Source organism: Engystomops pustulosus, chromosome 10 (assembly GCF_040894005.1).
Source record: "Engystomops pustulosus chromosome 10, aEngPut4.maternal, whole genome shotgun sequence".
Taxonomy (NCBI): domain Eukaryota; kingdom Metazoa; phylum Chordata; class Amphibia; order Anura; family Leptodactylidae; genus Engystomops; species Engystomops pustulosus.
In genome coordinates, this window is record NC_092420.1 from 54,403,265 (window position 1) to 54,462,940 (window position 59,676).

The 59,676-nt window shown below is 38.1% G+C and overlaps 1 protein-coding gene across 8 annotated transcripts; it reads right to left on the reverse strand.

The window, feature by feature from the left end:
- Nucleotides 1–18,362: 18,362 nt before the first annotated feature.
- Nucleotides 18,363–51,076, reverse strand: LHX9 (LIM homeobox 9). Of its 8 annotated transcripts, none has more exons than XM_072128787.1 (6): nt 50,064–50,198; nt 46,092–46,342; nt 40,909–41,111; nt 39,091–39,449; nt 31,811–32,007; nt 18,363–19,800 (listed from the first exon to the last, which is right to left on the reverse strand). In XM_072128787.1, the coding sequence occupies exons 2-6, from the start codon at nt 46,266–46,268 to the stop codon at nt 19,744–19,746; spliced, it is 993 nt and encodes a 330-aa protein (XP_071984888.1). In that variant the 5' UTR covers nt 46,269–46,342; nt 50,064–50,198; the 3' UTR covers nt 18,363–19,743. The 8 variants fall into 8 exon arrangements, with proteins under 8 accessions (XP_071984888.1, XP_071984887.1, XP_071984882.1 ...); XM_072128786.1 differs by having other exon boundaries at nt 39,091–39,452; XM_072128781.1 differs by lacking the exons at nt 18,363–19,800; nt 50,064–50,198 and adding exons at nt 22,561–31,095; nt 50,899–51,076 and having other exon boundaries at nt 39,091–39,452.
- Between the last annotated feature and the right edge of the window lie 8,600 nt (nt 51,077–59,676).

Below are 59,676 nucleotides of genomic sequence, written 5' to 3' on the forward strand. Positions count from 1 at the left end.
TGCACCCACGGGTTCTACATGAACTATGTACCTTGATAGACCGTTTTTTTCAACGGTGTGGAAAAGGGTGTGGGGTGACACTTGCCGAAGCTTTATTGAAATACAGACACACAAGGGGGAAAAATAGGAAGGGGCACCTGCCAAAAGTCCACTTCCTGGTTTGGGCTATTTGCGTAATGTATGCATAACCCACAATCCCCTGCAAAAGTCCAAATCAAGTGAACAGTGAGTGTTTTCCGGTGTTTGCCAGATAAACACAGCCTTTTTTTCATAATACACCTAATCTAAGCAAAGTCCAGCGTCTTGTGCAAAAGTCCTGAACTTGTGCAAAGTGTAGGTATCCAGGAAAAGCCGTAAAAAGCTGCTGTTGCTGGGATTCTCCCTAGAGGGAGGCAGAAAGCTTCCAGGGAGGCAACACAGCTCACAGTGTGCATAAACATTCTCTAAGGTGTTAAATGGTAAACAATGTTTCCTTTTGCTACCTCGAAAGGTAGCCCCCTTAACACCAAGTTTGACCTGCAAGAAGTTTAAAGATATGGTGTGGGATTAAGCCAAACCAGCATATCTATTCCAGAAGGAACAGACTCCCAACTGTAGACAGCACTGTTTCGACCTGGTTGGGGCTCCTCAGTACAGCGTAGGGAACTGGATTGGCTGGGAGAGTCAAACAGTATGTGTTCTCCTTATGGAAATTGCCAATTAAGGCCACCTCAAAGGCATGTGGAGACTTAAAGCCATAGATGATCCACTAGGGAATTCTGGGAAGTATGCAAATACATTTTCAAGGTGTTAAATGGAAAATAATACCTCCTTTTGCTACCTTGAAAGGCAGCCCCCTTAACACCAGGTATTACCTACAAGAAGAGCAATGAGACTAGAACAGAGACTGGAACTCTCTGCTGCAGGAGGTTGTTATGGCAGACTTGTGTTATGTACACGATCAAGAGAGGCCTGGATGACTTTCTGGAGAGAAAAAATATCACGGGTTATGGGGAAAAAGCATTTATTTAATTCTAAAAGGTTGGACTTGATGGACTTGCGTCTTTCCAGCCTTATATACTATGATACACTATGAGGGGGGATTTACAAAGCCTTGTCTGACAGTCTTCTGGTGAACAATGCATTTATAAAGCTCCTTCCCTAACAGCTTTCTGGGATGGCAGGAAGCAGGTGGGGACATGAACACCAGGTCAGACCTGGTCTAAACCTGTCTGACCAGGCATCGTGTTTCTTAGTATATCCAGGATGCTGTGCCCCGGTGGGGGGATTGTAAGGTGCATTATCCACGGGTCACAACGGCTCACACAGACTTGTAAATAGAGCGTTAGACTGGCGTTCCTCCTATGTTACTGCTCCAAGTCTTTTTATATCTCCATAATGATGCGGTGACAACTGTAATGATACCAAAGACTTCAGGTGCTCGTTGCACATTACCATAATTTTTGGTATTTCAATTTTGCCTTGACTTCCCCTTTAATTTATATTATTGTGCACTTAAAAGACGTGTAAACAGTAACAAGGGACTGATAGATAATTACACAGATGTATGTGAGTTCCCTAAAGTGCTGAAGCATTTTCTGCCGACATCCCAACTCACTGTATTGGACCCTTATGTCTTATTTAAACTTTTTAAAATTAAAATGAATATTCTGTAGGGAACATTTATGTTTAAACACAAGATTAAGATGTAATTAACATAGAAGTTAATGCTTTTAGAAGCTGGTGATTAATCTGGTACATTTACATTTAAAGTTGATAATTTGGCAGTGTAAGGAGGATCAAGCGGGTCTCTCCTGGGTGTGAAGCGCTTGTCTGATCTGATTAGGAATACTTAATTGTACAACAAAGATGGAACAGGGTGTAAATGATACATATATACTGTAATGCTGTAACTGTTTCTCTGGTATACATAACTTCTCTTTATGCAATGAGCTTGTACTACCCATTTTTTATTTTCTAAAAGGAAGTTTACCATCTCCACTAAGCAGAACAATCTGCTGGCAGCATGTTGTAAGTGCAATGTACTGTGGTTCCCATCATATGTCTATTAATTCTGTCCACTATGTCGTGTTTTAGATATTCCTATTTTCAGATGTAAGCTAATGTGGTAATTGGTGCATCCAGCATAACCGAAACAAACCATGCACTGCTATTCCCACCAAAATCTCACAAGACAAATCCCATAGTTATCTAATGGAGAGGAAAGTGTTCAAGCCAGGAATAGCATTTATGTGGGTGCTAAGAACAAGACCTTGGTGCACCTACTGTCTCATCAGTATATAGATTAAATGGGAATTTCTCACAATGGGCAAAATGGATACAAATAAGAGATATTTTGGGAAGATAACGTATCAACCCCTTAACGACCCATGATATATAGTTACGTCACGCAATGGCTGCTGGTGTTTAGGGAGGGCTCACAGGGGGAGCCCTCTCCACAGCCGGTGAGCGTTTACTGCATATTGCAGCAAACACTCACTGGTGGCACATGTGATCCAGTGTCACTATGTTGGCTTCCCGTGACGTCTTTGGGGAGCAGCAATCTGTTGCTATGACAGCCTCATGTCACACAAAGACCTAAGTCTGTCTTGTTTAATACCATTTATTACAATGTCCGATTTGCAGATTGTAATAGATGATGTGGAAAATCCTTGTATATTGCCATACTATACTGTAGTATGGCAGTATATGGTAGGATCAATCAGACAACCTAGGGTTAAAGTACCAATTCCAATCACCCCTCTTTCCATAGAACTGATATTAATACAAAGTAAAAATCATAAAAATAAGGTATTGCCGCGTCCCAAAATGTCCAATCTATCATCAAAATATAATAATGGTTATTCCCAGCATTTAACCCCGTAACAGAAAATAGCGCCCAAAGTCAAAAATGCCACTTTTTTGTCATTATGAAAAACATTAAAAATTCCATAAAAAATTATCAAAATGCTGTGCTGGTAGCATTGAACACGTCTTCAAAAGTTGCAAAACATGACATAAAACACAGCTCCGTTCACTGAAGTATGAAAAAGTTATTACCTCCAGAACATGGCAAAATGAAGACATATTTTATTGTACAGGCGGTTTTAATTTTTGTAAATGTATGAAAACATTATAAAACCTATAAAAATTTGGTATCCCTGTAATCGTACGGACCCAACAAATAAAATAGACATGTCATTTGGGGCACTCAGTGAAAGCCGTAAAATCCAAGCCCATAAGAATTCGGCACAAATGCGTTTTTTCACCAATTTTACTGTATTTAGAATTTTTTCCTGCTTCCCAGTGCATGGAATATTAAATAATGTCACTATGAATTGCAATTTGTTACGCAGAAAACAAGTCCACATACAGCTCTTTCTATGGAAAAATAAAAAAGCTATGGATTTTTGAAGGTGGGGTGTGAAAAATTTAAAATTACAATAGCCATAAAGTAGGTAAGTCCAATAAACAAAGATGGTAGGAAGGCACTAAGTAAATGCAAAGTTGCCAGCAAGTTATATATTACATGGGAGTTTAATACCTCATACAATATGGGAACATTTTATAAATCCAGCCCTTACACTACCAATCCAACTAATCCCACAAATCCAAACTAATATAAAAGAGGACCTGTCACCAGATTCCGCCCCCCCCCCACCCACGACTAACAATGCCTGCTGGCAAAGGGTTACAAGTCTTCCCCATATCACCTAAAATTAGCTGCCAGTGAAGCTCTGTACCTTTATTACAGACGTTTTTCTGATATGCAAATTAGCTTTTCTGACTCATCTCTGGTATCTGTGACTCATCTCTCTCTCGGGCTGGCAGTGAACCACGCCCCATTATTCTGACTGACAGCTCAGTGTCTCTTTAAATCCATGCTCTGCCTCCTTGTACTTAGGGACTGTGCTAATATTCAATTACAAACATATAGACGTATACATTTACTAAGGTTCCTTTGGTCGCATTTCCGTTGGGTTTCCCGACTATTTCTGATTTGCGCTGAATTGCCCCGTTTTTTTGGAGCATGCGATCGGATTGTGGCGCATCGGCGCCGGCTTTCATGTGACACAAATCGGGGGCGTGGCCGTTGGACAATCCGAATGACTCGGCGGACCTGAGCGGGGAAGTGACACATGCAGGAAATTGGACGCACGATCTTAGTGAATCGCGGAAGCTCCAAATGCTCGTCGCATATTCCGGATAGGCGCCGTCCACGGGATGGGTATGTAAATGTGCCCCATAAAGTTCTATGTACAGACAGGAAATATTGTGTCACTTTATTTACATGATGCCTTGTGTTATATTCATAACGTGACCAGTGACATTGGTCACAGGTCCTTTAGCCTTCTAAGAATAGCAAACTGTACACCATATATGTGATTACATGAGAACACAGCAGCCTCTATGGAGGATGGAGAGGAGTAGAAGTCCATGGAGGTTGCTGTGACTTCATGTGGTCAGATACATGCATAGGGTACTGTTTGCTATTGTTAAGAGGCTAAAGTACCTGAGATGATGTCACTCTGGTCACACGACAATGAACTGTGACCAGTAAGGAGGCATAAGGCATGGGGAGGATTAGATGAGAGGAGCTGGCCAAGCAGGACACCCCCCCCCCCCCACCTGATGCCATGTAGTATAAGCTAAAAGGTGATTTATGTGGATGTAAGCGAAACAACTTTTAGCTAAAAGAAGGTGTCAGTCAGTAAATAGAGCTCTATAGGAACCCTTAAATATATAAACATTGAACTGCTGTGACTTATTATGTGACCACATCGCCAGGCACAATTCAATGTTTATATATTTAAGCTGGAATATGGGATTAGTTGGAGATGTGCTGCCCGAATCTGAAGACGTCTGGTGGTGAATTCGTTAGCAATAAGTTATCAAAGTTCTATAACTGATGGAGAAGAATTGTCATCTGTGAGGGGCCACCAAGATGAAGACCAGGACTGATGACTGATTTATACAGTAAGTGATGTCTAGAGAGCAGCACATTTTTTGATGCTATATAGTAATGTCCAGTGATGTGTATATGTATATATATATATATATATATATATATATATATATATATTTGATATGCTTGTGCAGCGCTGCGTAATCTGTGTGCGCTATATAAATAAAGAATTATTATTATTATATATATATATATATATGTGTTTCTTATATATGGTCTGTAAGTGTATTTGTATGTCTAGCACCCCAGATTCTAAGGTTGCATCAGGGCCCACTAGGGTCTTGTTACACCACTGCCAAAGTGAAAACCTCCTCATCAACTACAAAAAACCTGCTGCGCTTACCAACAAGGGTTTTATCACCAAGTAGTTAGTCTGGTTTGCCAGAGGAAGCAAATACTTATTTCTCACTGCAAAATGCAAATAAATCTATGTACATCATACAATGGGATTTTCTGGATTTTATGTTTGATATTCTATCTCTCAATGTTAACATTAATCTACCCTTTAAATTATGGACTGTTCATGTCTTTGTCAGTGGGCAAACTTCCAAAATCAGCCAGGGATCAAATAATTTCTATCCCTGTACGTATCCATGTGCACCAGAGTAGGCATAGTATAACATTTTTTTAATTCAATTTATTGTATACCGTTAATACCCTGGTTTAATTGGCAAGGTTTGATAGGGATCATGTTTTTCACCGCATGTAGATGCTACTTAGTTTTTATGTTGTTTTTATATATCTGTTGTAATTAATAAACAATTTATTGCTATTTTGACTGTATGACAGATATATTTCTTGTGTTCCTAACATGTAGTAGTTTCATATGGTTGTATAAGTAGAGTCTGTACATATTGCATTGTGCTGTGAATTTAGGCTTCCTATAGCGGTTCTAAGTGCCGTGTATCACGTGCCTTTGTAGCAGTAGTCTAGTTTATCTTGTAAATAAAGCCTCTGGTGTCCCAAACTTTAGATGCTTACGTGCATATTTTTTACTACAGGATATATCATTCCCTTTTCATCAGGAAGTGTCCCCGCAGCCCAACCAGAGGCTGTTTAGTCCATAATGATTGCGACCCTATAAATTTACACCTTTGCGCTAATTTAAATGTTTTGCCTTCAGGTATAACATATGTTCTCTTTTAAAACAAGCTTGAATTTCTTGAGCTTTATCTAACAACCTGATGGAGAGAGGCCATAAAACATTACTGGGTGCTTAAGTGTGTATGAATAGACTGCAAAATAGCAAATATAGAGATAGAGATATAAAAATACCTAAAAATGATAATTACTGTTGTTTAACCACAAAACAGCCTCAATTTATAACAAATGTTATATTTCAAAGACATGGAGCAATGACTGATTGATCAAATTCAGCACATGCGCAAACATACAGCAGAATCTCTTGAACCTACACAGGGGTGTATGTACAGTGGTAGCAGCCATAGCAGCTGCTATTGGGCCCACAGTGTGAGAGGGGCCCAGGATTTGGGGTATTGGGTGTATGTTGTATGTGTGTTTTGTGTATATAGTGTATGTGTGTGTATATGCTGTATGTCTGTCCATACACCCCTGTGTGATGTCTATATGGTACTGTATGTATGTGTTTATATGTTGTATGTATATATGGTGTGTGCATACTGTTATTGCTGTATGTGTGTATATGCTGTATGTCTATATACTGTAAATATAAGTATATCGGTGTGTGAAATATGTATATTGTTTAAGGAGGAAAGGGGGCCCAATTCAGAAATCAGCTATGAGGCCCAGCCTCTCCAAGTTATGCCCCTGAACCTACTCATAGACTTTGAAATGAAATGTACAAGGTTACAAGGTAAAGAATGTAGAATGACCTACCTCATGTCAAGCCCTGACAGTGAGTCCTGATTACTTCGCCCATACAGGATGGTGGACAGTTCTTCCCATATCAGTGTATTTACGCAACAGGTTCAAGTATTGTATGCATCCAGAGCAACAGGACTCAACTCTATTTAAAAGTTCTGCCAGGATTGGCTTTGCTTTCTTTTCTTGAGAATCCTGCTCCAAATTATGGAAATCTGGATATGGCAGCACTCAGCATATCTGTCTCTGTCAGAGTCTCCTCTCAGAAATCATCTGACAGTTTCATGTTAAGTATTTCTATGCATTTCGTAATTCTTTGTTATCATGGAAGTGTTTCTTCAATCATTGTCGGCAAAAGAAAGACACATTTTCAGCTGGATACAGGTATTATTCTTGAGAAGGTATTGCTTATTAAACCCTAAGGAGCAATATACAAGTTTCAGAACAACTTTGGCTTCCCAATAATATATAATTAGGATTTTACATACTGTTCAAGTATATAAGCTATAGAAACATATGGTTTTAATATTTTTATTTAATATATTCATTCAAGTGGTTAAACCTGATTTACAATTTAATAGTATAAAATAATCCCAATCACCGAGATATATAAAGTTTGGCTTTTTTATATGTGTAAAGCCATATAACCCACAAAATAACTTGAAGCTGAGCATTTGCCATTTTTGGACAAGTTAAATATTGTACATACTGTTAAATAAGAAGTGCATATACATCACTATTTACAGCATTCCTGAAACTGTGGAAAATGTCTCATATGTTTCCCACTGTTTGCAAGAACAAAACTGCCAGAACTAATCGAATTGTTAAGGGGTAAATATATTATTGAGTTATTTATTTTTGGGGGAAGGGATCTGTATATACAGTAGTTCAGTCAATTTGGGGATTGCACTGTATATTATATAGTTTATAATGTATTACATTTGGGGAGCTCTGATTATAATGTAATTATAGTGGGCATACTATACGGTATATAATACAATTTAGTTGAATGCTGTATAATTCTGTATAATTTACTTAATTTTTGGAGGGTACTGAATATAAAGTCATTTTTTCAAGAAGATGCTGTACATATGAAGTTCTCTACAAAGTGGAGTATAAGAAACATCTTTCAGTTGCTAGAAGCAATGTCTGCGTATATCTTGCTTGTACAGAGTCCATTTAAGGACTGTACACTAGTACTGGAGTCACTGACGAACCATCTGGTATGTGAGAAACCTTTCAGCATTTGTAAAATGATGCCCCTTCTCATAAAATAATGCATCTACCACATCAAAATTAGCTAGCAAAACACTGTTCTTGATTAATGTCCCCACTGATTGAGACCTTATCTTAACTTGTCCTTGAGCAGAGGGTAAAGTGTAACATCATATGGACGCTTTTCTTCCACTGGCTAAACATGAAGCACAACCCTTCTGTCTCTCCACCTGTAGTTGTGAGCTATGAAATTTATGAGAATATTGGAAGAGGCCCCGCTAACCTACTGAGCCCATATGAAGCTGACCGGGTTACTGAAGAGCCAGTGATGGATGAATAAAAACACCAGATTGTTCATCTAATCTTAAGATGTGCTGCAGTCTTCTTCTTCCACATTTGTTACCTTGGGATCCATGACATGGATCATCAGTCTAAGTGTACCCTCCACCATGTTTCTTCATCTCTTCTATTTGTGTCTTATAACCCATACCATGGTTGCTATTGTGCTGGACCATCCAATTAATATAATATTATATTCAAAATATTGTTATTAGATTCTTAGTAAAGGAATAACAAGAACAGGAGATAAGAGAGAGAAAGGAAAGAAGACCGGACAAGAGGAAAGGGGGGGGCAATACATCCAGGAAAGGGAGTTGATGCAGACAAGTACCGAGGCAACATGTAGATTACCAGAAGACCCAACCATTAATTGAATTGAAGTTATTATACTCTGCTGTACCTTTAAAAAGGAACCAGGGCTGCCATAGCTCAACAAACTTTCCTGTCGTCTGATTAAACTCCGCTAATTAATATAATATTATACATTTATATTTTTCATTTGAAGGACAACATGGGTTGTTTCTTAACCATAAACCTGCCCCAGTATAAAGTAAGGATCTTTCTTATAGTGTTCCTCACTAACCTTTCTGATGCTGTCTAGTTATAAGCTTCACTTTTCAGCTTAGACAAGCATACATAAATTTTAAGATCTAGAAAGTAGATAAGTAAAGATCTACTGATGTAGTCATTGTGCAAGATCACATAAGATTAAGACATTGAAGTATATGTTATATGTCATGCCACACTGGACATGGGTTTGGGCAGTCATTAGATGAAGTTGCTCCCCACTCTGGACATTTGCTGATCTATGAAAGGTCATTACCTTGGAAGCTATATCTAACGGGATCCCTTTAAATCCTAGCTTATTATTTGTTGATATCATACTCCAAATACTTATAAAAATTTTGGTTGAATAAAGTTTGCAATGTAACATCTTGGTGTCTCTCAGTGAACTTTTCCTTTTTCGCTCATCACCTGTAAAAAGCAGCTCATGTTGTTCATGTGAATGACAGTAGAGCCAAAAGTTAATTTTGCCAACCACATAAAAGTTGAGAGCATACCCTGCTGTTCAGGTGACTGACAACATGACCAAAGGATCCTCTCTCTCTGAATCTCTTGCAGTCCCACATCAGTCACTGCGCTTTCTGCACAGATGGAAAGAGGTGGAACCATACAGTGACTTGTCAAAGGAAACTTCCTACTGCAGTTATTGTAGGTGGGAATGGAGACTGCTGCTGGCTACTGTGGAGATGGGGAAGTACGAAGAGAACAAGGTGGAAAGGTCAGCACCCTGTCTGTACCATCTCCAACCTTGTGCTCTGTAGGATCAACCTTGTGTGTACAGGTATATAGCTGTGTCTGTACTGTATGTGTACATTTATGGAAAAATCTGAAGCTTAAAAATTAAATACATATATTTCATAAATTGTATATATTCTAAAGCACAGAATAAAAATGTAAATTAGATAATTGTAAAAGAACACAGATGAAAATTACATAACACTTTCAGATACCTTCAAGTTATTGGTGTTAATCTGGCATCAGGTGCTAATTTCCTTACCCTCTCTCCCCCGCACCCCCCTTTTTTTCTGGTTCTCTTCTTGTTATGTTTATTTCCTTGTTAATTATCCATACATTGCAACAGTTACCCTGATTGAGATGGCATCTTGGAGTTTCTTAATCAATGTTTTATGCTGTGATTCCTTTCTCCAATATTCAATGAACATATGATTTATAATGTATCTGATCCTGCGTGATCAGTCTTATACTGCCATCACCCACTTGTGCTTCTGCTTCTTGTGTTTACCTCAATAAATGTTGATTATACATAATTCCTTAATTATCTGACAAACCCTATTTAGTGCAGCAGCAGGTTGTCCAGATGAAAGCCAAAGGGGTTACCCTATCAGCCATAGCAAGAGAAGTTGGGCATTCCTGGACTGTGATTTCTAGAATATTGCATCTTTACAACATCACAAACTCTTTTAAGTCCCCCAAGAAGGATGGTCACCCTTGAAAGACACATAGACTAGAGGACATTATAATGCAGAGAATCTCCATAGGTAATTATTTGTACACTGCAGCTGAAATTGCTCTCAATTTCAACACTGAACATGTTATGAATCAGTCTTGTCATACAGTACACTACAGTATCATGTTGAGTGGACAGAAGAGAAGTGGTCCACCATATATTTTAGTGATGAAAGCAATTTTAATTTATTTGGAACTGACTGGAAATATTATGTGCAAACTGGGGAAAGACTGAACCTAAAGTGTGTAAAGAAGTCAGTGATAGGACCTGAGTGAAGTTGCCCCCCCCCCCACCTTGTTCAAATCAAACAAAATTGGTGTCAAACGTTTCATATGCGGATATTCTGCAGGAATTGGAGCAACTCTTTAGTAAGCTGCTGGGGTAGACAGGGTCCCATAGGATCAAACTAGTATCGGGCACAAAGAGCACTTCGTCCCAAGGGACTCACTCCACAGCCGAGAGATTTTAATATGATTTCACAGTGAACTAAACGTTTATGGCCAAACCAAGGGTGACTAAAAATCAAAATTTTGTGGGGGTCCGCATTCAACTATACCAGGACTTCTCATGGGTGACGCTCCAGAAGCAAAGGTCCAGATATTCCCAGTCCAATTCTCCTATAGGCCCTTCTTAAGGCAGTATTCTGCCTTCAAAAACCTATGCAACTATTTACGCTCAAGTTTGTAAGGTGTCGGGGGAAACCTTGCTCCCTCTGTCCTTGTCAGAGGATGGGACACCCCTCCCTTCAAGGGGTCGGACTGACATTGTTCCCCCTTATGGGATCCTGTTGGTCTAGTTCCAAGTGCAAGGTCTCTGGAAATGTTTCCCCTGACCAGGTGCCCATGACCTAGGTCATTTTGCATTGTTATTTGCTGGTTCTAGTCACCCGAGCATATCTGTCAGTTCCTGATATAGTCCATTGCTTCTGGGTTACACAACTACATTATCTACCGCACCGGACAGCTTCAGCTGCCTACACTTAATGGGTTGAAATTGAGAAATTGTGGATGGCACCAATTCACCCCAACACTTGTCTATGGGGGGCTAACTCTCCTAAGCCTTCTCATTCCTTGCTGGACCCTAAGGCTTTTATGCTTTCAGTGTGGCAGATATGCAAGAAGCTCTTTAAATTGGTAAGAGCGGAGTGGGTTCACCTGGCAGATATGGCTGATCCCCTTACATTAGAGCTTAGGCAGTTTGACTACTTTCAGCAGGAGAGCAGCTTGCCTAGAGAGGAATGATATTGTTACCTACAGGTGAGGCACTTTGTAATGGGTCTGCTATAGTGTCCAAAGCAACTCAATTAGAGCGGCTACGAGGTACTTCAGTAAGGGGAACTATATCTTCAATCTATCACATGTTTACTGCTCCCACAGAGGACTCCCGTACTCATAAGTATATGTTGAAATAGTGCCAGCTATTAAAAGGACAATTTCTCCTGCCATGGCGAAAATCATATGGAGCAGAACTGGTCCATTTGCATCACCTTTGAAACACAATACAAGGTGCTTGTGCACTACCATCTACTTGCTGGTGGTGTCTGGTGGATGTAAGTACACTGTACCATATCTTCTACACTTGCCCCCTTATAGCTCCTTTCTGGGAAAGGGTAGGGGCATTGACAGGAGATATATGCGGTGTTGAACCCTTTGATATATCTTCTTAATGTCTCCGCTAAGAACATGCAAAAACACTTAACCAAACTGTTTCTAAGCCCTTGTATGGCAGCTAAATGTTTTGTAGAAATAAATTAATTCTTTGCAATATATGACTGCCTCCCTTAACAATACATTACATCAGTGGTGGCGAACCTATGGCACGGGTGCCAGAGGTGGCACTCATAGCCCTCTCGGTAGGCACTCAGAACATTGCGCCAGCGCACCGTTTGCCAGAAGGACTGGAGGGATACTACAATGATAATCCAAATTTCCCCTCCATCTTTAAATGCTTTTGGTGTCCTGTAGACGATGATATTGCTGGAGGCAGTTGGCAACAGGGAGGAATAAGTCACTGCTTAAATTGCCATGTTGGCACTTTGCAATAACTAAGTGGGTTTTGAGTTGCAATTTGGGCACTCGGTCTATAGAAGGTTCACCATCACTGCATTAGATGCTTTCTATAAAGTCTGGGAGCCTTGGAATTCCTTTTTGCGCACATGTTGGCATATGACCTGGAACTCAACTGATGACCTCCACGAGTTTTTTGAATGTTGCACCTCTGTATATAAATCTATACTATAGTTCTACTATATCCCCACTGGTTCCTGTACTATATTCCCCTACTGTGTCCTGTCCGGTTCTGCCCTAGGTTTTGTATTGTTGTGGTTCAGTTGTTCTCAACTTTCTGGTCTTCATTTTTAGTCTATTGTTTTCCACAATGGGTTCTAATGATCAGCTATTATTGTCAACTATGGGAAAATCGATTGCTTGCCATAGATGGCACAGACAATGGCTCTAAGTGTCTAGTTACCTTATGTAAAGATTTTGGAGAGAGGTATAGTAATGTTAGTAAACCATACATTATGGGATATATTGTCTTGTGTATAATATGTGTGCTACTTATTGTATTATATGCTTTTCTTGAAAGCCCAATTTTTTATTTACTGAAATGTTAACACAGGATGACCCTCAGTTCTCTTTGCATATACTAAGAGGCTCCAGCTTCTTACCATATCTATCATAAACTGTGTATCCATATCAATTTTATGTTCAATCATATTACTAAAGTAAATTTTTAAATACAAACTGTAAAAAAAAACAACAATCACGTATACAGTGTAGACAACATAAATATATACAGGTTACAAAACCAGTGTGAATTTCCCCACTGTGGGACTAATAAAGGATTATCTTATCTTATCTTATCTCCACTCGACCGTGAGCATGCCACCTATAAAGGAGTGTTGCTATTGGAATTTCCAGGTCTATCGGATTTGTGGATTTTGAGATGTATGCTGTCTTGTAGATCCCGTATCATCCTAAATATGACCCAGTAATTAAGTTGTAGAGACGAGAGGAGGGGCCGTGTTAGCCTTTCCCATCAATGCTGGACTGCGTAGTGGTGTTTGGGAAGGTAACTCTTGGTTTTGTCATGTGAACAGTATTACAGCATGGGTCCGACATTTGTGTGTATTTATAAGGGCTTGAGGACCAAGCGGAGAGAGAATACAAAGGCATATAAACAGACCCAATTATACAATCTACAATGGGGAGGTGTAGCACACAGACGGGGGGAGATGACAGGGGTACTCGGGGTATAGGCAAAAAAGGTAGAAGCAGAGGAGATTTCCCTGTGAGTTATATAGTGCTATATCAAGAAGGCCTCGGGAGGCATGGGTACTGTTGAGGCTATGGGGCTGTCTGGAGATCTGAACCCAAGAGGTCTTTGAATCCCTGGGACTCAAAGAAATAATATCCAGGGAGGGTGGTCGAGCGCCATTTACGGGATATTACAGACCGTGCAGCAATAAGGGCGAATCTTAGTAGACTACGTTTTTGTTTTCCTATAGCCCCTGGAAGCATGGAGAGTAGGGCAATTTTGGGCGTTCGAGGAGTGGGTTGCCCCGTAATTTCAGATGTGACTTCAAAGACCTGGTTCCAGAAAGGAGAAATAGCACGACACGACCACCAGATGTGTATCATGTCGCCTTTGTCTGTGCCGCATCTCCAACACGTGTCCTGGACCGAGGGATAAATAGAGTGCAGGAAAGTCAGGACTCTATACCACCTAGAGAGGATCTTATAATTGCGTTCCTGTGCTGAGTCAGCTACCGAGAGCTTATGAGTGAACAAAAATGCCTTATCCCAATCCTCAGCAGAGGGTGTGATGCCCATGTCTTTGGCCCAACCAGTCAAATATCCATATCAATTTTAAACCTTACCCTGTCTGGTGTAGAATTTCCTTCAAACTTGTGTGAAGCCTTTCAATGATGGCTTGCAAACCTTCATAAATCCATCCTTCATAGGAAATCTAGTGTGCAACCCGACTTATTTCCCCATGATGATCAAGTTTTACAATGAACATTATGTAGATGCTAAGGAGGGAATTTATTAATCTGCTTAACTCAAAAAAACTCATTAAAAAGCTTTTATCATGGCTTTTAGATCTTTTTTTTGATACTTGTGCTAGGAGTTCAACGAGTCCTATGTGGTCTCTGAAATGGGTGCTTGATCTCTGGAAAAGGGGGTTATGCCTCACTAGAAATAGTCAGTTCACCAAAAAAATTAAGACAGTGTACCAGTGCACATGCTAAACCACCTAAAAAGTCTTAAGTATAATTGGACAGTCTTACACTGCAACATAATTATCATTACAATGGTGCAACCCCCCAAGACATTGATAAATTCGCTCCCATATGTTTACCTAGACAGGTGGCTTTATAAAGACCCTGTGGATCAATATTCATTATCTATGTTCTGGTAGACACATTTTTGGATGTTTGCAAAGCATATCTTCTATTTGAAGTATCATAAAAGTATACCTAACTTTTCAACAAACATAAGTAATAAGAAAAAAGTGTGTAATAGCCCGGATAAATTTTTTGGCTATAATATGCGATGTTTTCATCTCTTTAGGCGTTATGATTAAAGAGGTATTTCCACAAACAGAGTTACTTAAAGGGAACCTACCACCATGATTCTTCCTATAAAGGTAGATCGGGTGGTAGGTGGATGAATGAGACGTGAGGGTAGCCCTTTTTTGGGCTAATCCTCACGTCCCGGCTATCTTTTAAAAAACCTTAATCCTGGGATATGTAAATTTTTTTAAGCGGCTACTGGGGCGTGGAGTAGCCAGACATGAGGCTACAAGTCGCGGCAACTCCACGCCCCAGTAGCCTCTTTACTCCGCCTACCATTTAATCTTTGGCGCGCAGCTCCTTGGAGCTACTGCATATGCGCAGAACGCCGCAGACGTCGGCGGAGTAAAAAGGCTACTGGGGCGTGGAGTAGCCGCGACTTGTAGCCTCATGTCCGGCCACTCCACGCCCAAGTAGCCGCTTAAAAAAATTTACATATCCCAGCATTAAAGTTTTCTAAAAGATAGCCGGGATGTGAGGACTAGCCCAAAAAAGGGCTATCCGCACGTCCCATTCATCCACCTACCACCCCTTCTACCTTTATAGGTAGAATCGTGGTAGTAGGTTCCCTTTAAATATATTCAGGATAACAAAATAGCACATTCTCTAATTTACTGTTATTAACAAAAATAAAGCATTTTATAGATATTAATCTAACCCGTCTCTATTAGTCCCGGTGCTCCAGGATCCGACAGTAAATCTTCTCATTATGGTTGGACAGGGCAGATTCTTCTCATGAATAGCTTTTCCTGTATGCCCAATACAGTGTGCTGTCTGCCCTCCCCCCTCCATTACAAGATGAGCTGCTGATTGCAAGAAGGCACCACACACATAGGAGAGATGTTCGGTACGCTGTCTCTTTGTCCTGACAGGACAAAAAAAGGAGGCAATAGAAGAGAATGCAGCTGGCCAATATAGAGGTGTAGGTGGATCCCCTATGCGTGGGCCAGGGACACAGCACAGCCTACCCACGTGTCATCGCCATGCTAGTCACACCCCCCATGCGGTTACAGTGTCACAGCCACTTCTCGTCGGCAAGCAACATGCAAAGACCTACTCTACAAACTACAGATAAGATCTTTATAGCAGGGGAAGGAGGCACCCCGAGCTCAAGTCTCTCTATTCCCTCCTCCCTACAAATGTCCATATAGAGCATCTGGCAGCTGATCTTAAGACAGCGTAATGGCAAGATCTGGTGCAAGTTCATGAGGAGGTTGCCACCCTTCAGGATAAGGTTGACAGTCATGAATTTTGTAGAGATGAAGTTACGGAGACCCTGCTTGACCTAAAGGCAGTGCAGATGCACACCAACATGCCCTGGCGTCCAAATTGGATGACCTAGAAAATCGCAACAGGGGGAAAGTTTTTGGAGGCCACACAGACATCCACCTCTGCGGATCGAAGCTGCCCGAACTGACTTTCTCATCAACACTGGCCTCATCATACTGGCCTACTGTCCAAAATTTGCACCAGAAAAATCACCATGCAGTCCATCTGATAGAAGAATTTTACATATGCTTGAACGGATCCTGTTACCTCCTGCCACCCCAAAAAACCATAAAGATTACCTTGGCCTGTTAGTTTGCTGCAGCATGCCTCCAAAAGCTATTTCTTTATTCATCCATAAGATGCAGTCAAGGAGGTGAGGGGAGCTCGACGTTCAAGTCAAGCTGGCCCACCTCCTGTCATTTCCGATACACACCCCAACTCCTGTTTGACGTTTGGACCACCCAATCTTCCTCCAACCACCAATGTCACTCAGAAGGTCGCCAGAGTTCACGCACAGGTACTGCTAGCTGGTCCAATACTTCTGAAACATGAACGTACAGAATGGAGCATGGCTCCATGGCATGGCACTACTCTATTATGGAGCATGCACTGTGCTTCTGTGAAATCTGCCAAGTATACAAGTTATCAAATTTTAATCTCCTAGTGATTTTTACACAATAAAGATCATGTATAACCCCTTTACTTTACTATTTTTGTTTTATTGCTGTTTTATCTCTTATAACTCAATGATGGTCATTGTACTCTCTAAGCAGACACTTCATGATTCCTCTGTGCTATAAGATGCTGTGTGCTGACATAGTACAGGGTTTATCTACACTTTAATTTGGCTTATGAAGATTCTAACATTCTACTAATACCTGACACATAGAAAAGGAGAGATGAGACAGAGATGAGGGATGATGTGATATAAAACACATTTACTAAAGGCCCGATTCGCGTTTTCCCGACGTGTTACGCGAATATTTCCGATTTGCGCCGATTGTACCTGAATTGCCCCGGGATTGTGGCGCACGCGATCGGATTGTGGCGCATCGGCGCCGGCATGCGCGCGACGGAAATCGGGGGGCGTGGCCGAACGAAAACCCGACGTATTCGGAAAAACCGCCGCATTTAAAAACCGGAAAAGTGTCGCTGGGGGAGCGCTTACCTTCACTTGGTCCGAGGTGGTGAATTCCGGCGCGATGAGATGACTTTCAGCGCAGCAGCGCCACCTGGTGGACGGCGGAAGAACTACATTCATAAATCCCGGCCGGACCCGAATGCAGAGCAGAGAACGCGCCGCTGGATCGCGACTGGACCGGGTAAGTAAATGTGCCCCAATGACACACTCCAGCTCTGCTATCCCACTGTCATCTCTGCTATATGCCTCCATCCCCTAGAATAAAGTCCTTATCTTTTCTGTAGTAGAGTAAGTTTCTGTGTAGTAAGAGTAGAGAAGCGCCTGTGCCTGAGCTGATCTTGTAATGCAGGGGGAAGGGGCAGGTGTCAGAGAGCACTACAGCATGCAGACAAGAGAAGCCATTCATGAGAAAAATCCAACCATAGTGAGATGATTTACTGTTGGATTCAGGGAAATTTTAAACATCTGGACTGATAGAGACAGGTTGGAATTATATCTGTGAAAGGCTGTATTTTTGTCAATGACAGTGAATTAGAGAATGTGTTATTTTGTTATCCTGAGTATATTTAAGAATATTGTCTTTGCAGGAATTCCCCTTTTTAATGGTTGCCACTTTTAGCAAAATAAAAATAAACTTTAAACCACAAAGTTCATCCTAATCCTAGTAACTACCTGGCATTTACTTACCTCCCTGTATCCCCTAGTCTTCCTCACAGAGCTTATTGCTCCCTATGTGTGGTTGTCTACTAAATCAAGAGTTTCAGTCAGGTTTGAGTATTGACCTTTGTGCCTAAATGCTTCTGGTCTCCAATCTGGACATCAACTTAATCCAGTACCCATAAATACTTGGTCCAGTGACAGTTTGTGTGCCTTGTTTTAGCAAGCTCAAGCTTTGATATCATATCCAGAATTTAAATAACAAATATATATTGGAACTTACAATTCAAGAATGTTAAAAAAAAAAAAAAAAAACTTTGAAATGAGAACTCAATTATGAGGTGTTTTATAAATACATATCTGCATTGAATTTATTAATGGAAAAAAAAAACTTCATTTATTTTACAGCAACATCAAGGAAAGTTATTCACACAAATAGAGAACACGTGTATTAAAACCTCATGCAGATTTTCTTAGCTTTTTTTATTTCTTCTTAGAGTCATCCCATGTAGTGTGCCAAATTTACACATCCTGATTGCATATGAATTTTCATCTCCAATGGACATTTTTTATTACCAAAAAAATGTAATACAACTGGAATAGGTGATCCCAGCAGTAAAATATTTTGTAGGCTTCCAATGGTCATTAAAAAGCGAAAAAAATAAATAAATAAATAAAATAACCTTTATAGTATATAGATTTGTACTTTAATAAGTTGTCCCAGAATGAACTTAAAGGGGTTATCCCGTTTCAGCAAATAAATGTTATTATTTCTGTAATTATACAATTACAGTTTTCTAGATCTCTGCTTGCTATCCATCTATAGAAATCTGTCCATGGTCATGTGATGTCACACATTACTATGATACTAACAAGCCGTGCACCTGTGTGACATCATAGTAATCAGAGTTGTGCACCTGTGTGACATCACATGACCATGGACAGATTTATATCAACAGGAAGTAAACATAGAAGCTTTCTGTAGCAGCACAGCAAACAGAGATCTAGCTAACCATGAGGAATTAATACAGAAAGTGTATTAGAAAACTGTATTATTTTTCATCATACAATAACATTTATTTCAGGAAATGGGTCCACCCCTTTAATTTGTTAATAGGTTATCAATTACGAATTTTTGAAAATATTTTTTACAACAATAAACCAATTGTTTTTGTTCTTTTTATTTATTAAAACCTAGATTGTTAAAACTCATTTTTGTTTAGATACATGGGACTGACCCTGAAAGGTAAAAAATAGTAATGAAAAGCGAATAGACATAAATCATACAGAATTCACATTTTTAAGAATACATTTCTGCAGGCATGTTACAAAGTGTTTCTTTTTACATTTATGTTAACAATTTTATTGTGCTTAAAATCAGGCAAGTTATCCATAAAACTTTGCATTCAAACTGTATAAGATTCATTAATGCCAGGTTGCTCCATTGTGTATATACATGTTTTATAATGTTAGAGAAATCTATAAATCTTGCAACTGATAAATTGTTATGCCTTCCATATCTTAACTATAGCACAACATTAGAATTATCAGCCAATTATGCATATGGAAAGGAAAAAAAAAACAACTTCTAACATTCAGAAAAAAAATGACAAATGTTTTATATATATTTATATATGTATAGTTTTTGTTTGTTTTTTTGGCTAATTTTGTCTTTGTCTTCACTGCAGTAGGATTTCCGACCAAACTTTTCCCCTTCTTTAAATACTTTAGGGAATTTTCAAACGCCGGGTTGTATGGCTGTTATACCCCGAACATTGTTCTCCCTGAAAAAAATCATAGCAAAAATGTATTAAACTACAGAGCAACCTGGCACTAACGGGGTAAGCAATTACTTTAATGTGGTTTTTATTATTTTACGTAGTATATATCATCCTTGTTTAAAAGAAAACCCAAAAAAATATACCATGTACTTTAATGTAAAGTTTCACTTTGGAGCTACTTTGCGGAACTAGAAATGAATGATGGCTCCAATAGATGCAGGAGGAGTCCACGTCTGCTGCAGGATACCCGATTAGATTCAGATTGTAAGCAGCCCCCCTGCCAGACTATCAGCAGGTTAAGACTGCTGTGTACTGCAATATCAAGTGTAAAAATAGAGAACATTATACATTAGTCTGTAACCTGCTGACATATAGGCAGGGATGTTGCAGCACATTTCTTTCAATATTTCCATTTTATAGAAGAAGAGAAATTATGATAATAGTATTTTACTGCTAAAACAAAGTCTTTTATTACACCGATTAATAAATCTGAAACCTAAAATGCTACAACGTCTCCGCAAACCTTAAACATAGTCTAATCCCGAGGTAGCCTGCCCCTCTCCCACTGTCTGTGGGTTTCCAAGGATAAAAGGATTTTTCTTTAATTTTAGATGCACTGGTGCAATAATACAAGTTGTTTGCAAAGTTGAACATTTTACTAATAAATACAAAATAGCTCCAAAATGGTGCAAGACATAAAATCTGTTTCAATTTATGATGGTGATGCATGGGTATAATATACCCAATATTCAACATTGGGTATATTATAATTTACTTATGATTTACTTAATTTACTTACTGTCAGTTGCCATGATGAATTTATTGTATTTATGCATAAATTGCTAAATATGCACCCAAGGAGGGCACATTTGCTCAAAGAAGACCACATTATTTATATCATTACAAGTCATCCATTTCCTTAACGGGATATTCCCAATGTAGCAGATTAATATTATTGTTAGTATAATCCAAAATTATATGGTTTCCCAGTTACTCATGGTTTGCTAGATCTTTGCTTGCTGTCATTCTAAAGAAATCGGACCATGGTCACCCAGGTTCTTGGCTCGTTAGTATCACAGTACAGAAATCAGAGCTTTGTGTTAAACCAAGCGTGATCCAATTTCTATCCACTAGAATGGAACATAGAAGCTTTCTATAGAATGACAGCAAGCAGAGATCTAGAGCAACACGAGTAACTGATACAGAAAGTATATTGGAAAACTATTACATTCCATTGTGCCCACAATAACATTATTTTACTGAAATGAGACCTCCTATATTACTTAGGTCGTGGGTGCTACCTATGTACGTTTAGTATCTGTATAGTAAAGAAGAGTTATAGAAGAGACATAGTAAGAAGAGAATGTGTAACGTTAAAATGTGTGAAACGTATTAATGTAACTCCATATACAATGAACAAAATGTTTTAGCTTTTGCCAACAATGCACTCAGTGTGAACTGCATCATCCCCTCTTATATACATTGCAGTGTACCTACATTATACCAACAACTACATCTACATTTTGAATTATTGTCCTTGAAATACTCATTCAATAACCCCAATTCTTTGTGATTTGTCTCTTAAAATAACAGCAATAATGTAGTACACGTAATATTAGCTCATCTTACATACATCTTCTACAAATTAAATTTTGCATTTGAATGTAAAAAGGATCTGTTGTCCTTCATTATATGCAAGTTTAAACATTGTCTTGGACGTAATATAAAAGATCATTTTCTAGATCATATTATCTCGTTACTGTACTGTTAATCCTCCTAGAAATGTACAGTATCAATAAACTGACAGCTGGATGGTTCTAGTGGATGGTGTTTCCCTATATAGACTGAAGGCTTATTCACACACAAGTTCTTTTCCTCAGTATGATATCCATGATTTCCAGCATAATCAGCCTGTTTTCTGCCAGTATTGTACCTGCACCCATCTTTTTGTACTTCCATAGGGCATCTTTTTTTTTCATGTTCCACAAAAACCGGATGGTTTACATTATTTAGCTGACAAAACCCGTGTTCCCTAGCAATATCAGTGAAATAAAAAAGACTGACTGCACATAAACCTCATCACATATTTTTTTGGAAACTTCTATTAGAGTTCGTGATGTGAAAATGTGAAAGAAATAGGATATGCTCCAAATACTTTTCCACAAATCCATTGAAAAAAATAGAAAATGTGAATAAACACAGACTAACAAGTATCAGTGTTTTATCCTTGGAAAATAGGATACAGGGAAAAAAACAGATGTGTGACTAAGCCTTAAAGGGCATCTACCACCAGGATGAAAGACTGTATGCAAATGAGCCCGAGGGGCTCATGGTCCATAGGTGTTAATGGAGCCTGGAGCCCCTCTTGCTCATTTGCATACCGTTTTTCATCCTGGTGGTAGATGCCCTTTAAATCTGTGTAAAATGTGCTCACTGTGTAGAGATTGTCTAGTCGAATGGTAACACCCAGTTGTCATTTTAGATATTTCCAGGACAACAAGAGGAATAATAACATTTTTACGTCTTTTTACGAATCATTACATCCTAAAGAGTACAATTATTTATAAGTAGAGAAACTGCGGGAATGCAAACAGATCAAATTTATAAATAAAAAGGTTTCTGTATTTATTAATTGAAACAAACAGTCAAAAATATGTAAATAACGATATAGTTCTAATTACCTTGTGGCGGTTTTATGATTCATTCTGCAAGCAAAGAGCAGATTCCAAAAACGGCTAGAAATAAAAGTCCACTAATTGCAAATTGTTTATTCACACAAATTTAATCATATTTCACAAAGGTTTGGTCCATAAATATTCAAAGGGAATCGTTCTATACAATGCATTTTTTCAAGAAACCAAAAAATAAAACATGGACATTTGTTCTCTACTACATACTGTACTGAAACACGAAGATGTATATATAAGATCATCATTTGTAGCCAACTAACCAGCTGAACTGAAAGTCAACTCTCTCCTGTAACAGATCATTGAAAAGTTTGACTTTATATTTTTTTTTATTCAGAAATAAGAATTAACCATACAAAACTATTGAATTGTCAAAAAAGGAAAACATTTTAACAAACAACACAAAGTCATCCTGATTTTCACAAAGTACTATAAAGTACAATAAGGCACTTGAAGAACTGAGATACAACCCCATATACAGGAGTATAATTCTTTATCTTTATAAAGGCAGGATATACAGACTGGGGTGAGTATGTAGCCTGAAAATTAACAGAAATTTATGTACATAATGTGAGCAATATTCTAATCACTTTTAAAATGGAGACAGCCATCTTTGATTTGTAATGTTTTTCATTGCACAATGTAATATTTGCTTGATTTCTTGATTGTTTTGTTACTATGCAAAATGTAAATGTGACTGAAGATTATTTAGTACTGAATGTTAAGAATTTAAGTAAAGGTTAAATCACCCAAAATGTATTAATCAAGAACTTAATATGGACCCTGAGAAGTTAAATTATACTTAAATTTACTTAATTTCAACTAAATGGAGAGCTGATTGAATTACATTTAAAAGGAAATTGCATTGGAAATTTTAATGGGTAGTTTTGTGAGAGAAGATGGAGTAGAAATTTTTGCTGTGTAATGCCTGCTCATTCCGGACTTAGAAGTCCAGTTGTTGGTCACCTACTGGGCTTCCAGAATGAGCAAATGTTTCAATGGATAGGTCCAAAACTGAATTCTATGAATAGAAAATTAAAACATCATAATGGCAGGTCAAAACATATGAGATATGTATTTTTGGATTTTACCCCTTTAGACTAATCTAAAATACAGTCATCTGTCCGATACTTGAAAATTTTCTGTACAGGTGACAATGAGAAACAGTAAGTTTCCTTGGTGTCTATATTGAAGTGTTTAAGGAATGTAAATGAATATTTCTATGACCAGTAACATCTTATACATGTGAAGTCAATGACGTATGTGCAGCAATCATATTACAAATGTGAAATGGCTACTCCAAAGCGCTACCTATTCTCAGTACTATGGTCATCCCCTTATCCAGCATTGAATTTTTAGAAGTGACTTAAACAGTTTGCTTTTCACTATTGGAAAAAACTCAGCATCATCGTAATAGTGCAGCATGTTAATATATAGGATCTTCTGTGAACCTCTTAACGTAATACACTAAATAAATGTGCAAAAGCTTTATTCACTCAAGCAAAACATGGATTCAGAGCATGATACACAATCATTTAATTAATAAAAAAAAGAACATTCACCAATGTCAAAGGCATTTGCCCAAAATACAGAATGTCAGATAATGGCAATGGATCTGATAGACCAATTTATCTACTTAAGTACTATATACCTTGTGAACTTCAGACTCTACATTATTGTTATTGTATCCTGGATAGTAACATTTGCATAAATTAACATTTTCCCAAAAGTAAATCATGGAGAGTTGTAGTCATTAAAGAATGTATAATAAAAGAAAGGAACGTCTTAATAGGACACATCTACCATCAGTAAAACTGAAAGTAGATGTCCTTCAACAGTAGCTAGACGGCTAAAAGGGTCATAAGAACCATAATTTTTTCCCTGGTTCAAAATGGTGTCCAAAAAAAGAAAAGAAGATTCATGCTCTCCTCTCAGATTAACCAAAATTCCAATTCCATTTGCTACTTCCTGCTACAGTCATGATGACCCAAAAAGGGGACAAGTAACAGTTTCAGCCATACAGAGAGATAGTGGTGAGGGACTACAAGGTTTAGGACTATTTTTGTACACCATTCTGAAGCACTTGAAAGCTGATCCTTCTCCATAAATGGCCGCCAACACATGCAATCTCTGCTGGTATGTGGGCCCCACCACCTTTTGATTTTAATTGGCACACCCCATGACGTCGTTGAATGGGGGCCCTGACCAAATGCTATGAGAGCTACATAACTACATACTGTATAAACTATATACATATGTCTTTTTTCTACTGTATAAACTATGTCCATCAAGTTCAACAAAGGAAGGGAAGAGATTGGATGAGTAAGGGATTCAAGCAACGACACTTACCAAGGGTCCTGACATAGCAGGGTCCTGACATAGCAGGGTCTGTATAAGGCCCAGCTGGAGGATGGTAGATACTAGGAAATTTCCAATATACTGCAATGTTTTCATATTGGGGTATATTGGATCAGCCCTCGGACCCCCTAGTACAAGTGTTAAACCCTGAGGGTGGCATAAAAATAGCAAAAAAAATAAATAAAATGAGAAACATTTTAGGTATTGCCGCATCCCATGTATTAAAACAGTGAACCCAGTAACTGGAAAAAACATTCAAAAATCTGAATGGCCACTTATAAACTATGTTTATGCAGAAACCATAGACAACTGGATGTTTTTGAACTTTTTCTTCTGATAATATTGTTCTAGTATACAAGTTATTGGCTTCATTCAGATTTTTTCAATAAATTAAATGAATTATTAAAATGACTGGTTCACATAAATATGAATGGGACAAATATGACCTCCGTTACATAAAAATGATTACCACAATATCAATAAGCCAACATGCAGTTTTGTAAATTAATCCATAATATGATTTTTTTGATTGTAAAATGTAAATAATTCACAGGATACAATAAAAATAACTGACAACTCTTTGCACATGAGATATTTTATACAAAAGTAACAAAAATAGTATATATTAGAAATAGTTGATGTTTGTGTGGTACAATCTGATTATTAACAAATGAAAAGAAAATCCATGTAAAAGCTCACTTTCCACAAAGAATATAGTCACAAATCATATTTTGCTTATTTCCATCTAACCTGAAAAATAGATACTAGAACATGATATCAAAGTAATATTCAGGATATTTACAATCATGATTGTTTCTTACATTTAAATATGTCTTTCTAATAAAATATTAATGTTGTTTTCAAATATTATCAAATATTTTATCCAGAATTTGATAAGTTATAAAAGAAAACGAAACAACTGACAAACATAGAACATGACCGGTCGAGATAAGAATGAGGAGTTTTTCTGGAATTTACAGGAAAAACTGGGTAACAAAGAAGAAGAAGAATGTATTCTAGTCTAGTGTTCTATACAAGACTGGTTTGGTTGTTAAAAATAGGGGAATTACTATAGCAACGGGTTTCTAAGAAACAGATGTATCTAATGGATATATCTGGCAAATAAAAAAACGTTTTTTCTGAAATCTCAAAAGATTACTCATACTAAAACTGACCACAAAATGGAAGAATATTTTATATGGAATGTTGTCTGGAACATTTGGGTAAAGCAGTAGACAAATATGAAAAATGATATTGCCCAGGACCTTGGACAGTTTCCTATATATTCTTATTAAAATAATACACATTTGTTGTCATTAGCAACAGAGCCCTTTTTTATGTGTAATTTGTGTCAACTGTTTTTGTCCCCACTGCCTTTAAGGGGTTGCCCACTTTTAGCAAATCGAAATTGTTTGTGTAATAAAAAGTTATGAAAGTAGATTTGAGAATTGTATAACAGTTTTCTAGGTCTCCGCTTGCTGACATTCAACAGGAAGCTTCATGGTCTACTTCCTGTGGATAAAAAGGTCCTTGGTCATGTGATATCACACTATTGGTCAGTGATTACTCTCTGTGAAATAATGAGCTGTGCACCTGTGCGACATCACATGACTTATTTCTATCCACAGGAAGTAAACATAGAAGCTACCTCTTGAATGTCAGCAAGCAGAGATCTAGAAAACTGTGAAGAAGATTCATACACAAAGTATATTGGAGGATTGTCTAACTTTCAATTACACAAACAATATACTGTCTATACTATATATTTTTACTTACACAAAAGTGAGTTGCAACCATAATATCAAATCTGTCCCACTGATTCATGCTTACAATGCAATTTAAAATTAATAGATACATTTTGTGTACATGAAGCAAACTGTAAATTAGGTTTAAAGTAATTTTTTTTCCTGCAAATATTTTGTGATCATTCTAGCTAGAATTTGTAATATTTTATTCTTCAGATCCATCACCACCACCTAACCCACACAATTTTTACTCCACAGTAGAATAGAAAAAGCTTAAAATCTTTAAGATATTTCTTAAATGGATTGTAACAAGAAAGTAGATTGGTGGTGGTTCAACACTGCCCTTTTGGGACTGCTACTCAGCTCTGTGACAGAGCTGGATTTCATTGAAATGAATAAGAGCTGTGCTGTAGAATGGGGCCAGGAATTATTCAGAAACAGCTGATCGAAGAAGTGGCCAGCCCCCACTTAGCAGATGCTGATGGGCTATGAAAAATTCCAGACAAATCTATTACCAGGGTGTGATATGTTTTTGAGCCGTGTGTCCATCTGTTAACTATATGTCATCAGTTTTGTAGACCCGCAAAAAAGTAAATAAATAAAGGTGGGAAATGATGTCCCCAGCTTGTCCCAATCACTTGAAGTGTCACATGATTGTGTTTAACAGCAACTGATCTGTAGATAAGAACACCGGGCAGATGACGTGTGGCATCGGTATTTTTCACAGGCCCATAAACTTCTATGGGAAAAGCATGGGCAGGAATGAACCTCCACATGTATACATGAAAAACAGCCATCCATACATTCATGTGCATGGGTCCATTAAAATCAATGTGTCAGTATGCCATCCATGAAAAAAAATAAAACGGAGAGCATACAAGCACAAATAATGTCCATGTGCATGTAGCCTTACCAAAATCTAGATCATATAAAAACAAGGTAACATATCTGCAAAGCCATGAAACATTTCATGAAGATTTTAACTGTGGAAGTTTCTTCCAGCACTTCAAAGACATGTTTGTACTTTGACTGAGTCACATCAGCTAAGATAAAAAGACACCTACAGCCCATGTGACAGGAGAAGAAATGCTGCAATGTATCAGTAGCTGTTTATTGTCCATTTAACTGAGATGCTCATAAAATTTCTAATATGCCATGTCCTTGACATTAAGTCCTGGATCATAATTATTATTGTAAAGATTGTTTTTTTTTTCTATGCATAGTGAAAATGTGGATAAACCTACATAATCTCAAGTGAAAATTAACCATTTGAGTTAGTGTGTTTAGAAGAGAGCACACTTACATGTAGGGGCTGTGATCCTAAAACAGGATCTTATTTTCATGAGCGCTGAAAATCATTCCATTGGAGAATAATAAAAATATGTAAATGAGGCTTGAACTCTCCTGTGAATGTCATCCAAGCCATTCGGCGCTCCCTCAGCTTAAAATTATTCACACCTTTTGCTGGCGTTTATTCCCCCTACTCCCTGACGTCACTGGGTGTGGGGCAGGGGAATGGGAGGGTGGAGGAGGGAATAAAGGCCAGCAAGAGGCGTGAATAATTATAATCCGAGGGAGCACCGAGTGGCTTGGATGCCATACACAGCAGCGCCCAGTCCTCATGTACATAACTCTTTTTTAATGAAGATAAGATCATGTTTCAAGATCTATAAATATGAAAGAAATTCCAGCATCATCTTCAGATAAAAAATATTTTTACTCAAACACCATTAAAACTGGCAGGGGTACATGAGGCAGGAAGGCTAAAGAAAGGAGTAGCGCCTTCTGCAATGCATTTCAAACTCAAATCGTGAGCTCTTTGTCAAGCTTGACTCCTCTCTCCAGCACCCGGCTGTATGACTGGATACGCATACGTTTGAGTGAAAGGATACTAACTCAAATGGATGATTCCTTTAAATTTTTGAGCATATGTATGTTCAGGGAAAAGCTAATACTTACTAATACATATTACCATGTTATGCCAATGTGCGTTATGGCATATATAGACTTTTATGGTTCCCTGCTGTACAAGTGCCACTGATTTCATATTTTTTTATTACAACACATTCCAAATTAATCTGCCACATAAAAGGGCATGAATCATTAGATGCCAAATGATGGAATTGTTTTTGCTTTTTGAACAGCTTATTAATTTTCTACTATAGAGAAACATACTACACGAGCCTTCATACAGCCTGAGGCCCGCAGATGCTTTAGCAGTATTTTCTCTATAAGTTGCAGGATACAAGTAAAAGAAATGCAAAAAAACTCTGTTCTGCACAGGCTGCAGCATTGTAAACATTCACAAAGTACATTGAATTTGATCATCGGAAACCATTTTTTAACTCATCTTGGAATTGTAACAGTTCACTAGTCTTTTTATGTTGTGGGCAATTAAAAAAAATTTTTTTTCAAGGTTATGGAAATAAGTATAATATAATTTCTTAAGAGGCACTTATAAGAATGGATACAATTAAATGATACCTCATGATGTCAACTGAAAAGCAAAGTAAAAAGATATGTATTTCCTTAAGAGGGGCCATCAGCTTTCTTGACATTTGGATCCCACATAAAATAATTTTGGAGTATCTTTTCCCAAAGCTCCATTGACAACTGGATGACTTATAAAGAAGCATGGGTGTCTCAAAAAATCCATTAGGCAATGGTCACATGTGTTGTGCGTCATGAATATGGACAATACACAGTTGTCAATTTATTAATACATGTCCAAGCAGCACAACAAAGGAAAAGATGCTCCAAAATTGATATTGTATGTGAAATACAAGGATTTAGAATAGCAGATGTCAGTGGAGGCAACAGGAGAGATTTACTAGAAGTCATATATATATAACATTTTATTTTGCTAGGTTATCAGTGCATAAAATTACAGCTATGTATAGCTTTAATGACCCCATAACAGTTTCTGGCAGTGAGAAAAATTGAGACTTACAAATGTCATTATTACAATCTTTGGGCAGAAACCTTAAAAACTAAATAATTTTTTAAAAAAAAGAGTTCACACAGAGAATGTAACTTTCTCAATGTGGAATTGTCCATTTGGAGACATTGGAATCTAATAAATCCTAACCATGCCAGTGGTGTATACGATATGACACATTAAAACTGTTCCAATATGAGGATCCAAAAATCGGTCAATAGTTTACACACTAGAGATCAATGCTATTGATGGGGATATGGTCTGGATGCACATAATGTCCATGGTTACAGTCTGGGTGTAGAGGTACAGCCAGAATTAGGGCTAGAGACAAGCGGTTTGCGGGACACTGACATTGGGCAGCCAATCAGGCAAATTAACGCCCCTGGCCAACTAGCAATAGCTGTTATTATCCAGGGGGACACCTCTGGCCAATCATAGCCATGGCTAGTTGACCAGGAGCATCAATTTGCCAGATTGGCTTGAGGACACACTCAAACCCAAACGCAATTTCGGGTCCACTGATCTCTAATTGGGTCTAAACGTTCAGCACTGATAACTTGACAAAAACAATATTACATTTTCCATACATATAAAGGGGTCTTTCATACAACACTTCTAGTAGTTCTCCTGTTCATGAGTCTGTTTATCGTCCACTGACTGTCTACTAGCAGAATGATAGCAAGAGATGACAGTCCTGGATTTTGGCAGCTACTGGATGAAACAGAGGGCAGCCATGGAAATCCATTGCACGCAATATACCACAATGACAACTTTTTGATTTTTTTTTTTTTTAAAACACAGAATTTTTATAAATATTGGACTTTTTTTCTTAGTTAAACTTAAAGTAAAATTAATTTAGTAATTTAAAGAAATAGGCAGTCTTATTTATGAAAGGAAAGGGGATGTATCATTGAAAATCACAGTGAGAAGAGTAAGACAAAAGTAAGTGCTGGGGTACCAAGTGGGCCTCAGTCCCTGCCAGTACTGCACCAGGCTCCAGCACTGACCTAAATGTGATATAACTCAGGAATGAATCATTGACCACATAGCGCACAATGACATATGACCTCTTGCTGTGTCCAGCACATCTCTGTACTCTGCCCTACACAACATCCATCCATGGAGACCCATGAAGATTACATAGTGTTCAGGCACATAAGAGATGCCTATATGGCGCAATTAATTATATGGCGGTAGAGTTGATTCTTCTTCTTCTAAAATGTTTGCTTGGTATTTCCCAAATAGAGGGTTAAATGCACAGTATTGCAACAAAAAAAGAGACAGCAGAAGACAAGAAGAGTCTTAGTACATGTTAAAAAAGATTGGTGAGTGTAGTTTGAGAAGGGCTTCCGGACTCATGATTGTCCATGTTTGGGGTTACAGAGGCCCCAACATTGAGGGAGGGGCTGGTGAGGTCTGATAATGTGGATGCGCCACCTGTTGGTGTAAGTGCAGCACTGTCCGTGGATGCTGGAGCGCTGAGAGAGGCACCTTCAACCTTATCGCCTCCCCCATTCTCCTGACGTAAAAGATTCCTTCTGAATTTCGCCCGAGCGTTTTGAAACCAAACCTGCAAACCAATCCCAGGGCAGTCCTTTTACCGATTATTTCTTTTATATTTTTTTACCCAGATATTTAACTGGGTGTATTTTTACCTACTTCTTATAACACACGAGACAACAAAATGGCCTACTATTCTACAGCCAGAAGTCACACTCAAGCTTGTAAGAAGCTTTTGTAGGATTTACATGATGGTAAGTGGCCATAAACACTATGACCATATTCACATAGTGCAGTTAATGTGCTTTTTGGGTTTCCATATAGAGAAACTGATCAATCAAAACTTATTTTAACTATTTAAGTGTCCAAGGCTGTTCTAAAAGATGCAAAAACAGCACTACGTGAGAAAGGCCTTTACCAGCCTGTAAAACTGATAAGAATTCTTAGCCTGTATTTACTGGGCAGAATATCATCCAGTAAATTGCAATTATCTCTGTGATACAGGTGTCAGTCATAAAAGGTTTTGCCTTATTTAAATTAAAACTGCTATCCGGAGACTAGCAAGTGTTTGATAATCAGTGCCCTTCTCTTACATCTACTACCCAAAAACATTCACCCATTTAAAATATGACACCAGTATCTAAAATGCTAAGACATTCAGTATATAGCTCGGACTATTAGCAGGGAGAAGCCAGACTAAAAGACGCTGATTAATAATACATAAGGGCCATTCTGACAAACCAGGGGTATCACAGGACATCGCTAAAGGAGAAGTCTTTGCTCACCTGTAGGACTCTTTTGGTTAATCCTGTTTTCTGAGCCAGTTGCTTCAAATCCTTTGCATCTGGATTATGGTTTATAGCAAAGTAGGACTTCATGGTACGGAGCTGGTGATGTTTGAATGAGGTACGCATGCGTTTTGTCTTTTGGGAGGGAGGATATGACTGATCTCTGTCCAAATCGGTCTCATTCTCATTGCAGCCTGTAAAGAAAATTGAAATATTTTATTGTGCTGGGTACTAAAGATAGGTTTGGACAGCTATAAAAATCCTTTCTTTCTCTGTTGAGATAGTTACAAGATAGATAAATGAAAACATAGGAGGTTTGCAATGCTGGATCCCTCATTGTCTAGGTCCTTGAAAAAAATTTAGACTGTGGTCCCCTCACATAAACTAATAATGGAATTTTTACATGGTAGTTCATTAAGAAACACAACTGGATTATAACACAGAAAAGTACCTAGTGGCATGTATTCACACTATTACCATAAGAATTTCAGGTTAAAGGAAATCTACCATTTGTTTTTATGCATTGTAAACCAAACATATCTTGAGAATGCTGTAGCGACACTGATGCAGGCACATATCTTGTTTAATCCCTGAACCGAGTAGTTTTTCTCAAAAAACAATAATAAAATTCAGGACCTCGGGAAAGATAAGATAAGATAATCCTTTATTAGTCCCACAGTGGGGAAATTCACAGCGTTAAATTCACAAAGCTGGGTGCAGACTGTCTTCCATGCATAAAAGAACTGCCTGAACTGTTCAAACAGCATTAATCAAACTGAGATGGATGACTAATATACAGCAGCTGGGGGATGGTGCAGCAATTGGTTACTTCTGTCTGTCAGGGACAACACAGTGATGACGTATTCTCGGCTTATGCTCGGCAGGCAGAAGCAGTGCATGAGAAGGGTAATGCGAAGCACAGGGGCAGCCACAGGAGTGACAGAAGCTCATTATAATTTTATAGAAGTTTTTTCAGCAAAACCACTAAGTTCAGGGATTAAACAAGATATGTTTTGGCATCAGTGTAGCTACAGCATTCTCAAGGTATGTTTGGTTCATAATGCATAAAATCAAATGGTAGATTTTCTTTAAGTTACTGTCAATCACTATGATTAAAGGTATCTGCTAAATGAACAAAATATAGGTTACATTCAAATTTGTTATGCTATGGTGGCTCCAAACATTAAATCATAATGAATCAAATCTGCCAATTTCTGCAAGACTGGCCAACTATGTTTACTGGGGTTTCTAAAGCAATAATCTTCTTGAGCTTCTTGAGTTTGGTCTTCAGAAATAGAATTTGTCCTTAATCAGGGACATATTTTATTACATAGTTCAGTGGCCTAGATATGTATTAGCCAGACAATAACCATGTATCGTTTCAGGAACTTAAACAATTTCTGAAAATTTTCCTCCCATAAAGAGACATGTAATCACACCCTCTTCATGGATAGCATTTCAGGTAAGTGATATAGCCCTTACTACTACTCTTTTTCTGTAGCTGAAAAAAGTTGAGAAAACTCTGACATGATTATTTTTATGTATTACTCTAAATAGGAACCTTTTAATCTTTTAATGAAATGAACAGTTGTAAAAGAAAAAAGGAAAGCGGTATGTACTTTATCAAATAACTACAATTCTTTAAAAAAAATAATAATAATGAAATATACACAAAATCCATTAGGGGGCGCTGTGATACTGTCATGGAATGCTTTCCAACATGTTGTTTCTGTAGAAGAAAGCACTGTACAATATAAATTATTTGGAATATTCCATTCTCAGAATCCTGCTTACCAAGAAGTCTAAAAATCTAATTTATAGTAAGAAAATTATTCTAAAAAAAATTGCTGGTCCGTGGACGTTGTAATTTCTGCATGATTATTCATGATTCATGATTATGATAAGTCCAGAAGATGCAGCACAGCATGGAAAGAGTTTCACGCTTTGTTTCACTTGGAAGTTGGAGTGCAGCCTCTTCGGTGGTCTTGGATTCATAAGGACCACCCTTCATTGTTTTCCTCTGGACTCTCCTTTTCATATAGATAAACATTGGAAGAGCCTCTGACACATAGCATTGCCTCTCCCATTCACATTGCACATATGCTGATCAAGGCCTGATCACAGAGAATGGAATAGATGTTTCTGCACTGATCACAACAACTGGAGCAAAGTATCACTGAAAACACAATGAAGATCTCCTGAAAGGGAGGGACCCCAGTCACCAATCCCTTGTCCAGGGTGTAACTGAGCTGCAGTACCTGCACATAGCCATTGGGATGGTTGCACGGTGCATGGGAAATTCTGAAAGAGTAAGGGATCCCATCACTGAAAATACTAGAATCAAGACTCCATGAACTATTTGGTGCAACCTATCTTTTGGCAAGTGATGGCATAGCCTACCGAAATGCTATCACCGGTACTTCTATACAGAATTGGGTGACCCCTGGCTTCTGCATACAAGAATAAAATAATGGAAAGATGGCTGTACATGTACTTCCATTAATCCATTCAATTATAAGGAAATTGCAAATTCAATCCAATATAACAGATTAGGATGTAGTAACATATTTCTAATGGTGTCAGTTCCAGCCTTGGGCCCTCTCTCCCTATACTGTATGTTAATAGATAGACGTCAATCAAGATGGACCAGGCTGTGAATTTAGAAGGGGGCCCCCCAATGGCCTGGCCCTTGACTATATTTACAATCATGCTCATATGATGCTCTCAACATTTCTCTCAGTCTAAGGCTATGACTTTGTCATATTAATGAGGGTATCTCTTCAGATACTGCATAATAACATCACATTGTACACCCATGTACCGCTCATTTCTGCTTATGAGCAAAGTGATAAACCAAAAGGGTGACATACATGCACATGTCTCATCATATGATCCATCTATAAGTACATGCATTACAGAAATGCTCTACGCTATTCAGAATACATTACATTATTCCATTGCCTATGTGGTATAAGTGTCTGTGATATTGTTGGTCTACTCAAATTTATCCAATCAGTAAAACCCACTTAACACAGCTTGTGTATAAATGAGCAGATATATAGAGCTATATATATATGTGTGTACTATATATTATTTACTATGCAGAACGAAAAATGCCAATTTCAAGTCAATAATCCTATGAAGTAACCTCCCACAGCCATACAGATACATTACAGAATACTATCATCATCATGTAGCCACAGTAAGGGGGAAGACAGATTTTTACAGGTCCTTGTGCCAGCAGTGCCCATCCAAGACTAGATATTACAGCCCCTCCTTAGGATAATATCATCAGACTATCATCAATATCAGTCCAGTCTGACACCTGGCGCTTATATGACGCCTGCATGGCCACCAGTTCTGCAGTGTACAGAGCTCCATACAGGGTGCAGTGGCCACGTTGCATTACTGCAGATGAGCACAATAATAGGAGCTGAGCTGCAGTAATACATCATGGCCATGCACAAGGAAGGAAGTAGTAGAAAACCACAGTGACCCCTTCTTTCAGTGAAATGTTGAGATTATTTATTATTATTGGTTAATTTATGTTATGTTAATTTACTTTACTGACACCAAATCAAATTTCTGTACAAAAATTGTAAAGTTTCTATATTGTAATATCCCACTGGCCATTTCTACAATTCATTCAAACTCTTCTTCAATTTAGTCAGTCAGATTAAGGAAACACAAAAACTTTAATCTCCTTAATTCTGTTATATACATTATTATGTAAGATTGGAAATTTCTTAAGTGTCCTAGAAGCTCAGTTATGTCTCCGTCCTCATCACTGTCCTGTAAGACTGGATCGGCAGCCTCCCATCTCTGCCCTGTGTGCAGCAGAGAATACAACTGCCAAGCCCCATCTCCTCTATCTAGCCATCAGATGAGCTTGCTGCAGGATATTAACCTCTCTGTTCTCTTCAGGGTTTGTAGAACCCTGTTGGTATCAAGATCAGTCAGAACATGTTACATTGTAGACAACTAGTTTTGTTTAATTTTACTATAACTTTTAGGTTTTGTATAAATAAAGGATTATTGTAGCATTAATGAAAAAAAATGAGATATCTTATTTACATCATATTATTAGTCCAATGAAAACACTTAAAGCACAGATAAGGCCCCGTTATCATCCATAATACCTGGCCACTTAACACGGCAACACAAGCACTTCAAGCCCCTCCTACCTGTTACAGCCAATGGCCATGTGACTTTGTATTTGAGACTTAAATATAGATAACCTTACTTGCAAAATTAAGCAACCTTTGGACTCTATGTGCCATAGCCTAACCTAGAGTGGGGAGCTTCATGCTTTTCCATTCCATTAGCTGGTTGCTCATTAATGGACACTATTTTCTCCCATGTCCATACACACAACACTACAAGCAGTAATCTACCAATATTTGTCTTATAACAAGATTCATTGGTTGATTAAATTATTGAATATTATTAATGTTTTCTGCCATGACTCATTATCATACAATCCTTAAATGGAGGAAGACATTCCCTTTAATGCAATAAAATAAACAATTTTCTGTTGCAAGAACAATACGATCCGAATGGGTGACAGTAAAAGATAATTAGTGAGAAATAGCAGGTGTTTTTAATTCCCTGCTGGCAGTGAAGGGGTTATGAGATATTGTTGAGCATAGGGTTTTACTGGATTATTAAGTGCTGGTTGTTGGCCAAGGGATTCCAGTGTCGCTCCTAATTAATGGGAAATAATTAGCACAGGAGGTGCCCTGTTCATCCACATCACGCATCATAGAACTTAAAACTTGGCTATAAGGATTTTGCACAATGAATGCGTTTTAGGGTCAGAGATGAACAAGTTTCCTGGAGACTGGTTTGAATCATGTGAAAAAAACAAGCTAATGACACTGCCAGGTCCACCGAACATTATAGTAACACCTAACCCTTCTATCATTGTCTCACCTATGTAAAATATGTGTGTCATACAGAATCATCCCCCTAATGACCGTGCCAGAAAGGGTCAAAATGGGGCCCTAAGATGTAAACTTTGTGTTATATTATATATTTGTTCAGTATAATTTATTCCGTTTTTTTTAAATTTAGTTGTTTTCCCACAGTAACCATAACAGCCGACGAAGACCAAGTTACAGGAGAAAACTGGGCTTTGTTGTGACATTTGTTGATGTGCCACTTCCAGGAATAGCTGATGAACATGTGATCACTGGAGTCAGAGGTGGCGCCATTGCCACTTCCTGTATTCACTACATGGATCATTGACTGCATTGTAGATGGAAAAAGAGTAGACAGCAGCCATCATGAAGACAGCAGGAGCTGTAAACCAATACTGTATGTTTTAAGCCTGGTATTGATTATTGTAAATGGTTATTATCAAGTGAAGGGTCTTTACTTGGAATACAATATTAATGACCTATCCTCCGGATAAGTCATAATTATCAGATCTAAACTTTTATCACTCTCAGCCGCCACACCCAAGGTTTGTGCCCCTTCATTGTTTACCAGACACAGATACATTATGTTTGTTAGTGGCTGTGCCTGGTATGACAGCTAACAAAATGTATAGGACTTTCAGGCAGGTAAAATTAGCTGTGTGAACCAACCCTTATGGAGGACTATTATTCAATCCTGCATTGTCTCCACATTGGCAGTTCTGTGTTTCCGCAGGATCACTCGCACATAATTTTATGTGTACCTGAAAGCCCAGTAATTCAAGTAATTGGTGGGTCTTTTTAAGGCTTACAAAAAATTACACTGACCCCCAAATGCAGACAAAAAAAGCCCAAAAACCCAAATGCTCTGTATATATATTTATATACAAATTCTCCAGCGCTGCACAGAGCTTGCCAAATCAGTCCCTGTCCCCAATGGGGCTCACAATCTAATCAACCGACCAGTATGTTATAGATTGTTCTCAATAGAAATCCACATACTGTACGTTTATTTCCATTAGTGTATAGAAAATCCATATCAAGTAACAAGGAATTGATGAATCTATGAAAACAGTGGAGACCTGTAGATTAGCCCCCAGTTAAGTGGCCTTATTAAAGTATATCTGTGCAAACTCTTGGGAAAAGGACCAAGCACCAGCATCAAATGTCTACTGCAGACTTGCATTCGCACCAGTGTCTGATTTAAAGGGATCCTTGAAAGAAGGTCTCAAAGAACCCCTTCCTCCCGGGGGAATCAGGATATGCCCCTATTGCCTTCCACAAGCTGTACCCCTGATTATTAATAGTCATCGAGCTTCACTAACACATATTCTTTGGTGAAACAAACACAAATATTCCTTCGCTCCCCATCAAAAGGGTTGGAAGATTTTTTTCATGTATAGCTGTTTGTTAGCGAGACGCCGAGACAGAACAAATGTAATTGTTTTAGAGTAGATCTTACAGTTCAATTGAGAAAACCCAGAGCAGTAATAGAGTCTAGCAAATGTCAGAATTGTCTGGATGGTAGTCTGGGCCTGGGAAATCCTATGGTAAATTCAATTATAAACAATGTCCATACAAAAGTTTTGTTTACTTTGTTAAAAGAACAGGTTAATTTTTTTACCCCACTTTTTAGTTCATATACTAGCATATATATATAATTTCCAAATATAATTTAAACTAACCCCCTCATTTACAAAGCTCTCCAGAGTGCTGCACCACTCTACCCCTTCTCCCAGCCCTACTTGTGCTTCTCAATCTGATAGTGATCCACAATTATTTTCTACTTTAATTTGCACCTCCCACTCACATCTCCAGCACTTCTCCCGAGCTGCACAATTCCCTGGAATGTTTTACCCCTATACTTTTCACACATCCCCTAAAAACCCATTTCTGCAGGCAGATCTATTACGTTCCTTAACTTTATCTCACTGTTACTGTCTCTAACCTAAACCTCATTGCTTACTCCCTCTCTCTACACTATCCCCCAGCACCTAATGTCCTTGTATGGATTACTCTGCATACCCACATGCCTCAAAATCTGTACATTTAGATGTCTGCTGATGGTCCATACAGCATTAGTTATTTATTTGGAGGCCTTATAAAGAATAGCCATTATAAAAGCACTGTCACCTCCTGTGTCTTCTACTTTCCCATAGACTGTAGACTCTAACAAACAGGACTCTCTTTTTTTTGTTTCAACTTTTGACTCTATTATTACCCTTTAAACGTTGGTGCATTATAAATAAAAATGTATTAATGTTGTTATTATTACAGATCAGTTTATAATCTTGTAAATACATCCTTTACATTGATTGAATATTATATTAGGTCCTTCAAAACAAGTTCAAAGGTTCTCACCTGAAGTGTAGTTGATGATGTCTACTCCCAGGGCTGGACTCTTCCTCTTTCTGGGTCTTCCCTTTTGTACTGCACCTGTTCCATTGGTGAAGTAGGGAAGTGTAGACAGTCCTCCACCTTTGGCTGAGAGCTCAGTATAGTTGAGCTGAGGATGGAAATCTCCCTGGACCAAGAGCTCAAAGTGAGCCCTGCAATATACTAGATTTTCCTTCATGCCAAAATGGTCTCCTGTACTCAGGGTCTTGTTACACGTGGTGCATGTGAAGCAGCTTAGATGATACACGGACTCTCTTGCTCTCATCACCATTTCTGAAGCTGAAATACCAAGGTGGCATCGAGCACACCTCTGCACCGAAAACCTTCTGGAGACAAGCAAAACATTTATTCACTGAGGGTACTTTAAATTAAATCAATTAATGTTATTCTGCAGAAAAAATGTTAAGACCACTGCTTCGTGTATGTTGATTCACAGCATTAGTCTAACAACATATATAGATAGCTAGATAGAAGAAAGATAGATATAGTAGAAGAAGGATAGAAGACCATAGCTGGATAGATAATAGAGAGATAGATGAATAGACAGACAAAATCTAGAAAGATAAATAGTTAAATAGATAGGAAATAGACAAATTATAGGAGATAGATAACCAGACGGATAGATGATAGATATATAGACAGGACATAGATGATAAGCATCTCCACCTAACTCAACCAAGGGGTATTAAAAAGGCCACATGCAGGGGACGAAAGGCCATATGCAGGGGACCTGTTTAGAACAGGGGTCCTTGGGCAGAGGCCCAGTTTGCCGACCGTGTCTGCATGGCTGCAAATAGCATATTACTTTCTAACTTATTCATATATTAATTTAATGGCTGTCCATTATATATATTCTGCTTTACAGTTTCAATTGTTCTCCTGAAATGTGTAACATATAAGTAATAATAATGCAACAATACGACATAATAATGGTAAGAATATTATTAAACAGTACAAGAAATAACAAAATGAAAAGGTGCATCATAAATATCTGTATTATGCAACAACAACTATTCAACAGGTTTGACCATTTCTAAGGTAAAAGTAAATAAAGTAAGATACTGATTTTATGGTAAATAAAAATTAAGATTTTGTATATGTGACAAAAGCCTTAAATCAAATATTAATTGATGTAAGGGGTGCCTTAGTTTTTATTCAATTCTGTATAAATCAATAATGTAATATATGATTGTAATTTGCAGTTGTCTATGAGCAGGTGGGTGGAGACCTAACTGCTGTGACTCACTGCTGCCCCTCTCCTCTATGTAGAGCTTCTTTGTAATCTGATACCTCAGGGAGTTTCTGTCCATCTTGCTAAAAATACTAAATGCAGCAGAGAGTTCAGCTTACAACAAATTTTAACAGGAAGGTAGGGAGCATAAAAGTCTATGTAAAGTCTTGTTTGAGAGTTGGAGAAGACACTACAACAGTGGGAATGAACCATATATTTTTATGGATTGGGTAGACACTGAAAGGTTTTATCAGGTAACATTGGCCTGGTAGACAATCCACCAGTGGGATCAGGTTGTGACACAATAAGACAACCCTAAAGGTCCAGCCAAAGACCATTCTATTTTGAGGTTCATAGTTTACAATGAATTTCTTATTATAGTTGCATGTGGTATGTACTGGGGTTACATGGACCTTCTGTAAATGTATGACCACATCCCTTGTTGAGATGTAAGGCCACGTTCACACACAAGAGATAAAACTACCCTATGGTTCCTTAGATTAACTATACAGTCTTATTATTTTATTATCACCATCTATACAGTGCTGTACCTGTAGTAATCTTCTTTACAGTATATGCTTCCATCTTTCGCAAAGCAAGTCAATTCAGACTCCAACGCCAGTTTACATTCACAGCATTTCAGACAGCGGAGATGCCATTGCTTGTCCACAGCCAAAAGGTAGTATCTGTCTGAGATCTTCCCTCCACATCCTGCACACAGAGCCGGCTTCTCTGGGCTGAGTGGTGGCATTCTCTGTGGTCACAATGAGAGAATCTATTAATATACAGACAATGTATGCTGGAAAATAATCATGTCACATTCATGTGGATCATGTAAAGAACTTTTTGTACCAACACTGTAAATAGGGAGCATATATGACTTCTATAGCGCTTAGTAATACTCAGAACGACCATTAAGCCAGCGACCTAGAGCAGTATATGTAGAGATGTGGCTGCTAGACTAGCTCATACCTGTAGTTCAGATATTTGTATTTGTTACCCTTCTTGTTTTCAATAGAAGTCTATGATTTATACATTTAATATACAGGAATTTACCACTAACATAGCAATAGCTAAAGAACATGCACAATACCTGAGGTATATAGACATTTTCCATTGTTCGGTATGCATATAATATAATAAAAGCATTATATTATATGATACTATGTCACATGATTGTATAGCATATAGAATTATTGGATTAGATTTACTTATATTTTTAAAAACTAGTAATATCATAAATAATTAAAAATATTATAACAATAGTGTGGAGAATAGTACACTTGCTACACAATATAAATAATGCAGAAATATTTTGACAGCCGTTCTTCAGACCCAGAGATTAACCCAATGGACAGTCATAGGTCAGGTAAAGAGTATTATTGATCAGGGTGATTATCCCTATGAGGATACATGTATTCTATGGGCCAATCCATGGACAATGGACAGACAGCCCTATGGTTATTGGCTATGTCTGCAGCCAATCTGATTGAAAGTCTATCCTGGGATGCAGGTAGTAAATATTTGATCTCCAGTCTGTTGATAAGTACCAAGCTTGGGGCTCACCAGATGGTTTTCTGATCATTTTAATAGTTTATTACCATACACAAGACAAAGAGTGACGGTTGTTACAATATTAATATTACTCAGTGTAAAAGTAGTTACTGCGTTACATATTGCACAGAGCAGGATAATTAAACTACATGGGAAAATGTATCCCCTACTGCATAGTATAGACATATCTCGCCCCAAAGGCGGGAGGGTTAATACTCCCATACATGATTCTAAAATCAATCATATCTCTTATCATTTGTAAAAATGTATTATTTATCATACAGTAACATATTGGGATATGATAATAGAATAACTGACTGAAAACTTAAATTCTTAGAACACTCCTACACATATTTTACTTTTTGTAACACATATATATGTTATATATTTTTTTCTACTGGAAATATTCTTTAAATATATCAGCTGTTTGGTTCTGGTGAATTTTTCTTTCAAGCATTTTAGAGTTGTCACCTAGTTTTCTAAAAGTTGTTAAGGTTCCTTCCAACTTATTTATTGATCAATATATGTAGGAAGAAACGCTACATCATCCATTCTGGAATATTAGCCAGCTAGTTGAAGGCCTTTTTAATAGCTTTGTATGCAGCCATTCCGGTATTCCAACTTAAAACAGCCATATATATGGGCGATTTTATTTTTTTACTTTTAGGGTATGTTATAATGCAGAAATTTAACCTTTTTAACACACAACAAGAAATTGGAGAATGGGAAGATTCACAAACTGACCAATTGTATGTTTTTTTATTTCATTGGTTATTTTTTCCATTATTAAAATTGATATTCATTATTGCCAAGACATAAATACTAGCTGCAAAATGTAATGGCAATGTATTAGAATGCATAATGTATACATCGTTACAGTATTCTATCCCATTATAATTAAAGTGCTGTCTAAAATTGCTGTAGGGGAAGCTATTCTGAAAGTGAAGTTATAGGTCTTCCTGTGATATCTTTAAACTTATATTGACCAAAGGCCTTTGTACCTTATCATTTCCATTTTCTTCCTTATTTGTTAAATTCACATATTTTTGTACCTATAAGGTATCTCTGTTGAAATCATGAAATTGGTCACAATCATAAACTATTCTATGGCTATGCATTAAAAAGCAACAAAGTGGTATCACAAAATGCAAAAATTGTGATGTATTTCTGGTTCTATCCGCCCACAGGAATACAGAGTATAAAGTCATATAAAATAAAGTGGAAGTGCATATTAAACTTTTTAAACCAAAATATAAAAAAAAACATAAAAACTAGGAATAAGTAAAAACATACCAACAAGGAAGATACAGCACCTTATACAGAAAACTAACAAATATTTAGTATGTAAAAGCTACATGTGCAACAGAAAAGCCCCCGTTAAGACATATTTCATTTTTCATTATTATACTTATGCAAATTAAAACGATTGTATTTTTATTATTTAAGCTTTTTTAATCCATATTTACCAGATATTAACCAATCATTGTGCACCTATATTTCAGCCACAATTTGATTAATTCTTCATTTTGGGAGAAGAACACAATACAAAAAAAAGGGGGGTGGGGGAGGTTTTATTTAGGTACTTTAAGATGTCACATTTTTTTAAAAAATGTTGTCGATAAATATTTTGAATAGGAAATATGAGGAACATAATTATGTAATTTTACAGGGAGGGAATATCATAAAAAAAAGAGGAAAACCTAAAGCTTATTTCTGTGATTTTATTTCATTTTATGTAATACATTTAGCATGATTTAGACAATTTGGATAAGTTGAAGGATCCCCTTTTTTCTCTGTAAGACTTAAACTGATGACAAAATCCAATCGTGAAAAAAATAAGCCTAAGTGTTAAAGGTCCTTGCAACACCATACCCTAAAAATGGCCGATCGATATCATTTAATGTGCAATCAGTATAAATCAGTTGTATAAATTTTTATATTTTTAAATGTGAATCCATTACTTTTCACACATTTATTTACTTTGGATGTGAAAGCATAATGGAAAGTATAATCTAAAACATGTATTACAATTTTTATCAAAAAATAAAAGGAAACAGTTTTTCTACACAGTATCCTGTCTCTTTAGCCTCACCAGTTTTCACTTCCACTTTATTTGCTGCCATTCTGTCACACACTTCTTGTTGTGCCCCAACACTCAAATAAAACCCATAGTAATCTAGTTACACTAGATATAGTTGTGCAGAGAAATAATTACATGTTTCCTTCCTGCACAAATACTGATTCTCTCTCCTGGTTTGATTGAGACACTGCTTATAAAGCCTACAGATCCTTCGTATTCAGAGGTATTAACACATTAGTATCTGTCTGGATATCTCCCCAGAGAGCTTATTAAAGTAGGAAAAATATCCCTTATCCACTAATGAGGCTTGATCTCTGTCTAATCTCTTTTTTTATGCTGACCCCAATTAACATTGTCGTCCTTTCAGGGGTTGATTTTTACTTTGGATTATTTAGATGTTTATAATTTAGTTATGATTTTGTTTATTAAACTTACACCAGCAAAGTATGTTTAACAAAGCCGAATAATCAATACATTGTATATTAAATATTATTATTAATAGCAATATTAATTTATAGATATTTACTGAACACAGTGAAATCTAACCCTTTAATAAATTAGATTAATGTGGCCATTTCTCATCCTAAATGTTTCAAATATATTTTTTACTTACTCAAAAGAGTGGAAACAAAAAAATCATTATATTTAATACATTTAAGATTTTGGCAAACATATATTGACAACATATGTTTCATATATCATCATTTAAACCTTAATAAAATATTTAAGTAAATATTTTATATCAATAAAAATTTACTATAATTATTTTTTGCATTTTATCAGGAATACTGAATTTCAGCTTTTTGATATTTGAAGAACAATCTGTACATGATGTGCCAACATGCAAGATTATACTATTATCAGTTAATATAAAGCTTCAGAATAAGATTATTAATATTTAATGTGTAATATTTAATGTGAACTAAAGTAATAAACAGCAATATTATAAACTTCTTTACTCTTTTCTAAAATAACCTGGAATATAAAATAAGAGAATGGGATATTACCTGTGTTAACTGCTACAAATATAAAATGGATTTTTCATTGCTTTGTGCTGAATATTTAACGTGATTGTATTACTGCAAGTCTGTAACAAGTATGATATATGTTATGTATGAGCACAGAACACTGGGGAATAATATTGGTTGTATTTATACCTCCAGTACATTTCAGGCTGATGCTTCAATGTAATTGTTCACATCAAAACAATTCAGCTATAATATTTAGATAGATAGATAGATAGATAGATAGATAGATAGATAGATAGATAGATAGATAGATAGATAGATAGATAGATAGATAGATAGATAGATAGATAGATAGATAGATGAATAAGAGATATATACGATTTAAATAAGAGATAGATAGATAGATAGATAGATAGATAGATAGATAGATAGATAGATAGATAGATAGATAGATAGATAGATAGATAGATAGATGAATAAGAGATATATACGATTTAAATAAGAGATAGATAGATAGATAGATAGATAGATAGATAGATAGATAGATAGATAGATAGATAGATAGATAGATAGATGAATAAGAGATATATACGATTTAAATAAGAGATAGATAGATAGATAGATAGATAGATAGATAGATAGATAGATAGATAGATAGATAGATGAATAAGAGATATATACGATTTAAATAAGAGATAGATAGATAGATAGATAGATAGATAGATAGATAGATAGATGAATAAGATATATATACGATTTGAATAAGAGATAGATAGATAGATAGATAGATAGATAGATAGATAGATAGATAGATAAGAAATCGATATGAGAAAGATAAATATATACAAGCTATGACAGATATAAAACGTACATGTATATATTAAAGTGTAAATAAAACAAATGTATAGATACAGTAATATACTAAACATTGCTATGAAAGAGCTATTTAATATACGTTTAATACACTTGTGTCTCACTGAAAATAAGGTTATCAGAAAGTAAATAGAAATAGATTCATAAATAGAGTTACTGACTGCTACACAAAATATAAGATATATGTCATAAATAGGTAATACATGAATGGATATCATTAGATAAACTATGTATCTATCATGTGGCCGTTTGTACTTACTGTTTCTCTGCCATTGACCTGGATAGTTTTGGCTAGGCGGCTATCTGCTGACTTGGACCTTCTCTCCATCTCTTCCATGATCCCTTGTATATGTCCCCCGGTTATCCCATGGAAGAGCATGGCTGCTGGTCGGAAGGGATAGGCACTTTCTTCTGTTCTGCACCCCACAATTTCCATATACAGAGCTCCAACGTTGCTTCCAGCATCCACACACAGAGGCAGGTCTGGCAGTAAGTGTGAGTGATCTCCTCCTGGAAGTATCACAATGCAGCACAGTCAGCCATAGAGCATGTTATGTGGAGGTTGTGATGATGATGATGGTGGTGGGACAACTTAGAACAACTTCTGACAGCAGAGCTCCTCAGCAGATGCAGGCTAGTGAGGAGGTCTGCCCTGTCCTGATGCTGCTCAGCCTTCCAACACTTGGTCAGCACAGCTGCCTGGAGAGCCCACCACCAATTTGTGTGAGAGCTCAAACCAACCCATTCCTGATCATTGGGTAGGAGTGGTTTGGATTTTGTTAAGCAAAACAAAAGGTTGTCATGCACTAGTGGAGCCTTCTTTGATGGACAAGTGGTGACAAGGTTGGGGGGGGGGGGGTGAAGCCCCCTCCTCATTACCTAAAGCAGGGAGAGATACCCATGTGTAAAGTTACATCACATCTTTCTATCCATCCATCCTATATGAAACTTTTATTATATATCAAAACTGAAAATGTAATACTGAAGCATGCATCTATAGGTGCCAGGAACTGAAAGTTTCCTAAAAAGGCAACTTTTTATTAGCATCTTTGTAAGAGAATCTAAATGTGAGCTCTTGTGCCTTATTTTTACCTGGATCTTGATATCCCTACATCCCACAGCAGCTTTTTCAGGGCAGCAGCTTATTTCCCAACACCTCTGCAGGATGCTGGACATTTTGTCACTTAAGAAAGTCCTTAAGAAGCTTCCTGACTTCTTCCAGATCCCATCTCGTGATGATCAGCCTCCCTCCCACACCCCTTTCCCTCAGATATATGCACACATTATAAGAATCGTTACTATTACTAATAGCATGCACTAGGTATGTGCACATGGATGCATTTAGCTATGTGCCGGGAGAGAGCAATGACACAGCCAGGGGATGGAGAGCAGGAAGCTGTGAGGATTGTGAGAGGAGCCAAGTGCACATCATGATCAGCCCAACATTCAGCCTGAGCTGTGAGGATGGAGAGAGAGAGATAGCCTGCACACCCACAGCACACACCAGGGACTCCTTCATATAATATATGGGGAGAGGGAGGTTGTTACTATGCACATTCAAGATCTACACGTCTGTGTATAGCTCAATAGGATCCAAAACTGTAGATATATCATACAGAATATAGTAGAGATAAACAGATAAATAGAAAGCTTACACATGGATAGATAACCACAAGAAAACAGAGAAATCTAGATATATAGAGAGAAGATTTCTATATGATTATCTGAATAATTCAGAAAGGATTGTATAAATGAGTATCTACATAATAGACAGGTAGATAAGAAGAATGAATGACAGACATTCAGATGGGGGGTAGGAATAATATACATACGTTGTTAATGACAACCAATCAGATCCTCCATAAATTGTTCCTGGTTTATAAGAAATAAATGGCTGAATAAGTATCTGCACAAGTAGCCACCTATCACTTGTTACTGTGTATATAGTTAGTAGTGTGTTATGGTTATTAAAGAGGTAAAAATGGGAAAAGTGATCAATCTCTGGGGGGGGGGGGGGCAGTAGCATAAGATATCATGTGGGTCTGGGTAGGTATAATACAAGGATGACCCCATACTTATTTCTGCAATCTGGTAGAACTGATCACTATGAGATCAGACAAGTAGAACACAATATCGCTATGTCGCAGGTTTTCATTCATTTCTGACCCAAGACATATGTAGAACATTAGGATCACAGGGTCCTATATAAACTACATTAGTTTGTCCCAAATAAGTAAATAGGATCGGTAATGATAAAATATATACCACCTTAATATATAATGAACGGCCTCGAACATAAATACAGCAGAAAAAGCTGTGGGGCTTGTAATAATATTATACTTGTAGTGGTCAACTTATTGTGTTATTACTTCCTACATCTGCATCCCAAAATACTACTAATACTAATCTTATGATTTATTTACTAATCTGTTCTCCCACTATTTATGAAGAAATGGAAACACTTAACATACGATTTATTTACACCAACAATGTCTGTTATTTGTGTCGGTTTTGGTTACAATATCAGAAGTTCCATGTGATCACAATACTAATAATATATTTATTACTGATAACCTGACACAATACAATGTTCTGCAGTGATACAGCTATCAATTATCTATCTATCCACCCATATCTGTCTTTCTAATCCATCCATCCATACCCATCTGTTCTATTGCTAAGGGTTTGTAAAGTATTATAGCAATTTCATAGAAATTATGTGTTATTCGATTGCTGAACCCATGTACAGATGCATCTATAATGTTAAATGGGGAGCCATATGTGCGAGGGTGACTCCACATCTATCTAATATCCATTGTTGTTAAATATATATGACATAAGATTCTATTACACAATTCATATTAGTTTCTATTATGCATATTCGGTTAGATGACATAACTGCCTATAACGCATAAACTGTATAATGTTAGATGATCCCTGTGTAAGATTACATTGTATTTGGTAGTATATATTATTTATATACTACCTTACATATAAATATATATTTGTCAAGCAGCCTATATTGATACTAGAAATTAATGTATATAGAGGCTATTCAGGTGTCGGTGTAGTCGGCACTGCTGTCCCATCACTTTCCATAAACAGCTCGTTATATGTGGCCGGAGGCGGCTGCCGTGTACCCCCTGTGTTATTATAATGTCACAGAGCAGGAGACACTGAGAAGGAGAGGAACCGCAAAAGGTACCAGAACCAGAGGGCATCAGGTATCATACAGCCACACAGTACACCGACTACACAAAGAGAACATTTTACACATATATATATATATATTAGCATTGCTACAACACAACGAAAAAATATATAATACACAAAAGGCTAAAGCTATCGATAAAATGTATACGTATACATTTATACGTCAAAGTGGTTATACTAATATGTATATATATATATATATATATATATTTATATATATATATATATATATATATATATATATATATATATATATATATATATAGTAACAGTAGGTGCATTAGATGCACCTACATATGTATAGAATACACGTGGAGGTGATGTTCCTAATACAATCCGTGTACACACTATTATGTAGAAGGATGAAAAATGTTGGCATAGCTAGGTGGGTACCACATAGGAGAAGAAAAGCCATACAACCACTAGATCAAAGCACATGGGAAAATTAAAAGAGATAAATACATATATGTACATCCATTATATATATATCTTATATATATTATTAGGAGTATCATATGTATATGAAACCTGCATATGATACATAATAATAATAATAATAATAATAATAATAATAATACATAACTATACCAATTCATTAGATTAATGGCTTTTTGTTTCCAGATATTACTACTTCTTTCATTCCATTAGTAAATAACATAATTCGTTCAATGTATATCCCTACACTTCACATAACAAGGCTCCTTAGCCCTTTAAAGCTGCTGGGAATGAGAGCAGGTTGCTATAGAGCACATGCCGCTTGTCATGAATAGTCGGAGGCAGGAGCAGTAGTGATAATGGATGTGTATATGATGGATGAAGTAATGAGAGCAGTATACAGTACCTCTTTTCTATAGGTGCTGGAATGGTGGCTGCTCGTGTTGTATGGTGCTGGTGCCTGGTGCCTGGTGTATGTATATATGCTGCTGGTGTTGTATGCAGTACCTAGTGTCTGGAGGTGCTGCTGGTGCTGTATGCAGTACCTAGTGTCTGGAGGTGCTGCTGGTGCTGTATACAGTACCTGGTGTCTGTATAGTTGTGCTGTGGATGAGGCTGCTGCTCCAGGTCCAGCTGATGCCTCAGTGTCAGTGTCAGTGCTGGCTGGGGGAATAGATGCAGGGGCTGGGGGCTGCTCCTCCTCACTGCAGACAGTCCCTGAGCTAATTATAACACACAAGATGCCCAGCCCGAGAGACTCTGCCCCTCACCAGCTGCAGCCAGTACCCTCAGCCCTACCTACCTGCTGACCAGCCCCACCTGTACACATCAATCATTCACCAATAATCGATCAGAGACTTTGTATGCATTACACCAGGCTCCTCTCTTACATTTCTAACACTTTGCATTTCGTTCATTCCATCAATGCTGTATTTTTACTAATATACCACAGCGACTACCTGCAGACGACTGATGCATTAATAGTCGATAAGCGATCTATGTCTGTGATCGGCCGATCAGGCTGTGTTATCGCCACCTCCATACTGGAAATGCGAATCGCTTTAAATTATAAAATGCGACAAATAGGGGGAAAAAATTACAACTCCCTGTGGACTGATCATCTGGATGGAAGACCAACAACCGATATGTGCATGATTTCTCTTCAAATGTGTTATCATTTCTAGATACTGATAATAATACCATGTAAAAATATTACCTACATAGAAATATCATTTACATAAGTAAGAACAAAGGTTCTAGCTACGTACTCACAATGTCTGCTATTATTAATAGAAAAATAAGTATTGACAAATATTGTATCTAAAATATGTAATAATTGAATATAATAATAATAATGTATAAACAGACGATAGAAAATAGTTATTATTGTAATCAAACTAATGTCGTTCTCTCCTTACAGAATGGTTTGTGTCGCCACAAGTTTTCTGTCTATATCTCTGTCAGTGTTTTGTAGCCTTTCCCTCCATGGGTTGTAGTTAGATCTCTTGCTTTTCATTCAATTAGCATGAACCCTGCTACAGATAACACCTCCAGCTAATTAGTGATAATATAATGACATAGTGCAGGCAGTCTGGTGACAGGGCTAGTCCATACCTGAGTGAAGTTGGCCCCCCCACCTTGCTCAAATCAAGCAAAATTGGTGTCAAACGTTTGTGCTACGTTTGTGCTGGTTTGTGCAGCAGAAATTTTCGTTTGTGCCGCTATCGTTTTTAAGATTTTAATGAAAGTTTCCAGAGGTCATCAGAGGTCAACCAGCCCCCCCACATTGCCCAAATGAAACAAAACTGGGACCGAACAATTCTGCTACGTTTGTGCTGGTTTGTGCTGCTCAAATTTTTGTTTGTGCTGCTTTTGTTTTGAATATATGAACAAAAAATTAAAGTTCAAAAGTTCAAGCAGCCCCCCCACATTAACCGAATCAAACAAAACTGGTGTCAAACGTTAGTGCTACGTTTGTGCTGGTTTGTGCAGCAAAAATTTTCATTTGTGCCGCTATCATTTTTAATATATTCATACTTTTTTGCAAAGGTCATTAGAGTTCATTTCTTCCAAAGTACAATGTGTTTGCTAGCTCCCCCTGGTGATCAAATCAGGGAAGTGTCACTAGGTTTGTTTTTTACCAGTTCATCCTAAACACCTTGAACACCTGAACATACCTTAAAAATTATAGCGGCACAAACGTAAATTTTTGCTGCACAAACCAGCACAAACATAGCACTAACGTTTGAAACCAGTTTTGTTTGATTCGGTTAATGTGGGGGGGCTGCTTGAACTTTTGAACTTTAATTTTTTGTTCATATATTCACAACAAAAGCAGCACAAACAAAAATTTGCGCAGCACAAACCAGCACAAACGTAGCAGAATTGTTCGGCACCAGTTTTGTTTGATTTGGGCAATGTGGGGGGGCTGGTTGACCTCTGATGACCTCTGGAAACATTCATTAAAATCTCAAAAACGATAGCGGCACAAACAAAAATTTCTGCTGCACAAACCAGCACAAACGTAGCACAAACGTTTGACACCAATTTTGTTTGATTTGAACAAGGTGGGGGGGCCAACTTCACTCAGGTCTAGTCCATACATAGCAGCTGCAAATCACAGATCCACTGGAACCTATCTGTATCCTATGAACGAAAGAGTCATAGAATCCTTCACATTTCTTATTTCACAATGCTTATTGTTAGAATATATCCTTCTAAAAGTATCTAAATAAGACACCTACATACATTATTATTAATATTTTTTACAGATTAAAAAAAATCCTCAACATTCTTACAATAATGTGAATGTGCAATAGAAGCAAAACTAAAAAGTACCAAAATAATGAATATTTCCTGGTCTCCCTATTCCTAGATGATGTCGTTTCACTTCTCCAGACTGGGCAAGCTTTCCACCTGATCTAGGTGAAAGAAAGTCTACTACAGTGACATGTGACAACTAGTACTCCAGATGTTGTCAGATTTGTGAAGTAAACTGCCCTGTGCATGGCCAGCTTTATACAGAGCAAGCTAGACTGATATTGATTTAATTGGGGGCCACGATTTGCAAGAACTGCCCATGAGACAGCTGCCTGCCCCTGGAATCCCTGCAGTGCTGCGGATACTGGCAGCACAGTAAGAGGCATTTCCTTCCCTTTAGCTATGAGATAATGGAAGAATTGTTTAAATCAGTTTTACACTACATGTATCAGTTTTCAGAGAACACTTCCTTACAATGTCACACCAGATAAAGAATCTTTTGAAAATGTGTTTTTGAGAAATGGGTCCAAATTGTGGAGTAATTAACTTTATAAATTATATCTTCATTTGGAACTTCGATACAGAGGTCCAAATCCACTGGTCAGAGCCACAATTACCTTTCAAAGTTCTGACACTAGGGGGAGCTAAGGAGCTAGAGGTTGTTTTCACACATGGCTTTTGAATTGCGTATTGAAACGCAAATGCAGGGGGAAGGAGCTGATCCGCACGTGCTTTTACACCCAAGGGCGCGTTCACACGTTGCGTTTTGACCTGCGTTTTCATTGCGTTTGAAACGCATATACAACAGCTGAGGAGAGGTGATTTGCCTAATTACATCACTGTAAACGTTTCCGTTTACAAAACGCATCGTAAACGCAATGTTAATGCATGGGTTAACAAAGCGTTAACACATGAGTTTTGTTAACGCATGTGTTAACATTGTGTTTACAAACGTAAACGGTAATGTAATTAGGCAAATTACCTCACATCAGCTGTTGTATATGCGTTTCAAACGCAATGAAAACGCAACCAAAACGCAACGTGTGAACGCGCCCTAAACATTTGCAATCGCTAGACAAAACCAAAATGCAATTGAAACACAAGTTGTGAACAAAGCTCAGGGATTATTCACACCAACTTTTTTATCAGTACACTATTTGTGATTTTCACAGATAGCTTTCTTATGCTTTAGTTGAGGAAAATTCTCAGCAGCACAGATGCCAAAAAATGGGGAGTGCAAGCTACCAGGGCCAGGCAAACAGGTCTTTCAAAATATGTACAAGGAAAAAAGCAGCACTCCAAGGCAGATAGATGTAAGGTGAAAAGTAGGGACAGCATACCATTCCTCTAAGGGTGAAGACACACATGGCGTTTTTGGGCCGTTTTTGGGCCGTTTTTACTAAGTGCGTTTTCAGAAATTATGAAAATGTAAAGTAGACAAATGGGAAATGTTATTCAGCAACTTATTTAGGTGGTACATCTATCTGCCTGAAAACGCAATGATTTTGAATTTCGAAAATGGCAAATTTTTCAAAAAATTTATCATATTTTCTTTTTTTTTGTAAATAAACGCAAAACTTATCTGCCAAAATTTACCATTAAAATGAAGTACAACATGTGGGGAAAAAACAATCTCAGAATCGTTTTGATAAGTAACAGTGTTCAAAAGTTATAACCATATAAAGCGAAGCAAGTCCGAATCCAAAAAATCGGGCTGAGCCTTAATAATAATAATAATAATAATTCTTTATTTATATAGCGCACACAGATTACGCAGCACTGCACAAGCATGTCAAATTGGTCCCTGTCCCCATGGGGCTCACAATCTAAACAGCCTAACAGTATGTTTTTTTGGAAAGCTACAAAATGGCTGCGTCCTTAAGGGGTTAACATTGTGCGTTAACATTGCGTTAACAAACATAAACGGTAATGTAATTAGGCAAATTACCTCTCATCAGCTGTTGTAATGCGTTTCAAATGCAATGAAAGTGCAACCAAAACGCAACATGTGAACGCGCCCTCAGCTACTCCGCCTCTGTGACTGGATATCTTGTCTACCATAGAATGAATAAAAATATTTTTTTCAGCAACGTTCAGGGCGCGGTCGCACGGTGTGTTTTGATTGCGTTTTAAACGCAACTTTAACAGATTTGTTAACAAATGTTAACCAAACAAATGTAAATGGTGACGTCTGCGATCGGGAACGAGGCGCCAGTGTTTTGTGTTAAATTGATGCAAAACACAGGCGGCTCGTTCCCGATCGCAGGCGTTTCCATAGAAACGCCGATGCGATCGGCCCGAGGCCTGCCCTGGTGGGCGCAACTTTGTTTGCGTTTGCAAGCGCAGACAAACGCTACGTGTGGCACCAGCCTTAGGGTGAAGACACACATGGCGTTTTTGGGCCGTTTTACTAAGTGCGTTTTCAGATCGTTAAAAACGCATGCGTTAAAAAACGCATCCGTTTTTTAAAAACGCATGCGTTTTTTGAAAACGCATCCGTTTTTGTCAGTTTTTCCGAAATTGCGCAATGAAAAACGGACAAAAACGCCCAAAACTGCCCAAAACCGCCATGTTTATTTTGACGTCACGCGGCTTACAAATAGAATATCGCTTTTCCGGATTTTCAGAATTGACTATTTTGGGGATAAATACAGTTTTGAATTTTCAGGATTTTAGTTTCCTCATTGGCCCCTTTTGAAGGCTATAAAATTTTCGCTTTTTCGTTATTTGGGCCATGTGATGCCATTTATTTTTGCGGGATGAGATGCTTTTTCCATTGTTACCATTTTGGGGTTGGTATCACCTATTGTTGAAAATTTAGGAACTTTTTTTGAGGGCAGGAGTAGAAAAGCATCAATTCTGTACTGGATTTTTTACTTTTTTTTTTTTTGGTGTTCACCGTATAGACTAACAATCATGTTATCTTTATTCTATGGGTCAATACGATTACGGGGATACCAGACATGAATATATTTTCTTACGTTTTACTAAATTTGTCAAACAAAACCCTAATGTGGGGAAAAATCTATCATTTATGTATTGCCGTCTTCCAAGTGGCATAACATTGTTACTTTTTTGGCTACGGAGCTGGTTGATGGCTTGTTTTTTGCGGGACATGTTGTACTTTGCACCAGTATATTGTCGGAGTACATATGGTTTTTTGATCACATTTTATAGCATTTCATCTGATTGCTTGTTCATTATAATATTCTGCAATACTGATGTATTGCAGAATATTATCAGTGTCCGCCTATACACTTGCATAGGCTGGCACTGTGCCAGTAAGATGACGTCACAGACGCCATCTTACCGGCAATTCTTGCAAGTAACTCTGGGGTCCAGATCGGACCCCAGAGTTGCTATAGCAACGTTCGGCGCCCCCCGAAAACGGTTCGGGGGGCCGATCGTGGGGGAAAGACCCCCCAGATGCATGTTAGATGCCGCGGTCGAGCTGACCGCGGCATTTAACGGGTTAAGCACCCGCGATCGGAGACAACTCCGATCGCGGGTGTTACACTGGGGTGCCGGCTATCAGTCACAGCCGGCACCCCGTCTTTCCTGATGCTGGTTCGGCTCAGATCTTGAGCCAAACCGGCATCAGCTCAGCGTCCGATATATCGGACGCTGAGCGCTAAGTCACTGAGCTCAGCGTCCGATATATCGGACGCTGAGTGTTAAGAGGTTAAAGCATGTGTTAACACTGTGTTTTGTACACGTAAATGTTAACAGTAATGTAATCAGGCAAATCACCTCCTCTCAGCTGTTGTCAAAACGCAACCAAAACGCACCATGTGACTGCACCCTTACATATACAGAATTCATTCAGGGCGCTGTCCCACGTTGCGTCTTGGCTGCATTTGCAAGGGCACACACAGGGGTGGGCCGTGGCCTGATTGCATCAGAGTTTCTACGGAAACACCTGCGTTCGGGAACGAGACACCGGCGTTTTGCATTAAAGTAACGCAAAACACCAGCGGCTTGTTCCAGATCGCAGGCGTATCCAAAGAAACGCTCATGCAATCGGGGCGCTGCCTGTCCCAGTGGGTGCGGTTTGGTCTGCGTTTGCGTTTGCAAACGCAGTCAAAACGCAATGTGGGACAGCGCCCTCAAACAGCTGTTGGAGACATGAACATTCATGAATAAGGCTGGTGCCACACGCACCGCTTTGTCTGCGTTTGAAAACGTAAACGCAGACAAAGCCGTGCCCACCGGGGCGGGCCGTGTCCCGATCGCATCAGCGTTTCTATGGAGACGCCTGCGATCGGGAACGAGCCGCCAGTGTTTTGCCTTAAATTTACGCAAAACACTGGCGGTGCGTCTTTGTCTTCGTTTGCGTTTTCACAAAGCGGTGCGTGTGGCACCAGCCTAAGGATCACATTTGGACTTGCTGTGACTGCAGTTCTGGCATCTGTAGCGTAATGTTCACATGGACCAAAAATCAGAAATAACAAATGCTCATTCCCCATTCCTCCCGAGAAACCAGCCGCCACGTGATTGTCATTGTAACAAAATCCGTCAATTGGAGGCTGCTGTATCTATTTTTCAGACAATACTGCTTGCGGAAAAAGGAGTGGCATGCCCTCAAAATCTGCAGTTGAAAATCAAAGCTGGGATTTGAACCACATTTGCAGCCGAAAATCTGTTTCAAATCTGACACTAACGTCAAATGTGTACATGCCCTTGAGCTATTTTCCGATGGATGCAATAAAAGATTATTTTAGCATTGGTATTACTGCTGCAGCAGCTCTCTAACATCCTGCAGTTCTACTGAACCAGAAGCAGACCACTATCGTAATTTAATTCTGAGAATTACATTTTCAAAAGCGATACAACCGCTGTGAAGAGGAGACTTGCCTATCTGCATTACGGTCAACAATGCGTCTACAAAATGCATTGCATTAACTCATGCATTTAACGCTATGTTAATGCATGTGTTTTGTTAATGCAATATTGACAGCAATGTCATTAGTCAAAGCTCCTCTTCTCAGCTGTCTGAAAACGAATGCGTTAATACAAACAAAACGCAATGTGTGAACACAGCCTAACGGTGGTGGCACATGTGGCGTTTTGAACCCATTTTTAAGCAGTCCATTAAACCCATGCGTTTTTTAACAGACTGCTCAAAAACGGCCCAAAAACGGGTTAAAAACACCACGTGTGCCGTCGGCCTAGGTTTTTATATTAGTGTTTTTTTCACTGATAGTTTTTTACTGAATCATTTGCCCTTTTTCTTTAAACTATATTGTTGTCCTCAAGACGCCAATACGATTGAAAGCTGTGCCATAGCAGGGAGCAGTAGTTGATAATTAAACTGGTGTGATGGCACTTTGTGATAAATAAGTGGATTTTTGGCTGTAGTTTGGGCACTTAGGGTGAAGACACACATGGCGTTTTAGGCCGTTTTTACTAAGTGCGTTTTCAGATCGTAAAAAAATGCATGCGCTAAAAAACGCTTTTGTCCGTTTTTAATTGTGCAAATTCGGAAAACCAGACAAAAACGCATGCGCTTTCAAAAAACGGATGCATTTTCAAAAAATGGATGCGTTTTTTAACAATCTGAAAACTAAAAACGGCCTATAAACGGCCTAAAAACGCCACGTGTGTCTTCACCCTTAGGCTGGTGCCACACGCACCGCTTTGTCTTGGTTTGAAAACGCAAACGCAGACAAAGCCACGCCTACCGGGAAAGAGCCGCCGGTGTTTTGCGTTAATTTAATGCAAAACACCAACAGCTCGTTCCCAATCGCAGGCAGTTCCATAGAAACGCTAATGCGATCGGGCCTCGGCCCGCCCCGGTGAGTGCGGCCTTGTTTGAATTTGCAAACACAGACAAAACGGCACGTGTGCCACCACCCTTAGGGTGTAAAAGGTTTGCCAACACAGCTATAGGCAGTTCAGTAACGAGGACTATCTAATCTCTTCATGATGATATTTTATGGTTATTAATATTTTTTTTTTATTGCTTTATTTCAGATGCAGGTTTTTCATGCAGGATGCTGGTGCAAGGTATTTGAGGGTTAGCATTGCCATAATAAAGTGGCAGGTTTCCTTTAAATAACATAATGAACAGGAGCTCTCTGCCCGATCACACGTAACAGATCTGTGGTTTAATGACTCTTTATTTATCAGCCCAAACTGCACTGCACAGTAAAGAAATAATGAGCAAAATCAGAGCCAAAGAGGATGGCCACAGCAAGGGGCGTAACTAGGAGAGTTTGGGCCCCATAGCAGATTTCCGTATGGGGCCTCCCTTCCCCTTAAAAAAATATATACATATTTAGGCTGCACTCACGTAAACATGTGCCCACCCGGCTATAGCCTGGTAGGAACACGTCTGGCGTGCTGGAGAGGAGGAGAGGTGATCATGGCTCTCCCATCCCCTCTCCTTAGAGAATAGAGCCACGTTGTCGTTCTTGCAGCCAAAGATAGAGCACACTCTATCTCTTTTGCGGCCATGCCTCGAAACAGTGAGTACTTGTTGTGCTCACTGTACCGAGCCAGATATACATATTCCATATGTTCTTGTGAGTGAACCCTTATACAGACATGTTTAAACAATTACACACATTCATACACTAATATGTACACACCTTTATATACACACGCAAAGTTCTACACTCGTATACTCGCACCCATATACATACAAGTATACACTTGCACACATTTATGCACTAATATACATTTATACACTAATACACATATGAGTATATACAAACTCATACAGTATATACAATATATAAGAATACGCACAGTATACAATGACCGTATATACACATACATGCAGTATAAAAACACCATATACACACATGCTTTATCAGGCACATGCTTGTTCGGGAGGGCACATGCTTGTTTAGGCGGGGGGCGAACGTTCGGGCACGGGGGGTGTTCGGTCGTTCAACGTCGATTGTGCCATAGGGTCAGAAGGAGGGGCATCCATCCACTCTGTCAGCAACCGGCTGTGTCGCTATGCAGGGGGATGGCCAGGCGGGCAGGTCAGGGAGGTGGAGGGTCAAGAGAGAGGTGGGCGGGCCGTAGCTCGTCCACTTAGTACACCTATTATCACACTTATCAAATCACAGTACTATCAAAATAGTATCATAGTATCATAGTATATAAGGCTGGAAGGAGACGCAAGTCCATCAAGTCCAACCTTTAAGAATTAAATAAATGTTTTATCCCCATAACCCGTGATATTTTTTCTCTCCAGAAAGGTATCCAGGCCTCTCTTGAACATGTACATAGAGTCCGCCATAACAACCTCCTGCGGCAGACTGCCACAGTCTCACTGCTCTTACAGTAAAGAACCTTTGTCTATGGTGATGGTAAAATCGCCTCTGCTCTAGGCGTAGAGGATGCCCCCTTGTCCTGGTCACAGGCCGAGGTATAAAAAGATCTTTGGAGAGATCCTTGTACTGTCCGTTCAGGTATTTGTAAAT

What these genes read in the sequence shown, in the direction of transcription:
- LHX9 (XM_072128781.1), bottom strand. Translation starts at nt 46,268, where the DNA reads ATGGAAATTGTGGGGTGCAGAACAGAAGAAAGTGCCTATCCCTTCCGA. An exon ending in AGGTCAATGGCAGAGAAACA is followed by an intron (nt 41,112 to 46,091) that starts GTAAGTACAAAC and finishes TTGTGACCACAG; the next exon opens with AGAATGCCACCACTCAGCCC. An exon ending in TAACCAAAAGAGTCCTACAG is followed by an intron (nt 31,096 to 31,810) that starts GTGAGCAAAGAC and finishes ATTGGTTTGCAG; the next exon opens with GTTTGGTTTCAAAACGCTCG.